Source organism: Corvus kubaryi, unplaced genomic scaffold, assembly GCF_017639235.1.
Source record: "Corvus kubaryi isolate FWS band 111438036 unplaced genomic scaffold, C.kubaryi_AGA036_p1.0 37394, whole genome shotgun sequence".
Classification (NCBI taxonomy): domain Eukaryota; kingdom Metazoa; phylum Chordata; class Aves; order Passeriformes; family Corvidae; genus Corvus; species Corvus kubaryi.
In genome coordinates this window covers 13,076,643-13,137,590 of record NW_024581133.1, presented here as the reverse complement: position 1 = coordinate 13,137,590, position 60,948 = coordinate 13,076,643, and the positions used below count along the sequence as shown (strand labels likewise).

General features: G+C 38.7%; 1 protein-coding gene across 10 annotated transcripts; it reads left to right on the top strand.

Moving 5' to 3' along the window:
• Positions 1 to 237: 237 nt before the first annotated feature.
• NEDD4 (NEDD4 E3 ubiquitin protein ligase) lies at positions 238 to 51,542 on the top strand. Of its 10 annotated transcripts, none has more exons than XM_042039159.1 (29): positions 238 to 313; positions 10,004 to 10,077; positions 11,557 to 11,635; positions 12,762 to 12,800; positions 13,254 to 13,307; positions 31,530 to 31,580; positions 32,388 to 32,449; positions 32,792 to 32,894; positions 33,573 to 33,742; positions 34,299 to 34,416; positions 34,530 to 34,697; positions 36,504 to 36,569; positions 37,160 to 37,279; positions 37,715 to 37,921; positions 39,050 to 39,127; positions 39,375 to 39,429; positions 39,519 to 39,577; positions 40,428 to 40,493; positions 41,761 to 41,990; positions 42,559 to 42,680; positions 42,779 to 42,849; positions 44,384 to 44,479; positions 45,490 to 45,563; positions 45,715 to 45,775; positions 46,354 to 46,413; positions 46,509 to 46,616; positions 47,229 to 47,325; positions 49,573 to 49,645; positions 49,723 to 51,542. In XM_042039159.1, the coding sequence occupies exons 1-29, from the start codon at positions 269 to 271 to the stop codon at positions 49,823 to 49,825; spliced, it is 2,709 nt and encodes a 902-aa protein (XP_041895093.1). In that variant the 5' UTR covers positions 238 to 268; the 3' UTR covers positions 49,826 to 51,542. The 10 variants fall into 10 exon arrangements, 9 of the variants coding, with proteins under 9 accessions (XP_041895093.1, XP_041895098.1, XP_041895091.1 ...); XM_042039157.1 differs by lacking the exon at positions 238 to 313 and adding an exon at positions 584 to 731; XM_042039161.1 differs by lacking the exon at positions 238 to 313 and adding an exon at positions 667 to 757.
• Positions 51,543 to 60,948: the final 9,406 nt, after the last annotated feature.

The following is a 60,948-nucleotide window of genomic DNA, read 5'->3' as shown; positions in this document are numbered from 1 at the left end:
CCGAGAAGGGGAGGGCGGAGGGGCGGTGGGGCTGAGAGCGGCGGCCGCGCGCCCCCTCAGGCTGCCCGCGCGGCGCGTGTCTCCAGGCGGGGCGTGGAGCAACAGCCAATCGAAAGGCGCCGCCGACACCCGGGTGGGCGGGGTCGAAGCCCGCCGCACCAATCAGACGAGGTGGATGGGAGCGGGGCGGAGCCTGGGGCGGGCGCGGGGCGGGGCCCGGGGCGGGGCGGCGGTAAACACGGCAGCGGGGGGCGCGCGCCGCGCGGCCATGGCGGCGTCTCCTGTGGAGGTGCTCGGGCTGCCGGGCGAGGAGGTGAGCGAGGCCCCGCGCCTCCCGCTGCCCTCTTTGCGGAGGCTGGGCGGCGGCTTCTCCGCGAGACTGAACCCCCTTAGGGAGGGTGTTCCCTGCGGACCCGCTGCGGTGTGGCGCGGGGTGGGGGAGCGGGGTGAGGTGATGAGGGGGGTCGTGGCGGGACTGGCGCCCCAGTGCCGGCTCCTCTGTGCCCCGGCCCGCCGTAAGGTGGCGGCTGCCGTGCCGTCTAGCACCGGCGTTCCTGTCTCCTCCCGTTGGAAGCTGTGGAGCCTCCTCTATGGACGGAGGGATCCGCGTGCGTTCCCAACTTCCTCGTGACGGAGTGAAGCGGGATTGCTTCTCTCCCCCCGCTCTCTCCCCGGTACCGAAGAATCGCGTCTTTGTTCCGGGCTTTGTCACTGGCGGTGTGACAGAAGCGGTGCGTGGATTAGAGCGGTACAAAAGGTAGTGCGGTGCCTGAGCGATGGGGCTCATCCCAGCCTTGCCATTAGCGGGAGTGTGAAATCCTGTCTGCGATTCAGTGTTTTTTGTAATAAACCCGTGGATGACTGAAAGTGACTCCTGCTGTGGCCTCTGTCCTGAGGTCGTAGTTCCAGAGCACGTGGATCTTTGGAAGGTGGCTTAGACCTGGTGTACCTATTACTGGGTGTAAGTGGTAGACAGGTGGGGTGTCTTTTGCATTGTAACCGAGGCTTGTGCATGGGGCAGAATATTACGGAGTAGTTAACTTTATCAAGAAGAAGGAAAGTCAGGGTTTTTTTAAATTGCAGATAGAGGAAGACTAAAAGCAGTATCTCTCTGAAAGCTGTTTGGTGACCTGTGTGAAATGTCAGTAATGTTGTCTTTGGGCCAACAGGATATTTTACCAAGATTGTCTTTAACCAGCTCTTTTTTGTGTTCAGGCAGCGATGATCTCTGTGTCAGTGCATACTTGTTGCATCCATAATAGGAATTCAGTTTGTTAAAGCTCTAAAATGCTATTCATTGTCTGTTAGCATGACTCTCTTTCTCAAGTTGTGCTTTACTTTTGGAGAAGTAACTAAAAAGCTCTTAAATGACTTTTTTCCTTCATCTTAGTATTTGAATCACATAGGATTTCTAATAGAAGATTAGCACTGCATACTGCAAGGGTTGCATAACACTTCCTATTGCAAGATCCTGTTTTCAGTTGCTAGTAACTTTCTGAGGCTATGAAGTTGGACTAAAAGATTCCATGCCTTAGGCTCTCTATTTTAACTTTGTTAAGCTTTGTTCAGTTTAGCTGCTTTGTAGCCTCCGTTGCTACAGGGAAAATATTTTGAAATCTGCTTAAAATTGAGCAATTCCAATCTTCCCTCTATACTTTTGAGCATAAATATGTTCCTTTGGAACAGCTGGGGGAAGGAGGAGAAAGCATGTAAAAAATCTATTCAGTCCAACTTTTTCTGTAATTCAAAAGCTTAGCCAAACTTTTTGAAGTGACATATGTGAAAAATGCAGTTTGTTTATGCTTAGAGACTTTAATATTCAGTGAGTACATACTGATTCGCATGTGAAGAACTTGCTCAGCTATCTTAATAGTTTTCATGTGAGACTCTGCGTGCACAAGTGACAAAACAAATGATCTTAGGGTTACAGGAAAACTGCTCTGCTAGCTGCTTTTGCCTAGGATACTAGAATGGAAAACAGAGTTCTCCTTCCTTGGCCTTTTACTGTCTTCACAGAGTTTAAGTCGGGAAGATTGTATATGCAGATGAAAAGCATGGTCAGAAACCCAGGTCGTATTGAAAGTGTCATCGAGGACTTTTCTGTCATCCCCCCACGTTGTTTTGCAGTCTTGTCGTAGTTTGTCTGCACACTGCTGCTTCCCCAGGACTGCTCTGTGGCCTCTTGTGCAAGATGGATCTGCACAATCTCTTGTTGTAGCTTTTGGATATAATCATATGGTAAATATAATAGTTATAAATAAATTGTTAATAAGGAAGGCAGGTGAGGAGAAGTTGGTGTAATTGTTGAGGCAGCTAAATGCAGTATTAGAGTGTGGATTCTAGCACCACGGCTCAGGTTAGGCATTTATGACAGATTTCTTTGTTAATTGTGTATTAATCACTTGGACTCAATAAAGGATTGCTAATATGATGTTACTGACACAAAAAGAAGCTGGGATAAAAAATGTGTAATTGAGGTTATTGTGTATACAGTGGGTTCTTGTATATGCTGTATGTAGGTATCTGAGTTGGAGTGCCTGAATCTAGCAGATGCAGTTGTCCTTAATTTCTCTGGTTTCGTTTTCCTTCTGTAAAAGTATCCTGTCACCCACAGGACTTACGGCTTACTTGAGTATTGAAATAATGAGCACTAGTAAAGTCAATGGAGAAAAAACAATAGTTCTATATTCAGAGCAGGGTCTTAGCGGTAGAAAAGTAGGTCTCAAATGATATGGAAATAAGAAGAACATGTTGTATTTTGTCCTCCTAGTAACTTTTTTTGAAGGGGAAGGGAATGCCATAAAATGTTCTTCCCTCTTCCCAGCCGGTTAGACTCCTCTCAGAACGCTCTTTGCCACAGGCTCTTGGAGCCTTCAGTGGGGAGCATTCCCCACTGCAGACTTTGGCCTGAGCCATGGTGTGGGAGCCCTGCCTTCTCTTGCCGTGGTCAGGATACATCTTCCTTTGGATGTAGGGGCAGGTGTTGGTTCAGACCCATAGGAGCAGACTGACGCAACTACTGTTGCCTTTGTTTGTCGTTCTTTCTTTCAAAGACTGAAGGAAGAATTGTTGATATCTTAGCTAATGCACTGTTATTTCTTTGGTTGCAGAAGGAATAACATTTTTTTCAGTGGTTTGCTGTGTTAAAAATACAATTGCTAGAGACTTGTCTGGTATCTGTTTCTGCTTTCTATTATAATACCTGCTTGCACTGTAGGGCTTTGGAATGGCATTTGATAAAATGACACTGCTTGTCTATATACATGTTTTTCATAGCCACTTTAATTTTAAAATGTCTGTGTGTCAGAGTTCTTACACTCCCAGCCTGAATTAAAGACTTCTTATTTCATTTAGCTGTTTTTATGTTGCCTAAATAACATTCTAAGTTAGATAGATTTTTAGGTCTTTTGTATCTATTATGTTTGGTTGGTTTCAGGGATGAAACTAGAAATAGGAAATTCTCACAGGCAAAAATACACTTCCTACTTGCATGCATGTGCCATTTCACCTTTCTCAGTCACTTGAGAGCTGTCCTGTGTAGAACAAGTGTTCTTGTTTACTGCAGGTCGCCTAAGATTTCTCATAGGCATATGGTATTTCATTCTGAAAACCTTTAGATATATTGTTATATTCCTTTGGGACCTACTGCTGGAGTAGGTTGTTAAATGGTTATTTAGCTTGTAGTTGGTGAAACTGAATGTCTGGGATACGTGGTTTGTCCTCTCTACTTCTGCACACCTTACCCCACAACCCTTCTGATATTGATGTCTTTTGGAGTGATAGTGATAAGAAATGTTTCAGACATGACTTCAGAGACTGGCATGGGCTAATCGTCCTTTGGCTTGCTTCTGACAAAACCAGTAATGTTGTTTGACTCCTTTGTGCCTGAACTTGAGGCAGCCCAGTGCTTCAGTTCCTGTTCAAAGCCAATGGTCTCCCCAGTGCCTCTGTATGAGATGTGTGCTCTGTCTTACTCTGTTCTTATACAGGCACTCAAACAGAAAATATAGATGTTCATGTCTCTGTGCTTCAGAAAGAATCTCAATTTTTTCTAGGCTGTGAAGGACTTTACCATTGCAAGGCATGTCCTAGAATCCCATGTATCTGGATTAGTTGAGACACTTGTAGAAATAGTGATGCTTATGGGCTTGTAGTCTTGAGAGGTTTCCTGATTTTGTTTGGTGTTACTTGGGTTTTTTGAACAGCAGTGTAATTTGTGTAGATCTGGTGGTTTCCAGAAGCTATTTTATGTACCTCTGTTTGTTTTGTGTTGTTTTTTTAAAGCCTTTCTTTTGCACTGAACTAATAAACACTGAGTGGGACTGTTAAGGATACTGGGTTGCACATAGTGAAAAATTGTTTGGTGGTTTGGTGGTTTTGGGTTTTTTTTTAATTCTGTTGACAAATTGGTAACTTCATCAGTGGACTTTTGTTGTCTTGAATCTTTTCCTTAATTTGTAGTCAAATGCAGCTGTTAAATACAATCTGTAGCATTTCTTGATGGATGAGACTTTTGTATTTTGTGTGCACAAAATGCTCACATGGTACAATTAAGCTCTTCTAGTGAGTTAGTAAGACTGATATGTAACTGGCAGGAGGAAGTTAATGACTTTGATTATGTTTAAAAGATCAATTAATGTAGTTCTATAATAGGAATCTTTCTGAATCTAAAACTTTGCTTGCTTTGAAATAATTTCTTCAAAGAAAAATGGTTCAGCTCTGTTGACCACTGTAGAGGGGACAGTGTTCTCTGGGTTGTGAAGCAGTGGTCAAATGGCAAAGTCTCCTTCCCATTTTCCATCTCCTGGTGAAATGAAGTGATGATGCTAAAAAAGACTTGCGATCACCTAACATGTATGGCTGCCTCACTTGCAAGGTCTGATTATTGCAGGAAGTACTTTTCTCCACCTAAGGCTCCCCATTTTGTGGGAAATGCTTTCTTTCAAATGAGAACTTTATGCAGACATGGTATGACTCTTTAAAAAGCCTTAATATATAGTTCCTGATATTGCCAGAATCTTTAAAGTTGATGCTGCTGTACTGTTTTATTGTTGTAACAAGCCTTGGTGCTCTTTTCTTGGCTTTAGTCGTTGTTGATTCTTGACCTATCTAACTGGAACAAAAGAATAACAGGATGTTATTGCCTAGAGGAATTGTTTACTACCAAGTGTTCTCTGTTAGACTATTCAGTCATTTTTATATTGGCTTCCTCAAAAAAAGCTGTCTAGTGGTCCAGTAGATACTACCATTTTATGTTTTACATTAAATTAACCATCCTGGCTTTGGCTATGGTCATCAACATGTCACCATTTCCCAATCTGTGCCTTTTTTCTCACCCTTTCTTCCTGCTTATATTTTTCTTCTGTCTTCTGCTCTCTCTTGGACTTCTATCACTAAGGCAGGACTCATTCTCCCAGTTGTCTTTAGTGTTATTTTCCTACCATGTGAATTTGGAAAGGATAGGGGTGAGAATGAGCAGTTTGTTAATACCTGTCCTTTTTAATTATTGACTGCAAACAACTGTAAGCCAGGCAAGACCATTCCATTCTCAAGGTTGTGAACAAGTTTTGAACTCCTTATAAGGTTGAAATTTCTTTCCAAGTGCTGTTTTCTTGTCCTGAATGAACAGTTCAAGAACATCTCATCTCTATATATGTTTGTTGAACACAGGTAGTTTCATAGTGACTATTGTGGAAATGAAACTGTCTTCTTCTGCAAGTGCCACTTTATTAGTTTGACACTAGCTTTGCTGCTATGAGAACACATTTTAAAACTCTTTTATGGCATACATAAAAAGGATTTCTGTTTTATGATCAGTTCTAAGAATCACAAGCTGGAAAGTATTGCCTTTAAAGCTTTAAGTTATTGATTGTCAACATACTAGCTCAAAAACCTTCTATTTCATTCCTTGTTGCACAGTATCTGTTAGTAAATAGATTAATTGTTAGAGATTGTGAAAATGGCTTGGTTTAGTAGTCCCAGCGATTTTGACTAGCATCTTGAACATGTGTTTTAGAATATACTAATATGATTAACAATAGAATAATGATAAAACCTGGAAGTTGATAATAAGATAACTATCTTGCTGACTCAGCTCTGAAAAGGATGTTTTGTCTGACTTAATCAGACCAAGAAGTTTTGGATAGTTCAGTCTGTAATATGTCGTAGCCTTACTCCCCTACCCTATAGCTTTAAAATACTATATGACCCCTAAAAACAATTGAAGCTTGAATTTGTTGGGAGCAGACTAACTGATATAAACCCTATGTGCAGCCACTCCCTGGCAGATCCAGTAGGTTTAACAATATTTCTTCTTTTTCCATGTGCTGTTTTTACCTGATTCATATTGGGTTGCTTACATTCTCAGAGGAAACAGCTTAACAGTTCAGTTGTAACATTATTGTATTCTTTTTTTGTTTTGTTTTGCCTCCAGCCTCTGGAATGGCTGGCAGTCAGAAGTTGTCAAAAGAAGCTGAATGTCCTTGTTCCAGCTGTACAAACAGTCCCTGTACAAGTCTGTGCCCAGAGCTGCTGCCTTTGATGGGCTGTTGTGTGCATGTCTGTGTTACAGAGCAGCTGGGTCTGAGGGCACTAAACCTGTAAGACTCCCTGTGTGTGCAGAGCAGCAGAGAATGCTCAGTTTCTTCATCTGTACAGACAGAATAAATTCAGATTGACCCGTTCAAGTTAATGTCAGGACAGCAGAAGCATGGGTAGATGTTTATATCCAGGAAGAGACTCTTGAGATAAATTGGGCTGAGGGAGCAGTCTCTTAGATAAACTGCAGTGCTGCTAGGCATAGCTGGTGTGTTCCTGTTTACTGGCTAGGTGCCTGTCCCCTCCTCTGCCAGCGGAACCACTGGAAGCACGGCAGTGATGTAAAAAAGTAGCAAGGCAAGCTCGAGAGTGTCTACAGTCAATATGGAAGAGTAAAAGAGGTACAGGCTGCAGCCTGTGCAATTTTTGGACCACAAAAACACTCCTGTTGCAGCTGCCTGTGGATCTACTGGAGCTACTGATCCACAATTTCTTGTATGTGGCTATGAAGGAGGTGAATAAGGATCTCCTGATCAAGGTGAATGAAGAGGATGAGGTTCAAAATTGCCTTTCAAACCATAACATTTTGATTTTGAATCTATTCCCTGTGGGTGCCAGAATCAAGTATCTGTTGCTTTGTCTCCATGCAGAGCTTGCATGGCCTAATTTTTGACTGCATGAAATGAGCTTCAAGCGGTCTTGGAGCTCTTTGGCTGTCCACCGCTTTCTGTGATCAGTGTGTTTGTGGCAGCTTTTTCAAGCTATGGCAGCAGTTCCTCAGCAATTCTGCCTGTCATCAGTGAGTGGGGAGGAAAGGTCGTATGGTCATGGCACAGCCCGGTATCCTGTGGGCAGGCTCTGCCTCTTCAGGATGTGTGGGGTCACAGCATAATGGGTCCTTCCAGTGTCAGGCGCTTCTGACTGTGTTTGGATCGAGCCGTCTGAATTTCCCCTGATGTTCCTTGCAAACCGGTGTGACCAGAGAATGGGGAACCTCATCTGTTGTGATTGTGTATTGCCCTTGCATGTTAGCATGGGTTTTTTCCTGAAGTTTCTAATCTCTATAGCTTGGAAAAGGAAGGAGTGGACCCTTAAGTGTCACCTATCAATTCAAAAAAACCAAAAAGGGATGTGGTGGCTTTTGGCAGTGAGAGTGGTTTGTCGAAAAAGTGAAAGTGAAAAAGGAGATCTGTGGGGAAGATTGTTTTGAACAAGTCAGGAATTTTTAAAAACTGTTTCTGTTAATCTAGAAAGGTATTTCTAGGGGCAGTTCATCCGTTCATGGCAGTTTGGTTAGTTGTACTGCTGGGCTAACTAAAATGCTGTAGCTGTCCTAGTTTGGCACTGACCCCAAATAAATAATAACCTTTCTTTCAGCAAGGCATGTTTAAATCAACCTTCAGCATGCCAACGCTGGGTTTGTGGCTTCTAGTTTCCTGAGGCTATGTGCAATGCAATTTGTTTTTCTGTGAAATAGCTTTCATATCTCTATTATGATACAAGTAAACAAACCATGTGATTAAGCCAACTTTAAAATCTCAGGAGCTTGGATCCTGTTTTTGGGATCTCCCCTGTGTGGACTACATTGATGCACTATTAAGCCTGATTCTGGGATGCCTGTGCCCAAAAGCATCTAATTAATTGTCTTTGCTTTTCTCATGCTTGAATAATGGAGCAAATCTCATGGTCTAAGCAGCTAAATGCAGATACAAGAAAACCTATTTGTCTTTTAGAGCTCTGTGTCCTACATCAGCATCTGCTCTCGGTCTTTTTCTGAGAAGGAAAAGGTGGGGTTGTTTGACGAGCTGATTTCTGTCAGTTGGGTCCCATGGGCTGTGACTGAGGACCATCCTCCTGTCGGGAGGGGGTTGAGGTGCTCTGGATGCAGTGGTGCTCAGGGAGAGGGGAAATGCACACATGGGGACTCTTCAGTTTGAATCATTGCCGGAACTCGCTGATGTTGAATGTCACTGAAGGCAAGTAATTCACAGAAGATAAATTGGACATTGCTTTAGAATGTAAGACAGGTAGATATGTTAGGATATTTATGATATATAAAAACGTTAACAAATAGCTCTTCTTAATTTGATGCCAGTTTTTTACTTATGTTTTCTTAAATCTGCTCAGTTCTGTTGTTGTCATAAAACACATGATAATGTTATGTACCTTAAAAGTCTGATCATGACTAAGAATTTTGAAAGTTTGGGCCACTTACTAGTGGTCAGTGCTGGGAGGGGTTGTTTGTTGGTCTTCCTCTTCTGAACTCTTAGAGTTTCTAGTAGACAATTTTCTTTGAGGTGAAGGCTGAAGATAGACTTGTAACTTGGCAGGAATTGACTTGGACAATTGATTGTTTTGTCAGTGAGTGGACATTGTAGATGTTCATCTCAGTTCCCAGGTAATCACCTCTAACTGTAGAGGGTGGGAGAAACTTGCTTATGTTTTTATTATTATGTTTTTTATTTAGTGGTCTGTTCTCAGTTTTACATTTTTAGCCGGTAGTTCCTGCCTCAGGATTAGCATGCAGTTCTCTCCATTAGCTTTAAGAGCCATTCCAGTTGGGATTGGATAGGGAGTTTAGCCCTGTAGAGACCACAAAGACCCATAGGAGGTCAATGACAAAGCATTCTTAGTGCTTCCTAAGAGTCTCCTTTAGAAAGTGCTTCCAATAGTATGTGGAATTCAGGAAGGCGACAGGGAGAGCATCTACTGCTTCACCCACTGCTCTCATATCTGTTTAACTCCTTAATCACCACTGATTTAGATCAGTTTCCCTCACAAGTGTCTCTGGCCTACCATCTCCTACAAACAGCCCTTCATCTGGAAAACTTTTTGCTTTCTGGAGAAGCAATGCTCATTTGTCTTCCTCCTCTGATATGCTCACAGCTGTTGGGATTTTTTTTCCCTCTTCAGTTCAGTACCTTATCAGATGAGCCATGTAGGACTCTGCAGCTGTATTAGTTAACAGGAGAAGTGCAATTACTTACGGCACTCCTGTGAAGCTAATTTGTATAATGTGTAATTGAAATATTTTTTGCTTTCTTAGAAAACTCCTACCCTGCTGGCAGGTCACATCAGAAATCCCGGTATTTTGAGTGTGACTTCTCTGTGCTGCTAACTAAAAATAGATGCAAGAATTCTTTATTCTTGCATTTCTTTTCAGAGTTTTTTACTGCTTTATTTATCTATTTTGAAAAATTTGATACCCTTTTCATTCTGCCCAGGAAATAAGTATTGTCAGAGTCTATTTCCCTCCCTCTGATGAATGCCAAGATACCATTAGGTGAAAACTTGTGTGGTCCATGCACATTTGTCTGAGTGTTACTGATAGAGCTATTTCTGTTAGACAGAGCAACTGCATCGTTTAGTCTGTAGTCTTCAGTGTGAATTCAAATTTATGCCCATAATTTCTTTTAGCTTTATTAATTGAAAATAGACCTGAAAAATATGTTACTTTGTTTTTAAGGAGAACACACGAATTGTCAGAGTGAAGGTTATAGCTGGAATTGGCCTGGCCAAGAAGGATATCTTAGGAGCCAGGTAAGAATATGTTGTTAATGTATTAAGGGACAGGTGCTTCTTTATTTTCTTTCTACAGGTTTTAGTTTTTGGTAAATTCTTCTGTGCCTCTTATGAAAAAAAAAAAATCAGAACTCTTTCAACTGGTAACTTTAAAAAATTATTAGAGCCTATATAAACATGAAGACATCTGCTTTCTTGTCCAAGAGTCTCTTGGACAGATCTTATGTATTGGCAAAACAAAGTATAGGAATGTTTTATTCTCGGTATGGTAAAATAGCTCTTGCCGTGGAGGATAGATCCATGTCTGTATTTTACTTCAGGTAGGCTACAGCTAAAATAATTAGAGTTTAGTTATAGTCAAAATTCTCATCTGTGCTTGAAAGACTTGGAATGAACACAGTACTAAACACTGGTAGCTATAAGACTGTTTCAGCTCAAATTATGTGCAGAGGAACAGCGGCTTAACATTTAGCAAAGGAATAGTCAGACTTGTGAGTTGGTAATTGAAATGCTTTTAGGATCTTGTAGAGTTGGCAAGTGTTGTGCTAAAGCCACTTTTGCTTCTAGCCTTTGTACAGAGGGTCTAGAAAAGTATTGATGGGTTTAGTACAAGTTTGCTGTCAGCTGCTTTGGCATATGTGCAGGAATGTTGTTATTTTAACAGTACCAAAATTGCTGTGTGTGACATCAGTTTAGCAACAGAAAAATTTCTGTTGTGAAATTCATATTTTCCCTAAAGCCAGACAATCTCTCTTAAATTTTTTGTTCATGTGCAATTTTTTTTACTCCAAGCAAAAATAGATCAGCTTTTCTCATTATAACTTAAATATGTGAAAACCGTATGCTCTTTTGCTCTATGGCAGACAGTCTTGGTCACCTTTTGTTACTACTCTGAGCAATTGAGTGCTTTGATTGTTCATGAAAAGTAGATATTCATATAATATATTGGGTTTTAATACCATAGAAAGGGAAAAGGCAGTAGGACATTTTAAGCAACAATATTAGGACATCTTCATTAACAGAAAAATTCAGGTTAAACTCAAACTCTGTCAAAATGATAGAACATATAGTAAAACTGTTGTATGTTCAAGGAAGTACCTCAAATTCCAGGTGTTCTAAAGTGTTAAGATACTGAATACTTCAATATTTTTCAGTCGCAACTGATTTTTTTTCATGCATGGCTTGTTGAAATATGAGAGAATTTATTAAATCTGTTCTCCTGAAATAACTGTGAAAGAGGACAGAGGAATCGTACTGATACATAGAATGGCATAGCTAATATGGTCATAATCACTACTAGTGTTTATATTAGCTTTATCTCTAAAACTGTGTAGGAAATGATTGTAATTACAAATGTCTATGTATTCGTAAAGTAATTGTAACCACTAGTTACATAACTGCTATTGATTTAAGCCTTTTAAAATTTGGCTGCTAATAACAGTGACCAAAAAGGGCATAGACCAGCATACTACTTGTTTGCTTGCTTTCCCCTCCCAGTGACCCGTATGTGAAAGTGACATTGTATGATCCAGTGAATGGAGTCCTTACCAGTATTCAGACAAAAACTATTAGAAAGGTCAGTCATCTTATCTGTGTGGGTGTGGTGGGGTTTGTTTGGGGTTTGTGGTATTGTGTTGAGGTTTTTTTAAATCAGACTCCAGAGGAAAAAGTAAAACTGTAGGAAATATGAGAATTCATATGTCTTTTGAGTGAATGGACATGTGGAAAGGAATGTTCCATGGTCTGCTCAGCTTCTCTGTATTTTCTCTTCAAAAATTTTACTGAAAGGTAGAGGAAAAGCTAAGGAATATAAGGTGAGTACTGATTCAAAATGATGTCATTAATGGAAGTACTGGATTGTTGTGAATTTTCTGAGATCTTTAATGATACAAGAATCTTGCTGTACAACTTTTATCTTTTTTTTATGTTAAAAACACAAACACAATTTGTTCTGTTTAAACATCAAATTGCACCATCCACTTGAATCATGACACGACTTGTTTTTCTAGAGTACATGCAGGAAAAAGTCAGTACTGCTGACTTAGTTTAACTAAAAATGAAGAACTTTAGTTTAACTAAAAATGAAGAGAGGGAAAGCACTCTTCCAAATTGTTGTTCTCTGATAGTGGCTGTGATTTATGTTATGAGATCACTCATGCATTTTTCCTTCCAGGTTCATAATTGTTACTGTAAACTCTCTTTGTAGCTAAATTATTTCTAGTATTTTTAAAAATAATCACAGTTCAAAGATGAGTTCAGTTGAGTGAGTTATGCTGTATTTGGTCCATCTGTGCCTGGTCTGTGTAGATTACGTTGCTTAGAGATTTGGCATTTGTTAAGAGTTGTTTGCATGTAAGTAATGCGGGTGTTGAACTGAGACGAAGGCAGTGATTATTACTGAAGGGACATACCCTAAATTCAGTTTTCAAGTGTCTAATGCACTTTCTCTGCATCCATGGCACAGCCGAAATCTGAGAATACCTGCGTAAGTTGCCTCCATTCTGCACTGCATTAAATAGTACAAGACTCCTTTGATTTCTACCAGCAATATCAAGGTTAAAGTTTTTATAGTTTTTTCTTAAGTGGATTGTTACATGGAATAAAACAAGTAATACATCAAAAATGACATACACTAGTACAGAATTGTCAGTATAAGTAATGCTTTCTTCTTTCTTTTTTTTTTTTCCTTCCTCCACACATAGTCCTTAAACCCAAAATGGAATGAAGAACTCTTATTTAGAGTAAGTGATTTTGTTTATAGCCTTATTACCTGTTGGATATTATGCTGACACATTGGGAAAAACTACTCACTACTCTTCCTGCTTCAGAACTCTTCCTAATTCAGAAATAACTCTACAATTAATGTTCTAAAAGGCTGACAAACTGCTTGCCTTAGAAATATGTTCGTTGACCCTGGCACAAAAAAAAAGTTACATTTTCAGTCTTGACGTTGCCTTCTTTTTTCTGTGAATGTTTAAAAGCATGTGCATGGATTTAGAAACAGTTTGGGAGAGTAACAGTTATGGCTTATTGGTTCTAATAGAAATGCATTGCATCATAGAATAGGTATAGATTTGCTGTTTAATAGAGACCTTAGGTATTTCTTTCCTCCTGCATAAACATAGAGATTTTGCTGAAGACAAGTGCTGGAATTCAGTATATATGTTAATTATCACTGTACTTCTTTTTCATAGGTTAATCCTCAGAAACACAGACTCCTTTTTGAAGTATTTGATGAAAACCGTTTGGTAGGTCTTTTAATGTTAATTTTGCAGTGTATTAAAGACTTGAAGGAATGCAAGTCCATCAGGATTCAATGTGGTAAAAAACTCACACCAAACAACCTTAACTTCTATAGTAAAACCTAAAGCTAAAGGCAGACCTGATTGATTTATCTATCTGATACTACCACACTCCTGAAGCTCTGAAGCAGTTACATTATTACTCTAAACTTCTGATGTGCTTTAACTCATGAAAGCATCATTCTTTTATAGTGCTATTCACATGATAGGGCCACATTCTTTGGTGATACTGAAAGCTCTGCATTGGATGTTTATTTTTTCCTACAAACAAAGCAGTATTGATATGTGGTGTGAGAAGCTTCATCAGTGTGTGAGGAGTATCATGAAACAAAGCGTGTATGGATTTTCTTTGGAAAGCTCAAGAAATGAACGGTGGATTGTGATCTTGTAGATAGGTGTCACTCTGAATGGCAGGTCATTGGTGAGACAGGGCTAGCTTGTGCTTTTGTTATCTCAGTGAAATCAAAAGTCTTCCTCTGACCCAAGCTCTCATTTTGTGTGAAGATGTCTAATTACCTGTATTTCTGTTTGTATGTTTCATTGTGAGTAAGCTTGTAGCAGTACAATCATGACACTTGCATCCATTTCACTGACATTCCTTGTCACTGGAATATATACCTTTCCCTTCTGCAGGAGTTTGGAGCTAATAGGAGGGATTGAGCCCTCTTGCACTCCAAACAGAGTTTCATTCCAATTACAGGATCTCTTTGTGCTCTGTGCTTGAGTAGTGTGTTGGCCATGAAAAACATTTTTTCCTTAAGCTTTCTCCATATGTTCAGTAATCCATTGTATCTTTTATTGAGGTGCTTCCCTAAAGTTAGGAAGAGTGAAAATGTGTGTAAGTATAAGTCCAAATGGTGTAGAATAAAGAGATTTAAGAAGGAAGAGGCTTGTTTCTTGGTTATGGGCATTATACAGTCCCCAAACCATTTACTACTTAACTGGTGGTATTACCTGTCCCGAGTATTTCAGATATGGTGTCTCTCTGATTTATTTAAGAGCAATGTTAGAGGGAATCACCAGCACTTGTAGCCTACACAGGAGGCTAAATGTTGTTTTCCAGGATGTTCAAATTTTCACCTGGACATAATATTATGGGCTGAGATCAAAGTATTCTGTCCATTGCATGTCTCTTTAGAGCATTGCTGCCACCACCTGGAAGCCATGAGGCATGATTAGAAAGTAGGATTCTTGATTTTTTGAGGGGAGAAAGCCAGTGTTTTTTTCCTTTGTGTTTTCCACCAAGAGAACTCCTTCACATTCTTTCTGTAATCTAGAGTATATAAGTTTTTTGATCTGTTTGCTTATTGGAGAGGAACCAATTAAACATTTTATTGGTATCAACAAGGAAATGTGCTTTGCTTCCCATGTATGATTATATTAGAGATCAAAGTATCATGACCTCATCAGTCACTCTATAGTTCTACAATAAAATCTGTATATTTTTCATTGTTTCCATCTCACTTGGTGAATGGAAAAGGCCATCTCCCTATTTCTCTTTAGCTTGCTCTCAGAAAGTGTTTTTATCCCACGTATCTTGAGTTGTTTTAAGTAAGACAAATTGTTGCCTTAGCTGTGATTGTTGTTTAGCATTGACAAACTCCCCCACTTCTATTAATTCATCCTCACATGTCAAAAATCATAGGTGCCTTGCTAAGTAGCTATGATCAAAAGGTGTTTCATCTTCTGTTATTTTAGTATTTTATTCTGTTATTTTCAGTGTTCTTTCATCTACCTATTGGATGACTGTTTAAAGTCTAAATGTGAGCAAGCTGATAAAACTGAAATATTCTTATATTTGTGAGACTGTCCTCCCAATGGTTCATTTCCTCTTTATAAAGTTTGATCCCAAATGCTTTTATTCCCTTTAACTTTTAGGGATAAATGGAAGCCAGAAATACCTGCTTGTTTTTAAGAAATGTTGTGTTCTTGAATACCAGCCTCAAAACCTTTCTTTGGGTTCTTGCTGCATTGGTTATATCACCAATAGTCAGAGTTTTGAAATCTTCCCATAATAGCTTTAAAACTTTTCAAAAATCACTTGTTTTGGATTTTGTAAAGGAGTGCTAAATCTAGTTTGTTCTTCTGACTTGCAAACCCTTAGTAGAATAAAGGGCTTGAGCAGTTTGTGGAGTCTATAATTATGGTTGTCTTTAAAAACACACTAGAAAAATATGTCGAGAAGGATATTGAGATCACTTAGGAGATGAATCAGTGAAGGGATCACACCTTTTGCTATCTTTCTATCTTACACAATTTAGCCTACCTTGTCACAATTTAAGTATATTGCAAACGAAGTGCCTAAACCTGTTACTGATACCGAAGAAATCAATAACATTAAGCTTTGAATGGAACTATTGGTATTTTAAAAAAATACTAATTTTTAGTTTATTTTTATGCCAACTCTAATTCAGCAACATCGAATTTAACAATTTGAAAGCCATTTTACGTTGCCTAAGAAAGCTGTAGTTGGCTGGCAATATCTATACAAGTATAGCTAAGCAAGAGAGATGTTGAAAAATTTTGCTGGAGTCTTAAGCCTTGAGTTACCAAATCATGTCAGTTTATTGTTTTCCTAGAATATTTTAGTAAAATTTAAAAAACATTTCAGATCATCTACTGGGGGATGAAAGTAATGCTTTTACTAAAAGAAAGCAGGACCTCCAGTGGTTGCACTTCATGTCACACTAACATGCTACAAACTGTACCACTAATACATTTGTTCTTGGGGAGAGAAGAAGCCTTAAGAAATGCATTTTTTACTTTTCAGTCACGTATCTTACAGTCACTTACTGGTGTTTATTGGTTGGTGTTTGGTTTGTTTGGTTTTATGGGGTTTTTTTTACTGTATTGCTTGAAGTTCAAACGTAACTTTTTGAAACTGACCAAAAGAATCTTTTATGGTATTTTCCTTTCGTCTTCTCTCCCCATCCCAGTTCCCCGCCAACATATAACTTTAGAAGAAGTCCTGTTGGTTAAGCATAATGAAATAAATGAAGTGCTGTATTTGTTGGCTTTTTATGAATAAGCCAGTATTCATTTATTGCTGCATTCTAATAATGGAATTCAGGTAATGGAGGTTAAGTAAGCCCTGGAGTATAATTAGAAAACAAATTTGTTGCTTGCAAACAAGGTACTGTGAATTTGATTCTTGGCTCTTTTTTGGGAAGGAGGTATAAATGTTAATTTTACTGCCTTCTACCTTAAAATACAGTAAAGGTTAAATAAATAGGAAGCAGAAAAAACTCCTAGTAGCATGACCTATAAAAGTATAAATGGCCTAGTGTTCTCTTCTGTTTGTACTCTTTCAGCAGCACTAAGTAATTTCATGTTAGTGCAGTAGTATTCAGTACTGCATCATATATGGCTTATGTATTCAAAAGTACATTCACAGCCAAATGTTGGTGTTTTTCAAAACAAAACCCGCAACAAAAAAAGTCCTACTTAATAGCAAGATTCAAGATTGTCTTTTATCAAAAGTCCCACTAGGTGCCAGCAAAGGACCTCTTCAGATTATATGAGCCAGTGAAACATTTTGTAGGAATTCTCAATCCCATTACTCTTGGAAGAATTGACAGTATATTAACTTCTTGACATGCTGATCATTTTATTTTAAAAAATGAAAATTTAAAAAATACTAATTAGTTATGAATGTATGAAGCAGTTTGTATATAATTATACAGAATAGCTTTCTTCTGTGATGTGTTTGGTAATGCTGTTTATCTCTGTGCATACTTAGTTCAGTGTTCTAAAGTTTTGTGTAGCTGGTCATATACCTGCAAATCACATTGAACTGTAATGAATGTCTCCTTACTCTGGGCTTCCAGCAAACAAAATGAGGTAGTTTAATTTGTAAGAATAATTTTGCTTCTTTCTACCTTTAACAGCTGTAGTTAGAAAAGGTCAAACTAGAAATAAAAATAAATGCCAAATTATTAACCAGAAAAACTTTTTTTGGCTCCTATTCAGTTGCACCTCATGTAAAATTATGAATTAATAAACAGGAGAGGGTTCTACTTTGTGCAAATCTTTAGAGAGTGTGATTACTTAGCAGCGTGTGGATTGCAAGATAATGTCAGATTTCTTTCAAGTTTTATTTAAATAGTGCAGAAAAACATTTTCTTAAGGGAGAGGAGGCTTATTTCACTAGTTTGTGGTTAATTCAGACCTCAGCAGTTTGCTAGCACGGTTACTATTTGGAAATTCAATCCTGGACTTGATACTCAATTATATGGGACTTCATTCCTACCAACTTCCTGTAATTCTAAACCTATGGGTAAAAATATTAGTAGTCATACGCTGCTGGGGAAAGTACGGACACATTGACTCAGCTCGTGCAGCCGCAGCAGGCATTGCTGTTTGAAACTTGGAAGTTCTGGAAGCCTATTATTGTATTCATTTATGCAAATTCCAGAAGGTATAATTGAAACAAGGTCAGTAGTGTTTGTCAGTGTGTCACAGCTGAGGTCCTTGGAACACAAGTGCTTTTTTTAAATGAAGGCTTTCTGACTGCAAGCAATCAACGACGGTCCAGAAACTACAGTTCAAGGAATGGCTGACTTATTTCAAGAGGTACTTTTTTTTTAAATGCTAGTATCTTGTAGAAGTTAGGACAAAGACTGCAACTTTTATGGGCTTTTACTGTTGTGATGTACCAGCTCTGGGTTCTGTGCAGCTGCCTGTAGCCTTTCTGCTGAAGGATCTTTGTGGGTTTCATTTGCTAACATTCATGGAAATGAGAACAAATGGCACGACGGTTAAGATTGCATTTTGCTACCCCAAGAAGCAATACAGATCCATTATCAGAAACCTCTGAAGATGTTTTGGATAGTAATAATTGTATGTACTTCCAAAAATCGCAGAATTCTGCACCTAGTGTTACACAAGTGAAACTAACTCCTAGACAAGCTGCTTATGCACCTGTAGTGCAGCAAGTAATCAATCAAGAGAAAAGCACAACTATTTCTTCACTGCAAATAAAAAAGAGCAGTTCACTGCACATTTCCCTGCAGTCTAGGAAGCAGAGTGGATGTTCTGGGTTTGGTGATGCTGTGGCTGCCGGTGAAGACACTTCATTCATTGGTATTGGTAGCGAAGGCAGTTGTGGTGCTGGAACTGTGGCTGATCATCGATCTAATGATAGCCTTCTGAGCAATGCTGCTCTGGGCAGAGGCAGCCTCAGCAGCATTGCAGCAAGTGACAGTGGCTCGTTCAGCAGTGCTGGCAGTGACTATGGATCATGTGCAAGTACCACAAGTGATGGAGGTTCATATAGTAACAGTGTCATCAGTGACAGTGGCAGTGGCACTCTTTGGACAAATGACAGTACTTTCTGTAGTAGTGTTGCATATGGTGACTCTTCATCTAGAAGCACGGCAAACAAATGTAATCCCTCCAGGAGCAACTCATCTCAGGAAATGCTTTATAGAAGTAATACTACTTTTGACCAAGATGCTTTGTCAGCGAGGAAGAAAACTAAAATTCCATTGCGACGTTGTTCATCACTGGTTATTTTTCCTAGGAGTCCTTCCAGTACTCCTCCAGCTTCTCCAGTAAGCTCAGGTCAACTACCACATAGAGGCACCTATCAAACATCTCATAAATTAATTATTTCTCCTAGTGAGCTGGCACAAAAAGATGATCAAACCATTTCCAAGGGATTCCTTTCAACAGCAGTCAATGGACTTAGACTGTCTAAAACAGTTTGCTCTTCTGGCGAAGTCAGAGACATCCGACCACTTTATTTGAATGCATCATTACAGGACAAAAGTCAAATTTTGAATGGTCCTCAGCAGGCAACTTGTGAAGAAGTACCTGATGGCTTCTCATGTGTTTCAGTTCATCTTACACAAAGATCATTTGCATCAAGCAGTGAAATGGTTAATGGCTCTTGCAGTCCAGAGTTAAATCTGAACTCTGGTGCAAAATACCCTCATTTAAAACTGGAACGTAGCACATCTGCATGTCTGCCCTCAAAAACAGATTCAGAATATCAGATTAATATAAATGAGCTAGGAAGACCGAATGCACAGATGAGCAAAACTCACCATATTTTACAAAGAAGTGTTTCCTTGGAAGGATCACGTCAAAAAGTTTCTTGCTGCTTATCCAGCCTTAAATACAAGTGTCATAGTGCAAGGACGTCTCAGTTGCACATACAGTTCAAAGCCGGGAATGAAGGAAAAACAACTGGTGTTAGGAAAAGAAATGGAACCTCTAAAAGGGAAATGTCTGGCACTTTGTGGAGGCCCCATAAGGTGAGTGTTGTGGTTTATAGAAAAATGCGATGGTATTTTACAGTTGAAATTTAGCTGGAAAATAGTAAAAGTTTGCAACCAAGACTTCAACGCAGTGATTTCAAAGTTTCCTAATGGTGTCAAATTGTCACCATTAGGAAGTTAATTCTTTAATTATCTGTAACATTTGGGTTTTAGATTAGTTTCTTAGAATATGGTACATACAGTAGCATAGGTGAATAGATGTTACAGTGAAATACCTGTACTTAATATATTTTAAACAATAGTTTGCTGTTTACACAAACTCAGAGGGATTTTCTTGTCTAGTTATCTAGACATGGGAGTCATTTAAACTTTAGATTAAATTTTGTAGTTATAAACACTTAACTTTTCAGTAAATTAATAGTTACTGAAGTTGTTTGCATATAAAGTGGGTAGAAATGAGTGGTCTTTTAGTTTTATTTCAGATAGGCTTTATTTTACAGAACACTTTGCTGCATGTAGAATTAAAGATAAGTAGTATTTGAGCAGAGAAGCTGTGAATATCATTTGTTTCTGTATACACCCTGAACCACAGGAATTTTCAGAGTTTCCTCTCACTCTTTTTTTTCCTCCTTCCAACTACTATTTCAGCCGGAGCGGTACAGAGTAACTTAATACCTCTCCCAACAACACTGCTGTTCAAATTATAGTACTTGGGTCTAGAAGGCTTATATTCAATATATATTTTTTTGTAATGAGATTCATGTCCAGCTAAACTAAGTGTCTACCCTTACTAACTCTTAAGGCAGTTAGTAAAGCATAGGTCACATGAAAGGTGGATTTTAAGACTTGTTTAAATAACATTGTGAGGACTTAAATTATCTGAATATTTTTAGTTATGAATGCTGATAAAAGTGCAACAATTGAAGGTTACTAAAATTGTTTTTAAGAGCTCATTCTCATTGATTTGGCACTACTACCATGTAACTAACATGCTTGTTTAAGCAAAGGGCGTTTTGCCAAAGATCTTATAATTATGACAGTCCCTTTTTAAACTAGTAAGACAGTTACCTTGGAGGTGTTAGCCTGGAATTTTCAGTCTTTTGTTGCCCTTAGAGTAGTGCCTGATGATTCTACACTTTCTGACTTCTTTAGAGCTGTTTAGATAGAGTGTGAAGAAAAATGCTCTTTCCTTCTTGGGAAACTGTGATTTATGCTTAAACTTCTTTATAAAACTCAGAGTGGATCACAGGTAATCACTATATATATATACATGTATATGTTGTTGTGATTCTTCTTCCCAAAATCACACTGTAAAGTGAGGGGTAAGATCCACAATAAGCACAAACAGATTAGAGCCAGACTACTTAAAATGTGTCAGTTATTTTGAAAGTATATTGTGAAAAAAATGTTGAGTCATGCACTTCAAGTACATTTCTCATCAACTTACACTGTTGGCCTTTGTGTTTAATGGCAGCTGATATTCTATATTTTAATCCAAATTTGGGATTAGACTGTTAGATAACATTTCCAGAAAACCTCCTAGGACACTGGACTGGCAATAGTTTGTTTCAGTTCCCAGGAGCAGTGTTTACAATGGATTGACACAAACACCAGGTACAGGAACCTTTCAGTCCTCAAATGGCTCATTTCAGTTTTAATGTAGAACCAGTTAATACTCTATAAAACATGTTATCAAAAAATGTAAAAGCTTCCGCCACCAAACCAAGTAAACCCATAGTTGACTTCACAGCAGTTCAGCAATTCACTGGAATAAAATAGATAAATACCATTGTATTTGTTATTAGTCTTTGTGACCAATATCACAGATTCTATGGCAATCATTTAATTACATAGTCCTGTTAATTATTGTGGTATATTGTGACTCATTTAAAAATAAACAACTCCCAAAATATTTCTCTTGACTCCAGTTAGTCTGGCCTAGTATATCGATATGCTGAGTCTGGGTTCAAATTTAACAAGTTGATACTGGAGTAGCATTTAGTAATGTCAGCTATCTGTACAGAGCAGCCATGAAATCAAATCAGTGCTGTGGTCAGAGACTCCAGAGGCTGAAGCAGCAAAAGGTCTAGGCATTCTTTTCTTCTGTGCCTTGCTACCAGCCTTCAGCCGCCTCAGATCACATTTCCTGCTTTCCATAATCAACAGCTTGTTAAAGGCTGGCTTTTAAAAAAAAAAAAAAAAAAATCAACACCATTTCTATGACAACTGGCCTTGGATCATTTTTAATTAAGTTACAAAATGGGGAGTGGTGGTGGCCGGTGTACCACTGCTGGTCTTTACTGGAAACTTATTAGATAAGTTCTGTAGTAGATATTGGTATTTCATTTATGTGAAGCAGGAGGAAGAGATGGTCCATGGTTACAGCATTGAAGTTTGTCCTTGACTATGTATTTCTGCTTTAATGTTTGGGGGTTTTTTGTTGGTTTTTTGTTTGTTTGTGGTTTTTTTAGTGCATCTGTCTCTGCTTAGGGTAGAAATAAATATGCAACTAAAGCATTTTGACATCCCAGGTGTGGATTGGGAGGGTAGGAGTGAGTAAGGGAACAGGTTACTTGTCATCATACATACATAAACTCCAAGAGGTACAGAGGAAGGCAGAAACAGTGAATACAGTTCCAGTTCTTGTAGAACATAAACAGACTTCTAAAAAAAAAGTTCTGTTAATCTCTTCCACGAGTATGATACCATGTTGATATCCCTGTTGACATTAGCTATGCCTTCCCCATCAGTATCACTCTCTACTGGATAATGTGAATATTGTAAATGTACTTGCAAATCTGTTTCAGCAGCTGTATACCTCTAAAATAATTTTTTATACAATTAAGAGAATCAATTGTGTTATAGTCCTTTTGTTTACAAGTAATTTTGCTCGAGTTTTGTCTCTAGTTGTTGAAATGACATGTTTTGAAGCAAAAAAACCCCCAAACTTCAGAGATGGTGTAAAATAACCAAACTGTTTTTCTCCTGTCAGATTCCTGTAAGGGAAACCTTTCAGTTGGAACTCTCAAGCTTTTTTCACCAAACTCCGGAACTTTGCCTTCATAAAAGGAGATACTATTTGAATCTTGCTATACTAAATTTAAATTTAGTAAAACAGTAATTTGAGGGGGCTGCATGTGAGGATTTCTCTCTTGAATAACTTCCCAGCTGATCTGAACATGCTGAGGGGATCAGAACCTGTGTCTGGAAGATTGTGATTCCCTTGATAAGTGCTGCACCACAAGTTAGTGCTGAATAGTCTGAGGTTGTCTTCCCTCTTGCATTTTCCTTAGGCGTAGAGTTTCTGTCACAGCAAAACTCCCTCTCAGAAAGTAGTGATCCAGCCAGGGAGAAGTGCCAAGAGAAGGGAAGGACAGCTGTGGCTTAGCTACAACTTTGCACATGGAGAAAAGGGGCTGCATGTGTATCAGTGTCCCAAATCTGTGCAAGGAAGTGAGGTGGAAAAAGGGCAGCAAAAGCAGAAGATTATGGGGCCAATACAAGGCAAAGCACAAATTGGCATCACTTTATGTTGCCATGCTATGGTAACCTCATAATCTAATAACTTTTTGTATTGTTCAGTATTGTATATCTTGAAGGATCACGTTACAGGACTGTGTCTGGTGTATTGCTGTGTCATGGTCAGTCAGTTCAGTCTGGGAGAGTTGGAGCTGAAAGGAAGGTGGTGTCTTTCTGAGGAATTGTGGGGATGACTACATTAGACTTAAATCACATAAGAGTGTATGTGTTGTGTCTCAGACAAATTTTGGAAGTTGAAATATACATCAATACATTAAAGGGAAGATAGTGGAAACTGTGTTAATCACAATAATGAACAACTTACAATTAATTGTAGGTAATTTCCTGTTTCTCTCCTTTAAGTGGGAATGATCTGTAGTGCTTTAATAGTTGGTACTAATTTCTTCTATTTATCATGCTTAAATGCAGAGTTTAGTTACACCTTCTTCTCTACCTTTCTTCATGCTTTCACTTTTGATTAGCAATCCTTCTTCAGGGGAAGAAAGAGATGGCACACAAAGGATGGCATAAATCTTACAGCCTGGCTATGAATGGTTGCTATGTGGGTGCATTAGCAAAGGAAGCGATCAAATAATATTATTTGGTAATAGCTCGATCCCTGAAGTTTTTCATTGTCAGGTTTAGCAGGTTGCATTTGGCAACTATGAACCATATGTAACTTTCAGAATATCATCATACTGTAAGGAAGCAAATACTTGAATATATCAGTATATTAAAGCTCTAGCACTTTGTAGTCCTCAGCAAACATTACATGTACATATTAAGGAGAAGTTTTATTTGATTGTGCTTTGCAGAGATTATGATTAGCCTAATTCTGTTTACAGTCTGCAGCTGAACTGCAGAACTGAAGTGAGTTTGGGCAGGTTTCTCATGCCAGAAAAAAATGGGGAAACTGAAACTGCAAAACCATGCAGAGCAGGCCTCCTGTAACAGCTTATGTAAATATGTAATTATCCAGCCTTCAGGGTGATTCATGTCCTTTTAATCTGCCATGAGAGAGTGGGAAGCGTTGGTGCTGTGGCTTCTTTAATGTTGCCACAAGCTATAGTTATTCTGTTTTTTAAGATGTGGTATACCTACAAGAATGTGTTAAAGTAAAACTTGTGCACAGGGCAAGCTAGAGACATTGTTCTTTTACTTCTCAATAGCCAAAGAACTTGCAGGCTTTCAGATATGAGCTCATGATCATTGCTTTAATTTCAATTTTTTTTTTCCAAATAGACAATTTGGAAATCGTTGCTGAAAAATGCCAAGTATTGCACACATGAAAGGCAGCTAATGATGCATGCTTGGTGATAGCCTCCTATACTGGTCAGGAAATGGTTTGTGTCATGGGGAAAGACTCGCTGAAAATGTCAGCTCAGATCTTGTTGACAGTTAAAAGGCAAATAAAAGCTTAGGATTTATTAGGGAAGGAATAAACTAACAAAACTAAAACCACCGTTATGGAATTATACAAATCCACATAGGTGCATGGCATGCATATTTCTGGTCATGCTTTTTCAGGAAGTGTGGATAACAGAACTAAAAAAGAAAGGTTGCAAGATTGGGGTAAGTTTTATGTGAGGAGAAACACCAAGTAGAGCAGAGGGTTTTCAGCTTTGGGTAAAAAAAAAAAAAGTAGTATAGAGGGAGTTTTTAAAGCTATGGTTTAGGGGAGGTGAATATTCCCATTCCACTTTTTAAAAAAAATGTTCTTTTATGTGTTACTGAGCAGATTATCTCAAGATCTGCATATCAAAAGTAGAAATGGATTTTAAGAAGTTAGGTAAGTTGAAGAAAGGTCCATCAAAGAGTATTACATTCTCAATATGTATTTTAAGGTCAGGATCAAGAGGTCCATGACTACTTATTCATTAGAAACTGGGGGTTTATATCAAAGGAAGTACCAGTCTTAATTGCCACTATTACTATTCCTTAAGCATCTGCTCTTGGCCATTACATGGAAAGGATACAAGAGTAGGCAGAGTGTTAATCTGACCCCCAGGCTCTCTGGTGCCTGTTCAGCCCTTGCAGCCACAGAGGATCAAGTGGTAGAAATGCTTTCCCCTCACCCTTGGCAGAGGGTGTTCTTCTGTGTTCTAACATGTGTTTTCTCATCTTCCAGAAGTGGATGAATTTCACGGATTGAGCAAGTAAGCAAAACTGAGTGGCCTTTTCAGTCAAGTAATTTGCTTATGACTGACTTTCACCCTTCTCTGAAGGGGACTGCCCTGCATTTCTGTTAAGTGTCTCTGTTTCAAGTGAACTTTTTTCTTACTCCCTGTGACAAACAGAACATGCTGATTTTGGAATGCAGCCAGCAAAATGTTTGTTGCTCATTGCAGTGTTAGTTTATGGATCTATAATAATCTCTGTTTCAGGAGAGTGCATCATTTTTTTTTCTGTCGTGATAGTTTACAATAAACTGAAAAGTCTACAGATAGATGCAGTTATTGAGACCTTGCGCTGCTTTCGGCTGTGTCAACTGTAACATAAGCAAACAGAATTTAGGAAGGACATCAGCAAGTTCCTGGCTGAAATTATGTACAAATTTGAATTGGAATGATTGACGTTAGGGTGTATTAAAATGCAAATGAGACACTCCAGTACAAGGAGTGTGGGAAGAAACAGAATTCTTTCAGACCTCGATGATTTCTCTGGCAATCAGTGACTTTCCTAGCATAAGGGAGATGGCCTGTTCGGTAACGTGAAAGCACAAGGGCTTTTTGAAGGAAAAGGAATTCCAGAATTTATTATAACATTACTTATTTTACAATGGAATTTTTACATTAGCCAGTTATTGTAATAATCATTGTTTCTATTAAGTTTGTTTTGGGACAAATATATAACTTATTAATGAGAAACTTTAAGGGGTTAACATCTGGCAAATGATAGGCTAATAAAGCCATGTCTGAGGTGGGAAGTATAATGTAACTTTAGTAGTGTCATTGAGCTTGTCTGAAATAAATTGTAATACTGTTTTGTTGGAAAAGTAATTGTGGTTGGATTATTTGTGTTGCAGTCACCTTTTGTCGTTAGAGGTTGAGGCATCCAAGTTCATACAGACTGGTTTTACACGGATGGGATTTATAGCTTGAGCATAGCAGAGCTTAAGACAAACCAAACCATTGAGTTCTGCTCTAGCCAGGTCATGCTTCTACATTTACACCTGGCAGCAGGAGGTTCAGGTGTGGGGCTGGGAGAGGTCGATAGGTGGGGCTTGAGACTCCTGTTCACCAGTGGTTGAGGACTAATGCTGGGTGTGTAAGAGCATGGAAAACTGTGGTACGGCTGGCAGTGGCCACTAGCTGTGTGCTGGTGCAAAGGCACAGGGAAGGCCTGAGTTAGTGTTGATGCTGCATTTGGATCAACAGTAGACTTAGGAGTGCTTTTGAAAGCTGATGGACTGACTTTGGAGTGGGGTGAGGCCATGCAGTGTGCATTCAGCCCTGCTCTAGGCTCATTCTCTTAGAAGTGGCCAGGTACCTGTACAGCCCTGACCAACTGATTCAATTTAGGGCTGAAGAGCAGCTTCCAGGTGCAACCTGACTTTGTGCCTCTGTGTCATCCTCTCCTGGATGAAGTGAACTTCACAGGAGTGAGACCATGATGCAGACATGCTCCAATTGTCTGTCTCCCTTTTGGAGTAAAGTAGTTTGTCTCTTTTTAAAAATTCTATTTCTTTGCTCTTGCTCTGAAAAGCAAAAAGCTCACCAGCTGTATCAAGTCCTTCACTGAATGTGTTAATTACCCGGTGTGGTGAACACCTGCAATATCTGGTTTATCTGTCGTTATTTCTGGGAGCAAATTACACATGCAGTTTTAACATTTGATAGAGTTTAATATTTTTGTGTTTTAAGCTTTGTAGTGTTAAATGGTGAAGGTAAAAGTGCACCTGGAATTATTACTACAAGTTTGTGTTTCAAACTTATTTGAAGTCTTAAGATTTGGCAAAAAAGCTTTCACAAATAGATGCAGAAGTTTTATGTTTTTATACTATTATGAAGATAACTGACTTGATGCCAGGAATGACTTGTTGAAATAATACCTAGTTAAACATTTGGTACTGTTTTCTACTTTTTTTGTGATGAGTATTGGCAGATTTAACCCAGGAAGACAAGTCTGGATTGGCTTTTGACTTTTCATAAAATGTAATATCTCTGCTTTTTATATGGTAGCTTGTTTGGCCCATCTGTACATCAAACCAAAGGAACTCAAAGTCCTGATGAATAAAATCAATGCATTAATAACTTCTGACATATTCTCTGTTCATGTTGTGCTGAAGTATGCTTTGGTTATATTAGACAACTTGCCTTCCTGTGGCCTGTGTTAAAAAAAAAAAAAAAAAAAAAGGCTAACCTAAATTGCATTGTTAATGAACTTTTAAGGACAAGTTCTCAAAGTAGCACACATTGAGTGGACTAATATATGAGTGTTGTTGTAGAAGTACTGTAAACTAAGTACGAAATTTTAAGGAAGCTGTAAGATTTTGGTACCGTATAAAATGTGTAAGCTATAAATGGAGAAACAGACAATGCTTTTGCTCTCATCTTTAGATAAGCAGTTGCCTGAAAATATCTTTGGAAGTGAGAGAGAATTAGTGAAAATGACCTCGGTGTCATTTCTAAATGCTGTCTCTTAAGCAGATGGTAAAACTGCTGAGGCATGTTGTGCTGACACCTTGCTGTTGAAACAGCCAGCAGGGCTGAAGGTCCTGCAGAAACACATGCTGTGTAATAACCCTTGATCTAACAGTATGTATTCTCCCTATTTTGAAAATGCTCATAGAGTCTTATATCTCTTTATCATAGATGCCAACTCTGAAGAAATGCCTACGTGTCATTTAAAAAAAAAAATCTCCTCACTATCTACTGGTCCCCCTTAAAAATACAGGAGGCTGGGACTGTAATGAATTCCATGCAACAAAGTATTTATTGCATTGCAAGATAGAGAAAACATTACTTGTGGAATCTGTGAATTTGGTACAATCTTAACGTGATAATTGAATCTTGTTTTTTTGAAACTGTTACTTTCCCATGATGAATAGCATATGCTGGCAGTATTTTATGGAAGAAAGAAGAAAAGCTCACTTTTTTCAATTTAGAGTTTAAGAGAACCAAATAATACGCTCAGCACAGCAGGAAAAGAAAAATACTTGAAGTTGCTAGTGTAGCTCAGGAAAGCTTTTTTCATTCTCATCAAGCTTGTAACTAATGTTGATGTTTGGGTGTTTAAGCAAGAAGAATGTTGGTTTTATAATGCATCTATTGAGCTCTTGTTTTCTTAAGCAGCGATAGTCCAGATCACTGTTTGTTTTTTCAATTTGAATTGATACTTATGTTCCCTCCAATAAAAGCTGTATGCTTTCTTGTTTTGCCATACAGCTGTAGATTTCTGTGCAAAGACCAACCTGTGCACAACTAGCTGCCTGTTCAGTTAGAAGAAGACTGGGAATATGCTTGGATTTTAATTCATGCACTAATACCACCAAATTGGTAGAGAAAATACTTGTTATTGCAACACCCTAGTCTTATACAAGAACTGTTTCAAAAGGCTGTGTAGTGAATCCAGCAATTAAGAAAGGCATTAAATTCAGTGACCCATTTTCAAACCTGATAAATTTTGGGTTATGTTCTCAGTACTGCTCTTAAACGTGTGACTCAGATAAGTGTGTCTGTTTAAGATCTACTTCAGTTTCTGATGGGAATTGCAGAAAAAAGTCCAAAGTCTTCACTGTTAGAACTTATTAAGCATATATTCATAAAATAGATGAAAATTAGTTTTGAACAGAATTACTTTCTTTTGGTGCTTTTCTTTGAGTGCTTTGGCATTGCACTGGAGTTCTTTAAATGGATTGTGTACAGGAGCTGTCTGTCCTCACCTGCTTTTAATAACTTTCTATAGACTAAACCAGTGAATCCGTAAAACACAAGGCCTCTCTGTTAGTGCAGTATATCATTAATTGAGGTTTATGCACTTACGGTTTGGCAAGCAGAAAGTTTGAGTTCTCTGGCTGTTAAGAAATTAGAAGTTGACAAGAACAACTGACCCACTTGTGTGTGTTGCCTGCTCTCATGAAACAGAGATCCAAACAGTTTCAGCTCCACTGGCATTTAGTTGTTCATGTGTGCGACGTCTGTTGCGAAGCTGCTTTGGCACCTCTTCGCAGGCAGTTAGTCAGCTTGTCATAGTGGGGCACACTGCTGAAGATCATTCCTGCTATCTGATTTATGTGTTAGTTGTTTGGAGGTCAACAAAAATCTCCACTCAGGGTTTTGCTGTCTATCTGGAGGAGAAAGTACTGTTGAAGAGTTGGTTATCGAGGCTAACTCTGCTAAAAATAGCAGGAGAAACAGCAGAATAATAAAGTGAATAACAGGAGCCCATACTCAAATTATGCTGGTAACAAACACAATGTTCTGAGGGATTCTAAAATAGAGCAAACTTTTGTCCCACATTCCAATAATTTATTTGGAAGGCATGTTCCACTTGAGGATTGCCAAGAACTTTACAAATACTAAGCCTTTTAACATGTCTAAGGTATGTGCTGTGCCATTTTAAAAAAACCTCATAGGCAAAAATGGCAGCTATTTTTTTCCAGAAACCTGTGGTCTGTAATAGCACAGAAAGTTTTCCTTCAGCAGTTCAGGGAAGCCTCTGACTCCTCAGGTATGCAACCTGTTGTAGCTTTCTACCTCAAATGAGTTTATGGACTAAAAAGATCAGTGGTTTGTATATATTTTCACTTTTGTCCCCTTCAGATCTGAACATGACATCCACGCTGCGAATGGAATTTGAAGTGACATATCTTAAAATTTCTAGCATTTTTTCACCTATGACAATCTAGTTGTGCTTTTTCCAGGTGTAAAAATTAAAGGCACATGTGAGACACTGATTCTCCAAATACATGTGTGACTTAAAGATTAAATGGATGAACTTAGGACAACAGAGCTAAGGAAAAAGGTACCAGAATTACTAAGGCAAAAAGAACTGCTTCAAGAAATACATATACTTTAATGTCAGAGGGACCAAAACATGGATAGAATTGGACAGGAGTTTTAATACTGTAAAACATTTGAATTGAAAATTAAAATAAGTTTTTCAGAAGAAAGTTGAAACACATGGTTTTGCCCTGAGGTGAAGGAAATAGATGTCAACAAGCTGCAGAGCTTTGTGGTGAAAAGTTTTATGGACAAACGTTAAAGTTTTGCAGTGATTAGTTTGAATATATGCTTGTGGTACACCAACAGATTTAGGAAAGAATAAGCACCAAATCTTTTGTTAGCTGGAAAAATCAGGAAGCCTAGAATTTCGGAGGCTGCATGAGCCACACAGTTGAAAACTTTTACAGCTCCTTACTCAGTCTGTGCAAAAAAGTGTAGTCTTGCTACAGTGTAGAGTTTTTTAAAAAAAGCCGTAACCTTATACATACTTCCAAAAAATTCCATGTCGACCTGAGTGTATTACACAGGCACTGATACGTCTTCATGTTAAATGACCCTTATGATACATTTTCCTGCTTCTGTGGAGGTTTGCAAAGGTTTTCAAATCACAAATTAATTTGAAGCAACTTAGCACATGCTCCAGTAATCCATCAGGAAGTCAAGTAAATTACTGCTGGTGGTGATTATTGGTGAATACTGAAATTACCTATGAGGATTACTGCAATTGTAATTTATTTGGCAAGCAAAAATCCATGATCAAAAGTAAAGTGTGCAGTGATACTGTGTATTGTCACTCCGTGCCCTGGTCTGACAGCTGCTGTGTTCATAATCTGGTCCTAGTTGGACAGTCCAGATGTCCAAGTCAGGGCAAAATCTTTCAGATAATAGTTGTTAAAACTAAGTTCTGTGGTGTGTGTAGACAGAAGGTATTTTTTCGTAGTTCTAACGGATTTTCATGCCAAGCTTGGGACCACTGGAATTGCTGGAACTTCCAAAGCACTCACCACAGATTAAACTTACTTTTGCTTCATGTTATCTTTGACAGTAGCTGTATTATTTGGAAAAGAAAAAAATGTTTATACATGCCTGTTTTAAACAGCTCCCTAGGTTTATGGAAATTGTTGGGTGCTCCTAGGAGGAGGGTCCTTTAGGACAGTGTTTCTACTGGAGTGCTGACAATCTCAGTCCTGATGCTGAACAACTCTCCTGCTTGATTAACATTAGTCTATATAATTTAGTAAACAGTCTAAATCTCCACCCCCAGCTCCTTCAAATTTTGTTTTGAGGAAGGCAGAACTGTCCAAGGCTCTGAGTGTTGGGTCAATCAGAACTTGTTTTGTATAGAACAAGTTACTGCCTATAATTTAAAATGCCTTCAGGTTCTAAGAAAGCACTGCTGTGCTATCAGGGCATGGGAACAATGTTTTTAAAACACTTTGCAGCTTTCAACTTTCTGTGGTGTTTGTTTTTGTTTTCTGTAGACTCGAGATGATTTTCTTGGACAAGTGGATATTCCTCTTTATCAGTTACCGGTTTGTATTTTTTAAGACTATGAAAGGGAAAAAATATTTCTATATGCACTCTATTAGTTATCTAAGGAAATTAACAATACTGATAATAAAGTGATTACATTTTCCTGCTCTGTGGTTCTTTGTTTTATTTTGTAGATCTGTTAAGGATTTTTTAGTGCTGATATTTAAAAGACAGTGTAGGTTACCGTGTTTTTCAGTACTGGAGTGCTTTTAGCTTTTTCATAGATTTACAGTCTTAGAGATAAGAAGAGATTGTACTTATTGTCATGTTTTAAAATATTTTCTTTTGAGTCTGTAAATTTATTTTTAATGTTCCTTATCTACATAAACAGATACAAAAGAGAGTAAGTGGGAAATAGAGCTAGTGTTGCTTTGGTCAATTTTTTTCTGTTTCTTATATTCCTTTTGCAAAACACATAATTAATTTTGAAGAAATATCACCAAGAATATTGAAATAAATAAGCTTTTTCATTTTCTTTTGAAGTCTCAAAACATTAGCAGATACTAACAGATGTATTAGAAACTGTCTTAAAGACAGGATAGCAACCCTGGCAAGCCCTTTCCAAGAGCAGGTGTTTCATTCTGTAATATACATAGACACTGAAAGGTAATGCTTTTTTCTTGAACAGGATTATTGGTCTTATTGCTAAGATTAAAGCTGGTAGTGCTGTTACTCTACCTGAACCTGTAATTTAAGTTTTAAAGTGTTATAAGGCCTTTAAAGGAATTAATTGTAAATGTCTGATAGTTTTCTTTAATTTCAAGTGCTTGATAAAGATATTTCTTTAAAAAAAATTCTTATTCCAGACAGAAAATCCAAGTATGGAGAGACCATATACATTTAAGGATTTTGTTCTTCATCCAAGAAGGTTAGTAAATAACACGTGGAAATTCTAACTTTCATATCTAAACAATGCTCTTATGTAATTAGTTGCAAATACATAAACATTGTCTAAGTTTTTCTGTTTCCATCAAAGAAATTAGAGTAGCCATTTGTAAGATATTGATGTTCCACTAAAAAGCCAGTATTACTTTAAATACTTACTGTATTCAGAAGTCTGAAGCCTCAATGCCATTACAGAACTTAATTATTGTAGATTATAAGAAGTCAAGTTTGCATTGAAACCTTAAGAATAATCCCCTAGCTGTACTTTTTCAGCTATTTTGTTTTACAAGTGCATGGTAAGATAATTTTATTTTCTCTTCTGCAGCCATAAATCAAGAGTTAAAGGCCACCTTAGATTAAAAATGACTTACTTACCTAAAACCAGTGGATCCGAAGAAGAAACCACAGAACAGGCTGAAGAATTAGAGGTGGGAAAAAACGTTTTTATTGCTGAAGAATGAATGTTACGAATCACTAAGCTATAAATAGTGTTTTAGAAACAAACCACTTAAACGTGATTGCTCGTATCTTGCAGACAATTTAAAATGTTTTAAGTTTCTGTTGTTTGTACTGTTCAATGTTGTTTGACCCCAGACAGACACTAACATCTCTCTGGTTTTAGAATTTCAACTCCCTCCAATCCATAGGGATTTTTTGATCTTACCTACCATATATATGTAATCTTTGTAAGCACATCCAATGTAGATTAATGGATTTCTTTTCCAGACTTAACTCTATTCAGCATTACCACCTTTGCTGTAATTAAACTTCGTTACAGAAGGGTGTGTTCATCTACCTCACACATTCGCAGCATATGTGTGAAATGACAGTATTTAAACTTTTAATGTATTCTGTGAATGCTGTTTATTTTCCTGCAATTAACAACTTCTGATACTAATATGTTTAAGGAACTTGAGGTAAAAATAAGATTTCTGCATGCGTAATATGCCCTGTCATTTTTTAGAAATAAACACACTAAAACCAGAGTCAAATTTACTGGCTTAAGATGTAATGGAACTGCACCTTAAAAGGGGGAGTAGCTTGATAAATTGAGATGTGTTTTTTCAACTTCTGTAATATTAAGGTAATTATATTATGTCTCTCAGCCTGGGTGGATTATATTGGACCAACCAGAGGCTGCTAGCCAGCCACAACAGCAGCAGCAGGAATCTCCTCCACTGCCTGCAGGCTGGGAAGAAAGACAAGACATCCTTGGCAGGACCTACTATGTCAATCATGAATTCAGAAGAACACAGTGGAAAAGACCAACTGCACAGTATGTCTTTTAGACTGAAAATTCAAGTCTTATATTAGCTAGTGTAGTTCACCCTAGTTACACTGAAAGCAAGGAGAAATAAAAAGTGAACAGCTTGAAAATTAGTAGAGAGCTTTCCTTAGCTTAACTTTGAAGCCCACATGCAGTGGTCACTGGCTGGTGGTCATTTTGACTGTACTGTGCTCTGGAAGTATGTGTTCAAATAGAAACTGGTTGCAGTTGGAGAGATAACAACTATAGTAATGGAAAGTAAATAATTTTTCAGTTTTCAACCTGGTTTTTCCTTCCCATCAGGGACTTTGTTGAATTGTTTGCCTTATTTTATTCAGTTGGGGTTTTTTTGTCCTGGAATGCTACCTGATTCTTCAGCTTACACTTCACATTGAGATGGATGCTTATTCATTTTAAACAGTTTACATTAATTTATATAGTCCAGACTGTTTCTTTTATTTCTGCCAAAATGACTATGATGTATGTTTTTGCTGTTAGCCTGGCTTACAGTTGAAAGATAAACTATGGCTGCTGTTTGCTGACTTGTCTCACCCTGCCCCACCAGGGACAGTGTGGCGGTCGCAGATCTTGGCAGTGTGCAGCTGGAGGCCCAGCACGTGTTCGCTCACCGGCGACAGATATCAGAGGATACAGAAAACGCAGACAACAGGGATTCCCCCGAGGTAAAAAAATAAATCTCAAAATGTTTCTGAAATGCAAGTGATTTTTTAATCTGGCCTGCTCAAAAAGCTTAACTACTTTTTAAAAATGTTTTCCCTTTATTTTCCTTTTAAAGAGCTGGGAAATTATAACTGAAGACGAGGCAACAATGTACAGCAGTCAGAACATTCAAATACCTCTCTCGCAAAGTAGTTGTGATATACAGACTCATCTTGCAGAAGAATTGAGTAACAGACTTACTACCTCTGGAAGTTCAGCTATTGGCCAGTCAACAGCCTACACTGTAAATTATTTTTCTCATTGTTCTAATGTAGAAATATCTACAATATTTTGCACAAAAGTCTTACTACTGATAGAATTAGATCCATAAATACTTTATTTAGGAATTGTATTTTTAATTTCATCTCAACTGCACAGATTTTAAGAATAGTCTTTTTGCTGTAGAATCCCATCTAAGCAAACATTTTATTCCTCTCTGCTTTGCTTATATGGATTTCTGCCTGAGGTTAAAACAGATTTGTGTGAGCTATTTTTCAGTCTGTAAATCTACCTCTTAATCTAGTGTCGTAGAGTGTTGAAAACTACGAATGAAAAAAGCTGTATCCTGAAAGCTTATTTCTAAGGGAGTTGTACTATGTGAGTTACTTTTCCCACTAGAACATGTTTTAAGATAGACCATTTTTCATTGTGAATATTGGAGTAAGGTTTTGTGATTGGGTTGAGTAAACCTGCTGCTTCCATAGCAGCAAAAAATGGAGCTTGCTCACCCAGTTCCACAGCCCTTGTGCCAGTTGTGAAACTTGCCTGACCTCTGGGTGAGTCTGTTCAGCTTGCTAACCCAGCACAAAACTACTCTCTTTTCCCCAACTGTGCTTTTTTGCAGTTTGAGCAACTGAAACAGCATGCTAGGTTGTCTGACAAATGATACAGTGGCAAAGGGAAAACAGCAGGAGTATGTAGCCAGGGTGAAACTTGTCTTTTTGGTGCTAGCAAGCAATTAAATGAGCTCAGCTGTCCTGTGAAACCCGAGCTCCACAAACAGCCTTGTAACCTGAGATGTGACATGAGAAATCCACTGTCCATTGAGGAAAGCCTATAGAGGTGACCCAGGCCATCTAGTCTGTTAGATTTTGGTATTGAAATAATAATTAGTTTTTGTGATGTTAAGAATACCCTTCCAAATGTAAATTTGGAATTGAAACAATTAGATAAACAATGTTTATCTAAGTTTGTACAAATGTATCACTAGTCTTGCTGGAAATAGACAAGTGAGAGTAACAAGACTAAACTTGAGCTCTGCTATTCAGCATCCTGTGGATAGCAAGAAAACTGTTATTTCAGCTTGCTTGGGTGGCCTGAAAGAGGCAGATGTTCAAATTATTTACAAGAGTCAACTAGAATGGCAGTCTTGCCTTCCTTCACCTGCATTGTACCTCCCAGCCCCCCCCCAAAAAAATTTAAAAGTTAATCATGCTTTCTCTTTGAGGTACTCCAAAAGTATGTGGATAGGGAAAAATCCTTCAAATAGTCATGGAAATTCTGGAGCAAAATGAAGTACAGTTGCCTAATTGTAGGAAATGAGATCTAAATGTGGCTTTAGGCAGGAAGGTGGATACTTATGCAAAGTCCAGGGATTGAATTGCTCTTCTCAAACTGGATGTCTCAGACTCTCATATCTTTTCATTGTTGACTTAATCTACTCTCTGGAAAGTTGTGTTAGCTCTGTGTTAGTTAGTCTATCGCAGACTTTACTGACCACACAAAAAGTTCTGTACTGTAAACTCAATTGTACTGTAACTATTTGTAATTAATGTTTTACATGCCAAAACATCTATTGCTAGAGTTTTCTGAACTTTCAAAAGCCTCTGTCGTCCTAAGATTATAATAGACTCTGTGAACTTGATGTTTCTAGCTGTTAAAACAGGGGTTTGAAAAATACGATATTAAATCATGTTTCAGAACAAGTACAGCACTTTGTTCAGGATGGAAACTCTAACAGCTTGAAGTATGATAACCATTGTTGACTGTTTGCTGCCATCCTTAAAGCTGCAGTAATAGCTAATGTGTCATTCCTCTCTACTTCTTCAAGAGCCATTCCAGCAGAAGAGGTAGTCTGCAAACATACAGACTTGAAGAGCAGCCTGCACATCCAGTGGTAAGTAATTTTTCAAAATACACAGGCTTTTAGCTGTGCTAGGTGCTGACATTTCAGATGAGATTTGGCCTTCCTTGCCCAGCAGCTGTCCTGACAAAATGGCAATTATGGGTCTAGTTCAGCTGTAAAGCTTTCATGTTTCAGCTTTGTTTAGCATTAGCTTGATGCATAGCCTGTAGAAGGAAGTAGTCTTACCCTGATGATATGAGTTTTGTTTTTCAAATGGTTTGCCTTATAAGTGTTTACTTCTAATTAAAAACTATACCACATTCCGTTATGGTTTCATGGTGACACTGCAAGCTGTGATCTCATAGCCAGAAGTACTAGGCTGCATCAGCCATGCCTAAACTAGATATATAAGTAAATCCTTTAACATGAGGAGTTTGAATTTTGTATAAACAAACAAAAATCTGTTACTTCATACTATTCAGTAAGTACTTACATACATCTTACCTATTTTATCCAGTTCATAAAAGTCATGAACCTTCTGGGATATAGTTTTGTTGTTTTAATTTGACAGAGGAAAGCCTTTTCACAGTAAGTTTCACAGTTTCCTTAATTGTTTTTCATCTGTTATCACTAATATTTAGTTACTGCCTACTTCATCTGGATTACCCCCAGGCTGGGAAGAACGACAAGATGAAAAAGGAAGGTCATATTATATAGATCACAATTCTAGAACCACTACCTGGATAAAACCAGTTGTACAGGTACTATCTGTCTTCAATTTACTGATGTTTGTATTCATTGAACCTTTTAAATATCTCGTGTAATAGAAGTGGAGAGATGGCTTTGAAACAGAACACACAAAAGGCGTAAACTGGTAAAGTACCGCATAAAATAACTGAGAGACTGCACAGAGAGTTAGGAACAGTAACATTTATGGCCAGTCACTCTACTGTGAATGTACCAAGAAAACCTTCTGGAGAGTAGTAACTGACTGGGAAGGCTGGAAGGCTTCTGTAAACCTTTAGCATAATCAGTGATTGTTAGTCAATGTTGTTTTGATATTATGAAATCTGTGTACTGTCAGGCGCTTGCTTTATGAAACTGCTTTCGTGAGTCAAAAATATAGGTTAATAGAAAAAACACATTGCTTTACAGGGCTTTGATTTGATAGGATGTTTTTTGGTCGTTTACCATAGACTGCTGTGGAAACAAGTCAGGTGTCAGCTGCACAAAGTATTTCTATGGGAAGACAGCCACAAGCAACATCAAGTGATTCATCACAACAGTCTTCTCATCAGCAGCCTGAAATGGAGCAAGGATTTCTCCCTAAGGGCTGGGAAGTCCGACATGCACCCAATGGGAGACCATTCTTTATTGACCACAATACCAAAACCACAACATGGGTAATGGAAAACTGCTCTCATGAACTGAAATTCTAGTTCCTCTTGAGTCAAAACTTTGCTGCTTTCAGCAAGCTTCTTTATGTTTCTTTAGTGCCAAGATAGCTGTGTCTGTCTGTTCAGGAGCATGGTCAGAGCATGGTGCTAATAAAGCCAAGGTGTGGGGCGTTCAATCCCTATACAGGCCATGCACTTAAGAGTTGGACTCCATGATCCTTGTGGGTCCCTTCCAACCCAAAATATTCTCTGTGAGTCTGAGTGATATGTAGTAAAAATGCCTGTCATAATACCTGTCATGAGTAGAAGATCATCAATTATACTTATTGTATTGGTACTTGAAAGTTTAGCTTGGAAGAAGGAAAACGGGAATCTGCTTTGCAGATGTGAAGCACCTCCTAAATGACATTGCGGCATTGTGATAGCTTATAGGAGCTGTTAATAGAAATGAGTTTTGTAAACATACCTTCAACAGGAAGTCCATTGCCTTGAAGTTATCGCAGGGCACAACACAAATTTCTGTAAATGCTTAGAAAAGCAGACCAGGTGCAAGTACCATATGGATGAGGGAGCTGTAGAGCTGCAGTTCCACAGAGGGGCACTGCACACCACTTGGCAGTGCTATTAGATGGGTTTAAGCATCTCAAGAGTAAGTCAGTGTTACTGTCAGATGAAAGGGAAGGAGAAATGCATTAAGTTGATTCAAAAGGGGTATTCTTTTTTCCAGGTATATGAAAAGAACTCATTTAACACAAACACCTTCATCCTATCTCCCACAAAAAACCCCAAACTATCAACCAAGCAACAAAAAACCCCACCAAACCCAAAAAGCATAAGGTGTGTCAGAAACTGTGTGGAAAGAGTAATTTGACTCAAATACACACAAAGTGAGTTGAATGAGGGATTTATATTTATATATATGTAAATAAAATAAAGTGAGATGTCACAAGATGATGATTGTAAATTACTGGAGGACTGAGAATCCACAAGGATTCCTCTGGCTGCAGAATATGCAACCATTACTAAGTTGGTACTAGGTATATTCTTTACAAAATCATTAATAACAAAAAAAAAATTAAAAGCAAAACAAAACAGCAAAAGCATTTTAACGTGCTGCTTGTTTCCTTTTCAAAGGAAGATCCAAGACTGAAAGTTTCTGCTCATCCGAAGAGAAAGACTTCCCTAGACCCAGTAGACCTGGGCCCATTACCAGTAAGTAAACCATTCTGTACTTGTTTTGCAGGTGAAACAATTTAACTATTTAAATTGGCATTATTGAAATTTGCACATGAGAAAATGCAGCCTGCTTTTTTCCTACAAAAAATACTCTGTTTTGAATTTCAGTGCTGACAGTAGATGGGGGGGAATGCCCATAACTGCAGATCATGTTGAGTTCTGTTCACACTGTATGATCAGAAATTTATAATAAAAATTTAATTTAAATGTTGCCTTTTTACAGCCAGGGTGGGAAGAGAGAACTCATACAGACGGAAGAATATTCTTCATAAACCACAGTATGTACAATGTAGTATTTTCCCCTACTCATCATTTTATTTGTGAACATTATTTACATGAATGGAACTAATTAAGAAATGTCTTGCAGATACAAAGAGAACACAGTGGGAGGATCCTCGACTGCAGAATGTGGCAATAACTGGACCAGTAAGCTCTCCTGATGTAGTTTTTTGTGTTTTTCAGAAATGTTATATGTTAATAGAATCCAAACAAAATCTTGTTATTTATCAGTTAGTTGGTCTAGAAAGTGAAACTTCCCAGGTATTTAAACAAAGCAGTTTTATTTCTTTTTAAAGACCGTTTCTGGGGAAATGGTCTTTAAATGCCAGAAAGAAAAACCAGTTCCCATGGTAGTAAGAAAGTTTCCTTATAGACTGGGGAGAGGGCTTTGAAGTGGGTAAGAGAGTCTATTTCTTTTTTGTCCACACTAGCTCAATTCATGAAGTAAACTTGAGGAAAAAGAAAAAAAAAAAAAAAGAAAAAGGGTTAAAAAGGAATTAAATTAATTTTCAACTGAAAAATAATTATCCTGCCTTGGTACTTAATCTGAAGTGCAAAATTACCAGAACTAATTGCAAAGATGGTTTGCATTATAATTATAGATGGGTTTTAGTGTTCAGCTGATATTTGTGTTTATTAATAGCCTGCATATGTAAACAACCTTCCCTGTCCATGGAAAATAGAGGTGTTTGTAGCCCGGTCTCGCATGATACAGCAGGGAAAGGCTACGCATTATGGACGTCACCAAAGGCATTTTGGTCACTTTGATCTGGGCCACTCGGGGATCTCAGGCAGTTACATCAGCTAGTGGTGAAGTACAGGATGAATTCTGTGGATCTGATCTGAACAGAGAAGTGCTTTTTGTTCCAGGGGTTTATAAACTGGAAGTCTGCCCTGGCACTCAGTAAAACATTTATTCCTGTTATCTCAGAATTTAAATGGGTTATCTGTGTTTCACAAGACACACCAAGCTTTTTTCCTTTTTTCCTTCCCAAAGGCTGTGCCTTACTCCAGGGACTATAAGCGGAAGTATGAATTCTTCAGAAAGAAATTGAAGAAACAGGTTAGTAATCAGTAGGAATCCAGCAGGAGGTTATGAAATTTAGGCCCCTAAACAAGGGAAAGCTTAGGTTACAGGGAAGGTAGACTTACTGTCTGATCACAAATATATTTGTGAAGCAGCAACTTGGTAACAATTAGCAATAACAGTTCAATCTAACAGCAGGGTTTGTGACTTTATGCACTGATGAGACTGCAGGCAATCTAATTGAAAAAGTAGAAATGCTCAAAGATTAAACAGTTGTGAACCTGAAAGTAAGACTGGCAACAGAAAAGTTTGGAAATCACTGATCAAGCATAAAATAGTTTTTGAAACTCAGAATATGGAAAGTTCTCAGAACAGATTTTAGTCTATGTAGAAATCTCTACTGTTACCATGGTCAGGCTGGATGACTACAATGAATTGTTACAGCCTTAAAATCTGAAGTTTATGACTCTTGTTTCCATACTCTAGTTTGAAGTGGCAGTGCCAGGTATATTTATAACATGTAGCATAAAAGACTGTAAATAGCATCTGGACAGCCAGATAACAATGAGTCTCTGCACTGCTTCAATCAAATTGTACATCCTTGGGAGGTATTTTACATATATAATAATAACCTTTGCGTTTAGATCCATGCTTCACCTTTTACCTGCTAAGTCTGCCTATGTATTTTGAGCTGGCATGTAAATTCACACAGTTATATGCACCTCATTTTTTGTGTTCCTAATCAAACAAGATTGGCATTCATTCAAATGTCAGTATCTTAATATGAGAAGTGATAGAGACCTCAGCCACACAATACAGTTGTGGTAGTTTAAGAATTAAATACAACTGTAGATTTTGTCTTAAGTAAGAGAATGGGACACCTAGGCTCATAGAATATTGAACTAGAAGGTGAAATAAGTCAGGTAAAATGGTTCTAGATAATTTTATGTGTCAACTAATCAAGTGTGTAATATGATAAATGTTCAGTGTGAGAAGAGACTCCATGCCTTGCTGCATGCAGAACAGCTGCCCATATGCTGTTACTAGTAAGAACTTACTTTAGCTGTATTTTTGTAGCATGAAACAGAAGTTAGTATCTGAAATTCTCTCTATTTTGGTATATTTTGTTAGTTGAATTGTAGGTAAATAGAGAGCCTCTTTTTAATCATATTGTGTTATGTTTTTATGTGAGGAAAGGGTTTCTATGCCCTCTTTGTCTATTTTCAGAATTTGCATATTCTGCAAAACTTTAAGATGCTGGGTTTTGTTTTATTATTCTGTGTTTTCATATTCTCTCTTTTAGAGCGATATTCCAAATAGGTTTGAAATGAAAATTCATCGCACAACTATCCTTGAAGATTCTTATAGAAGAATTATAGCTGTAAAGAGAGCAGATTTCCTTAAAGCAAGACTTTGGATTGAATTTGATGGTGAAAAAGGTTTAGACTATGGAGGAGTGGCCAGGGAATGGTTCTTCCTTCTCTCCAAAGAAATGTTTAATCCTTATTATGGATTGTTTGAATATTCAGCTACGTAAGTAATACTAGTCTGGAAGATGTGAAAACTTAGGAAAAGCAGATCAGTTGTATTTCTCATACCTTCTCTAAAAATGGGATTCCTGCCCCCCCTGCAGTCTATGGGAGGGTTTAGTTGATAATAACTGCAATAATCTGCACCTAGTTGTTTGACAGAAGAGTAATGTGGAGACAGTACTTGTGGGGTTTTTTTACAGCAGTCTAACGTAAGCCATGTCATTTTTGCATGGACAAACCTGCTTGTAACCATCTCTTGCGTACAGAAGAGGCAGTATTTAACCAATAATGCAGAGAATGTTATTCTGACTACTTCAAAATTAATGGGAGTTAATCCCTTTTCTTTGGTATGTCTCTAATTTACTAAAGTAGTTCATGGTAGTTGTTTCTGATATACTAGTAGTCTTCTATTGAATATTGTAGCATATTCAATAGAAGATAGCTATCATCATGAAAAGCAGTAACTGATTTAACTAGTGATGTCTTTCAGATCTTCAAATCTGAGACTGTTCCAATAGTACAACATTTTGTTTTTCTTTCTCTTCCCTGCTCCCTTCCTTCAACTTCAGAGATAACTATACTCTGCAGATCAATCCAAACTCTGGACTTTGCAATGAGGATCATCTCTCTTATTTCAAGTTTATAGGTCGTGTGGCTGGAATGGCTGTTTACCATGGCAAACTTTTGGATGGTTAGTATTTTTCTTATGTAATGTGATATTCAGATTAATATTGTGCCTGTTTTGAATCCTAAGTTCCATCTGTTCAATTTGTTTCTTCTTCTTTAAAGCCTTTTTTATTCGTCCTTTTTACAAGATGATGCTCCAAAAACCAATAACACTACATGATATGGAGTCTGTGGTATGTAATTTGCTTTATCATGTTGATAAATTTCATGTTAAATTATAATTTTTATGTATAAGAACTATAATATTAACTATTTCATATATATAATGATATATAATATTATTAATATTATATATTGTGTATATATCTTCAATGGCATTTTGAAGGTTGAAAATGCATGATTCAAAGATATTTTATGCCACATCTGTAAGCTGTGTAGGGATTAAAACTTCCAATGAAAATTGAAGACCTAGACTCAGATTTAAGTCAGTTAAGCTGTATTGGAAACTTGAATCTAAACTTTCTGTGATTTTTCTTTAAATGTTTTAGACACTGAGGTTAAAATTGAATATAAATACATTTAGGATCCTATCTTAACCTGCTTTTTTAATTAGTTTGTCTTTGATTATTAAAATTAATAATTTCAGGAGTGAAAATATTTGAGTGATACAATGTAACATTTTTTAGAGGAAAACATGTCCCTTAGACTTTTCTTGTTTGGTTGGTTCCCTGATAATGACTCTTATCTAGAATACTCATGGACAAAGTGATTTTTATTCTATCTCTTTAATCTGTTACTGGTTTTGCTGCTCATCAAGATTACAGAATATAGGTCCTATCTGTTTCTGAGTAATAGATTTTTAGATGTGTCCTGATTTTTTTTTTTTTGGTTTGGTTTGGTTTTTGTTCAGTACTCTAGAATGATGGAATGGTTTGGGTCGCAAGGCAGGGATACCTTTCACTATCCCAGGTTGCTCCAAGCCCTGTCCAACCTGGCCTTGAACACTTCCAGGGATGGGGCAGCCTCAGCTTCTCTGGGCAACTTGTGCCAGTGTCTCACCATACTCATAGTGAAGAATTTCTTAATATCCAAGCTAAATCTACCCTCCTTCAGTTTAAAATCATTATCCCTCATCCTGTCACTACACTTCCTGATAAAAGGTCCCTCACCATCTGTTCTGTAGGCCCTGTATTGGTGCTGGAAGGTGCTGTAAGGTCTCCCTGGAGCCTTCTCCAGGCTGAACACGCTCAGCTCTCCCAGCCTGTCTCCAGAGCAGAGGTGCTCCAGCCCTTGTAGCACCTTGGTGGCCTCCTCTGGAGATGCTGTAGCAGCTCCGTGTTCTTATGCTGGGTGCCCCAGAGCTGGGCACAGCTGACTAGGGAGACAAAATCACTTCCCTCAACCTTCCGGTCACACTGCTTTGGATGGAGCCCAGGATGTGGTTGGCTTTATCTTAATTTTCATTTCCTAAGGTTTTTTGTAGTAATGTCTGACAATAAAAGGAAAATAAATACAGGATGAGAGACAAGAGAAGAGTCCAAAAGATGTTACTTATATCTTACCACCATTTTGGTATGTGAGACATTTACATAGATTGCTGAGCCTTTGGGTTTCAAAGGTCTTCAGAGCTTTGTAGAACTGCAGTGTCTCTGTATCCAGTACAGGATTACCCTAGGTAGCAGTGTTCACTGGGCTGTCATGGAACCTCTTGCAGTTTGTAAGGTGGCTACTCTATTTTGTGTTTACTGTTTTGTAATTCTTTCTTAGGATAGTGAATATTACAATTCTCTGAGATGGATTCTTGAAAATGATCCAACAGAATTGGACCTCAGATTCATTGTTGATGAAGAACTTTTTGGTCAGGTTAGTAGGTTCATGTCAAGTAGTATAGACAAAACATGAACAAAAATGTTTGACCTGTGAAATTAGGGGATTTTATTTGTATGGTGTTAAGAAAACCCCTTCGCTCTCTCAACTGCTTTTCAGTCATGCAGTGCTTTCAGCCTGGCTGTGATAAAGGACTTGGAAATAAGCAGAGCTTTAAAAAATTGCTTGTGCTTTTTTGTTAAATACTACTTGCATTGAAATGTAGCTGTTGCTGTGAAGGCAACCAAGACTAAGACATCCATAGTCCCATTACTTGATCTGGAGTAGAGGCTGGGTTTATATGATTGGCTGGAAAGGATGAGCTCTTTCAAAAATTGCTGGAATCTCTGGGAGATTTCTCTTAAGATGTACTAGAAACCTATAGAATAAACAAGTTTGTTATTGCTTACAAAGCTATTTAAGGTAAGTCATGTTAGAAATACCACAGGTCTTGAATAAAACTTCAAAATTACAGGTGCCAGCTAGATGTAAGGATTATAGTCTTTGTGGTCTTGTGTAACACCAGTGATCCTAAGAAGCAGCAATGAAACTGTATATCCATGATAACTGAAAATGAGATATTTGTCTCCTGAGGTTCTAGTAATATAAGTCACTTTGTAAGAGAGATGCACATTGATTCACTTACTGGGATCATTGCTGAAATAGTTTCTGTAATTGTTTTTCCTTGATATTTGGAAGGGAGGCTGGGTCATATGCAGTTAGTGAAGTCTGCCTGACTCTGAACTTGTGTGCAGTCTTGGGTGGTGTGTTGTAGCAGGTCAGAAAAAATTGAGGTTTCCCATTGCAGTCTAGCACCCTTCAACATTACATCTTTTTAAAAAAAATGTACCACATTCTATTTGTTAGGTGACCTGTGGGACTTGATCTGTTTCTCGTAGTTCTCAGATTCTGCAGTCTTCAAGAGTTGCGTGAATTACCTAATATTAACATATGAATTCTGTTACATACTCACCTTGTTTAAGACCTATTCTGTGCATTGCATTTAGACCCATCAACATGAACTGAAAAGTGGTGGATCAGAAATAGTTGTCACCAACAAGAACAAGAGAGACTACATTCAGTGAGTAGTGGCTGCTGTGTGCAATGTATCTCACTGGACTGGCCTCTAGTGCAGGCACTCTATTAGCTTTATTTACAAAAAGTAGTTGTTGCTTTATATATAAATCACTTTTATTTTAAATGTGGTTTTGTTTGGTTTTTCTTTTTTACAGTCTTGTAATTCAGTGGAGATTTGTGAGCAGAGTACAGAAACAAATGACAGCCTTTAAAGAGGTATAATTTTAATTACATAATAAGTTCTTCTAAGAGTTTTTTGCATCTGATACTAATTTTCTTTTGACATCCTGAAGATGCACAGATAATTTTGTTAAAGATATAAAAAAAGGCAGTGATACTGTTTGTAGTGTCAGCTTTGAATTATTTCACAGTTAAAAATATTTTGGTATATTTTTACTGAGGTGTTCAATTCATATTGAAAAATTTGCTTATTTCTCAATTCTGACTGGCAGCTTTAGCTGTGGAGCAAACTATTTAATGACCTCTGGAGAAATTAAACTTAATTAAATTATATTAGTTTGATTTAAGCTAGGTCATTTACCCTTACTTGTATAAATTGTATTACGTATATGATATTCAGACTTCCATATTCATCACTCAGTGTTGCACAATAAAGATGTGAGTAGTCAGTTAAAAGTAGTATAAGGAAACTGGGGACTACTGGTGTCCAAACATCTGTATTTGATATATGGCTTTGGCTCTCTTTACCAAAGCCTCTAAATATTCTTCTCCATGACTAAAAATGCTTAAATAGTGTTGACTTGATTTTTACAAACTTTCCTCATCTTTTATAGGGCTTTTTTGAACTAATACCACAGGATCTGATTAAAATTTTTGATGAAAATGAGCTAGAGGTAAGTGTATCATGGAAAAGAAAACAAATTGTGTTGAAACTTAAGTTTACTGACTTAAACTTTGCTGTTGTTTGTTTGTTTGTTTATCTGTGTAGTTATTAATGTGTGGATTGGGAGATGTGGACGTGGCTGATTGGAAACTACACACAAAATACAAAAACGGCTACAACATAAACCACCAAGTAATACAATGGTTCTGGAAGGTATCATGAAGTTCTAATATTTTCTTATTGAAAACGTTTTTCAAAAGCTGCTGCCTTTCTGCTATACTAGTTTATAGTTTGATTCATTAAAAGGTTAGGTAAATATTATTTGACCATTAAAATTCCTGAGAAAGTAAGAAAGCTAAAGGTGAGTTGCATGGTAAGAATGTATATTCAATACTGAGGCTTGCTTTTTCAAAAACGTCCATGTCTGACTGGGGTTAAAAATATTTGTGTAGGTTTTCCTGGCATGGTTGCACTAAAGAGGTGTTAAACTCTTCTGTTTAATAAATTACAGGAATTTGGCTTCTAGTTCATAACATCAAGAAACTTCAAAGAAAGTGGGGGGCCAGGTCTTCAAGGGAGGCACTTTAACAGCCTGCTAGGCTGTAACCATACTCCTGTTACAGTGCCATTAAAAATTGTTGACTTCATAGCTTTAAGCAATAGGCAGAGAAGTAGACTGTGTGTCACTAAAAAAATGCATATGTATATCAAAGATAATGATTTAGAGGTAGATACTGTGTTGCTTACTATGTGGCTATGTTGTCTACTAGCTTAAAACCTTAATTTTAAAATAAATCTTTAATTGTAATCATTATCATACCATAGGCAGTCTTAATGATGGACTCTGAAAAGAGAATAAGATTACTTCAGTTTGTTACTGGCACATCACGTGTTCCCATGAATGGGTTTGCTGAGCTGTATGGTGAGTACTTAAGATTATCTTCACAATTAAGTAACAAAGAACCCAATACCAACATTGTCCTGATGTTTGACTTCAGACATTGGCAAATTATTTTTCAAATTTTGTTTTAAAATTTAATATGTACTGGCAGTTATAAGAAACAAAGTTAGAGAAGAGTCACTTATATCACGTTTCCCATGGTCTGTAAATGCTTTGTTTTAATTCTGGTTTTGGAAGTTTTCAAATGGATAGGACTTCTCAAATGAATGTGGATTTTTAAAGTTCTCAAGAGCTGCAAAAATCCCTGTTTAACACATGATTGAGCTTGAAGAAAATTCGCAGTTATCCAAGATCTGATTACAAAGACATGCTGGCATCAGCAGTTAACTTCAGTTCCCCGACTGCTTTTATCTGCTCACAAGCCACAGTTGTACAGATGCAGTTGTTTGTAAGGATATACTCCAAAGGGGACCACTGAAATGACACGAGTTAAATATAAAGCCAGAAGAAAAGTAGTGAACCTACAATGCTGAGGCTGAAACAAGCAGATGACAGCAGGGAGCGTATTTCAATAGCAAAGCCAGAAAAGCCACTGTGGGCAGACTGCGGGCAAGCAGATAGAGCAGCCCACAAAGGGTGGGGTTGCTTGGCTTAGGGGAAGTCTGTTCTCAACTGCCATCAGCTATTAAGTTTTCTGCGAGATTACTTTATTAAGGCTAAAAGTGCTTGGGATGCTGTGCAAATGACTGAATAGCCTAACTTGCCTCTTTGATTAAACATTTCCTTTCTTATAAACAAGACATTAATTTGTTTATAAAACAAAAGGATTGTGAACAAAACCACCCATCATGTGTTCCCATTTACCCATGTCTTCATTTTTATCTTAAATACTTGGTTTTTTTTTTTCTGTTCCATCAGTAAATGAGTTGTGAGTTCCAGTGGGAAGGACAGTGTCTTCAGCAGGCTTGAGCCATGTGTCTGCTGCTGCGCCTGAACCTTGGCATTGTTTTTGTTGCAGCACATGCTCATCGCAGGGGAACCCAGTCAGAGTTCTGCTTATTTGTCTAAGAACACTACTAGAGACAGAACTAAGAAGTGATACAGGGAAGAAACTGCTGAAGTTCTTGGCTTCCTTCTGCCCAGGGATTAGAATACTTGGGCAGTCTTCTGTAGTTGTATTCACTCACTCGTTAATGAAAAATTCAACTAGCAGTTGTCTTGCACAGTGCAAGTTTTTTTCTCTTACAGTTATTTCTGCTTTACTATGGCCAGCATGGCATCCTTACAGAACCCCAGTAACTATAGGGTTATAGTATATAGTATATATTACTATAAAGTAATTATATTTCCTGTACCTTGTCTTGAAAGAGCTGTAGGTGGTTTTTCAGTGTTTTGTGCTGGTCCGTGGCGCTTTGCTGCTGCCGGGCTGTTTCCTTCCCACGCCCGGTCTGCGGCCCTGGAGCCGCTTCCTAGCGGAGATCTCCCTCTCGTGGCACAGACAGGCATTTCTGCTCTTCAAACGCGAGTGCTCCGAGGCCGGGAGCAAACCCACCCGCGCTGGAGAACTAGGACACTGAACAGTCTCTGAAAAATAGTGACTTTTTTGTCTTTCTTTTTTTTAACTGTACAGTCTTCTCCCAGTTTAAGGAAATGGTTACAAAATGCCCTTTGCATCTACTTGCTGAGAATTGAGAAGTCCAAGAAACTTTGAGATATGACATGCTGTAAGGCAGTTGTTGAAGGACAGAGGGAGCTGGGGCTGCCCTTGCTAGCCAAAAAGTGTTCTCTCGGGTGCATAAGAACATGCTGGAGTACACATATGATTGCCGTGTTTCCAGAAGTTCTCAGTTACTCTACTTTGTCGTTGTGTAGGTAAAGCTGGACATTGAAGACTTTCTACCTGGTTATATAACTTGGCATGTGGTGATAAACATGTATCCGTTTTTACATGCAAAATTTATAACAGTATAAAATGGTCTTGTCCAGAAAATTTTCAATGCCAGTTGCTACACATATGCATTTAGGTCTTAGGCTTCTGAGTTTAAGGTGTAAAAGTCTCTTGAAATTGAGGTATAGCAAGAAATAATTAAAATACAAGTGAATTGGGATTATTGGCCATTACTGACAATAGTCTGTATTTTATTCATATAGATAGCTCCTTCTAATGTCAGAACTGGATTGCAAAACCCCCAAATATGTCGTAATTTTAATTTCTGATTCTAAAAGGATCTTATAATAGGTTGAAAATGGGTGTGTTCTTTTCTGCAGGTTCAAATGGACCACAGTTGTTCACAGTTGAGCAGTGGGGTACCCCTGAAAAACTGCCAAGAGCTCATACCTGGTGAGTATTTAATTCAGATAAATTATGACTTCTAGTAAGAGTGATAAAATGCTTAAGAGTTTTCATCTGTTTTTCAGCTTTAATCGCTTGGATTTGCCTCCATATGACTCGTTTGAAGATTTATGGGATAAACTTCTTCTAGCGATTGAAAACACTCAGGGTTTTGATGGGGTTGATTAAGACACAGACATAAATTATATTGGTCCAGTGCTGCAATTTCATTTTAAAGGTTTACAAACAAATCTGAATTTTCCAGGGACTACCATTGTATTTAGTCACATGGCAATTGAATCTTCATAGTATCACATGTAAAATAACTAAGTATTAAAAATCACTAACTTTTGAAAATGTATTTTGTCATTTCCCTAGTTTTGTGTACTTTGCTAATACATGCAATATACACATTGGATCAGCCAGTGCCAAGTAAGTCAAAACCTAAAATATTTTATCAGTTGCCTCCTGTACAATATTTGAGACTGTCCTGCAGTAAACTACTGAAGTAAAGCTGTGAAGAAATCTTTGCAGAGGATTTAAATTTGATTTGCTGCTTTAAGAACAACAACTGAAATTGTTAAACTGTTTTAGAAAAATCCCCAGCCAAACAAAAAAAAAGCAACAAACCTAACAAACTTCATGTATTACAATATCATAATCTGTGCTGCTTCAGGCTCTTTGCAACAGATCTGCCCAAAGCACCTTATAACTCAGCACATTAGATAAAACATTGGAAAACATTTGTTTGCAGAACACTGACTTGCTGACATGGTTGTTAGACTTCTGTTTCTTCTGACTTGCTTTTGCTAAAACAATGTAACAAACCCAAGATTTTTATACAAAACAGATAAGAAGCATAATTCTGAGTTTTAATGAGAAATTATATCCATTTTTTGTCTGAATTTGTATACCGATGTTGGTTTATTGAGTGTTCATCACTTTTTTTGATAAATTTGTAGCTGAACGATAATATTTTCAATTCAGCCTTTTGCAACAAATCAATCTTAAAGTGAAATTTGTATGGATATCACTCAGTATTTAGTTACTGATAGTTAGAGGCCTTTATTATCCATTCTTGCAGTATTGCACTACATAACAATAAAGAACATGTTTACAGGGTTTTCTGGGCCAAATTCAGCAGTCTGTTATGTGCAAGCTCCTCTAAACTGCATGGAGGTTTTGCACATGTGATCAGGTGCAGAATTTGGTTCTGTGATATGTTTACAGGTTGCTAGTTTCTACAGCTGCATTTTTATATTTTTTTTTCTCCAGTGTTAGTCTAGAAACCAAATTTGTTAATACAATATAACCAAAGTCATAACCAACAACATGCAATTTATCATAGATAAACTTGTCATATATAAATATTAGTTTGATTTCTTTTGTAAATGTGGGTATTTTTTGTATTAATGTTAAGACTGTTTTTGAGCAAGTGCTGGTTAAAATGATTAGCAAAGTTGGTTCTGAAAGAAAAAAATTGGTTTGTATTATACCTGGCTTGCTCAAATTTTAACATTTTATTACCAATATGATCAGAGGAAATGACAGTACCCAGCTTTGGCCAGCAAATTTCTGTTTAGTCACAGTCTTTATAAATATGCAAGAAGGAAGTGTAGCACATCTCTCTCTGAAGATATGTAAATTATGTAACAAATGTTAATGGGTCTTAAGGGATATTTAAAATCCCACTTTGTTTTATCCTTTGACTAGGTCATTAGGACTGAGAGTATTACATGTAAATAAAGGTAACTTATACAAATTTCCCAAATCTATAAGCAGTTTTGTACAACGTGAATGATATATCAGTAAATCTGTATAGATTTGAATGTAGCAGGTTTTGTTGCATACTTCAAAGTATAGAATAAGGATCCTGAGAGCAGTAAATAAAAGTTTATTCTAATAAGTTGTGATTCAGTTCTTTGAAGTGCAAATGAGTAATCTTGAAATAGCAAGAATTTAGTAGTTTTTATACTCCTAGGTAGGCCACGGCAGTAATTCCACCACAACATGCTGCTACTTTTGCAGAGCTGTGAAGATGCAGCAGTGCTGTTTCCTGGTGTTCTGCTCCTGAGACGTGCAGCCTCGGAAAAATGCACACTGTGTTTTTATAGAAGCTCTAGGTCTCTGTCAGCCTTCAGTGCATGGCCGGCCTAGAGACGCTGAGGGGAGGCCCCTCAGCAACACTGCTGACCAGGTGAGGCAGGGCCAGGCTCCTCCTTGCTCTAGGAACCTTCCCAGCAGATGCACAGCCAGCACAGCTGGATGGGGAGTGGAAGAGGGGCCCTGAAACCCTGCACCTGCAGCAGGGAGTGCCCAGCAACACATCCTTTCTCTGGGCTTTAAACTAGGTTTGTGGGGGAGTGGTGGGTGATAGCAGCTTGTGCTTAAGTAAAGGAGAGGTTGGTGGTGCTGAGTACCATAGAATGGCCTGGGCGGGAAGGGGACCTTGAAGATCATCCAGTTCCAACCCCCCTCCCATTGGTAGGGACATCTTCCACTAGACCAGGTTGCCGAAAGCCCCATCCAACCTGGCCTTGAACACCTCCAGGGATAGGGCAGTCACAGCTGCTTTGGGCAACGTGTTCCAGTGCCTCACCATCCTCACAGTAAAGCTTTTCCTAATATCTAGTCTCAACCTACTCTCTTTCAACTTGAACCCATTCCCCCTTGTTCCGTCACTACATGCCTTGCCCCATCTATCCTGTAAGTTCCCTTTTGGTATTGGAAGGCCACAGTTAGGTCACCCTGAAGCCTTGTCTTTTCCAGAACAATCCCAATTCTCTCAGCCTTTCCTTAGAGTAGAGGTGCTCCAACCCTCTGGTCAGCTGGGGCAGGGTGATAAGAATGAGGCAGCCTTTGTGGAGGATGCCACAGGCTGAAGGGGGCCTGCCTTGTGTGCCTGAACACAGAGGCAGACAGGGAAAAGCCAGGAGGAGTAAAAGACATGGCTTGTATGGCTGGATGCAGGGAGGACTGTGGAGGGGGCAACGGGCTGGTGCAGGCCCTTGTGGGAACATCCTGGTCAGGACTTGCCCTAGGCTGCTGTTTGTCATGAGGAGGGGGGCAGGGTGTTTTTTGTAGCTTCTCAGGAAATTCTAGAATTTTAAACCCTGGCTCTTAGGGGAGACAAAATTCCCTCACATCTGTGGGCAGGGCCGTGCAAAGGGGAGCAACCTGGGAGGCTTCTGTAGGGGCCATGAACAGCCAAACAATGGTGCAGTCTTGGGCAACCAGGGAGGTGCTCTTTGGGATCTGCTGCATGTCCCTTTGTACTTGTATTTTCTGCACGTCAACCTCTGTGTTCCCTGAAGCACATACACAGAGAGAGGGGAAAACTCCAGAGACGCTCCTATGAACACCAATTTTTTTCACCAGAAACACAGTTCTGCATGTCAACTGCAGGCCTCTTACTGTGGCATTGCAGAGGAGAGGTTAACAGCTGCTTCCTTGTGAGCCGGCAACCAGCTCTGTCACACTGATTTCATTGCTCTTAACACTGAGCAGTGCCAGGTGAGGGGTAAGGAAGAAAAGCTTCTCACGCAGGTAAGAGCTAATATGCTGGGAAGAAAAGAGGATATAGGATTGTTTGGTAAGAGATTTTGTGCAGATCTGGTTAAGAAGCATTGATCTGTGAAGAGACTCTCTGAGAGCTCATGAGAAAGATCTTGAGAAAGATGTACATTCTAAGGCAGAGGCTGGATCACAGTGGGAGGGAAAGCATGACTGCAACAGGAATAGTTTTGCTTTCCTCAGCTTTGAAAACACCGCACTGAAAATTCAGGGGAGTTTGTGCTTGCAGTTTTCTGGGCTGCTCCAAGCTGGAGAGAGCTGCAAGCAAAACAGTTCCCTGCATTGGTTGTGGCTTCTGCAGCTCAGTACTGATTCCAGGCATCTTGTATAGAACATGGAGACTCCAGTGGAGGCTCTGCCCAGGATTTGGACTCTTGGCTGGGCTGGGAGTAGCTGCGGGGCCTCCCTGGGCACTGGAGATGGCTGGGCCAGGCCTCCCCGGGGGTTCACCCTGGCCCGCTGGGGTCACTGGGTGACAGGGCAGCACAGGGACATGAGCTGCTGGCACAGCAGGATGTGAGCTGCTGGCATGGGGGTTAGATGTGTTGGGATGGTGTGAAACCTCCGGGAAACTTCTCAGGAGCTGAACTTTCCTGGGAACTTAAACCATTCCTGTTGCATGTTTAATGAGGATGATGGTGTTTATTTGTGTGTTAATTATTACAGTTATATAGTAAAGGGTGTTTCTAAATAGATATTTATGATGCTTTTGAAGAAGTGAATTTATTTAGCCTAAAAAAGGTAAGTATATAGATTAACTAAGTATATAAATGCACCTCAACAAAGACTTGCAGTGTAAACTGTTCCTAATTCAAAGGTCTGCTTAGGCTGCTGTGGGTGAGGCTTTCTTAGATTTTTCAGTCCATGTCACTAACTTGGTTTGTGTTGACTTAGAGGGTTTTGGTAAGAAATCATCTTTCTCTAAAATTTCTCCTTTACTCTGAAGGTAATTATGTCTGTGTAATTGCTGTGCAGTCTGGTGGTAGGGAAATGAGACTTTAGGCATGAACAAGACACATTCAACACTCACTTGGAGGTTAGGGGTGGTGGGGTCTGTGGGTTTTTCCCTTCAAAATTAATTTCTCTCAACAGGTTTTTAGGCTGAGTGGTACTTGTATCAAGTCTCTCACTTCTCAAGGTGGTGCAGGTGATTCTTCAGCATTCTGGCTGCATCATGAGGTAGAGCTCCAGGTTAAGAGGAAGTTAACAATTTCTATAGAAAGTGCCGCTGAGTCTTCACTTACGCAGTTTGAAGGACACATGACTTAAATTCTTTTTAATTACTATTAAAAATCACATCTGTGGCATATCAAACAAGTTTTTTTTTTTAATTAGAGACTAGGTTGAGTACTAATGCATCAAACCTAGGCAAAATACATGAGTGTAAACTACTGATTTTCCTTCTTTATCCTAACTTTCTCTCTCTAACCTCACTGTTTCATACATACACTTACTTTGTAAGCTATCCTAGTGCCTTGACATTTCATTTGTTTTGTAAATTCATAGCACAGTTTGGTGCTATTTCACTAATTGATGACATCTTTACAAAAATCTGCACGTGTCCTTTAAATCCACGGCTGCCTCTGGCATACTGTCAATGTGGGGCACGTCCTGGATCAGCAGAGACTTCCTTTTTTCTTTTTTTTTTGTGTACTCTTTTCAGTGCAATTTCAGCATTACTTACCAAATACATGATACTCATCAATTCCCTAGGGTGGGAATTGCATCGTGGCAATGATAACATGCTAAAACATATGAAATACTCAAAAAATACTCAAAACCGAGTATGTGTACTTCTAAATATTGTCTTCATTTTACTCATTTCTTGTGTGGTCAAAAATGATGTCAGTTGTTAGGAGACCAACTCTTCTGTCATTTTTCATGCTGTCTGTGTTTTCCTTTCTGTTTCTCATTAATTAGTTTGTTGTAGTACTTGAGTTCTTCAGATAGGGTCTTACAATATTATTTTTGTATGAGATTCTGCATTTTATCAGGCAGTGTGTTTATTTTAATATCTCCTGGTTTTACTCAACTATTAAAAGACTCACTGTGCAATTCTTATGATGTGAACTGAGAGGAACCCATTTATCTGCAGTCTATCACCAAGGATCCATACCTCTGGTGTCATAGAAGCATGTTTTTGAAATGTCTATACATTTAAAAGGCAACCAACACCTACCATCTTCCATGGTTATAAATGGGAATTAAGTATTTAACAGCTGCCATTTTGCTCTGCAGCATCACAGAATCAGTAGGAGATGCAAGCACAAGCTTTGGTGCTCTTAATACTAAATCATTTTTCTTTGGAGACAATTGCTTTTTCTCTGAGGAACATATATCATTAGCACGCTAATCAGAATACAAACAATTCACAAAGGGGATAATGAGGGAGAACTTCCATGTAATGCTTGCTTTATGTTCATGTGATTCTGTAGAAAAATGTTTTGTTTTGCTGAGCTGTCCTTAATTTGAGGTTTCTTGCTTAATGAGACTTCAAACAAATTTTGCATTGTAGGTTTCAGGTTCTCATCCCAGAGAGAGGCTTGGGATTTTGGGGAGGGGGAGGAGGCCAAGCGGCTTGGAAAACCTAAACAGACATTAAGTAAGTGAGCCTGCCTCTTGAGCAAAGACAGATAAGGGCAGCCTTCCCAAATGTGACAGAATGTAAAACTTCCCATTGAAATACACCACAGTCTAAAAACATATATTACAATTTGTTTTTCTTAACCCATTTTGAGTTTAATTTAATGGCACGTTTCCATAATTTTCCGTTAGCTTTTCTGATGCTTTCTACAAGCTGAAATATTTCTGATTGGGGTTTTGTTTTGAGGGCTGGGAAGTATGACCTTTTAGAGGCTGTTAATACACCTCCTTCTATGCGCTGCTGCTTGGGAGTATGCAAAATGCTAAAGATTTAAATCAAACTGCCCCGAGGACTGCTTACTGACCTTTTCAATGCAGAGCTGTCAAAACCTTCAACTAGACATTAGCTAGAGAAGAACACTTTAGGCAGATTAATGCAAATAGAAAACAATGTGGTTTTGACTTTTGGTAATTCCTAGTTAGTGAAAAACAGTTCCTGTGCTGCAAGAGCTGCTGGAAGCAAACCCACACTGTCAGGGATTTGCTGTGAGTAACGTGTAATAGTTATTTTTCAGGGAAAATCTTTTGTAATCTACTTAAGAAATTAGAAGTTTTCATTAATTGCTAAGTCCTGATATAGTTATCTGAGCAGGATGCTTCATTGACTTCAAAGGGATTTTTGTCTACTTAAGGAATGCAGGGTCAGGCCCTTAACTAGTGATAACTTTCTTCAGTGGGTTGTCAGATATGACAAACTATGCCACTTCAGTAGAAGTTACCCTGGCCAGGCCATGCCATCCCTTTGTCTGAAAAATCTGCTTTCTTCCTTTGCCCAAGTAAGGGAATTTCTCTATAGAATATATTAGAAATTATTCTCTAGTTGAAGCTGTGATTTATGTGAATATATTTTATTTTCTTTTAACAGCTACAACACATTATTTTTTAGTTATGATAATTATGTAATAAATTCCGTTTCAGAAAGTGTTTGATGGAGTTATGAGCCTTCCCATTCTATGTACTGCTGCCCAGCAATTAGTTGTCCGTCCTTAACAGATTTATTCCTAATTAGTTGCTCATGCACTATTGCTTGCTGTAATGTAGAATTTTAAATAAATGCCTGCCTTTTTATGTAGACCCACAGAAATTACCCAAAACCAGGGGACTGAGAAGCTATTCATTCCTATTTTGGGTCTCAGTCCAGTAGTTATAGGCATCCTGTGCTGAAGACTCACAGAATAATTATTTCACAGGTTAGTAAAAAGTCGTTCTGTGTGCTTTATCAGAATGTTAGAAGTGCTTTTCTTAGTATAATTAAAGGTTAGCTATCAGAATGTGAGGTGCTGCTTTATCCAATGTAATACGATTGAGCTCTATTAACAGGTAGCTAAAAAATATTATTTTGCAAATTAATTCATTTTGCTATTTTCTATGCTGAGAATTCGGAGTCTAACTGTAAGCCTTTCTAAGATCACATTTTCATTTGTATAAATGTCTACAATTTTGTAAAGATAAGAGGTGAAGTGGTGAAGTTGAAATTTTGCATGCTTAGATAGACCTGCGTTGGAAAAATGAACAACATTTTGGTCACGAAAATACTTTTCTGTACTGGAAAAGGTCCAGCTATTTGACTCTTAAGGTGCAAACAAACTGGATCAGTTGATCTCTCACTGGAGAAAGAAATGAATCCTGATCACGCTGTATCTAATTGAAGCAGCTCAATCAGTTGGTGTGGGGCTGCAGCTGCTTCAGGGCTGGGCTGTGGTGGGGAGTGGCCTGCAGGATATGACTGGTGGTGTCCTGCACTGGAGGTGTTAACAGGGCAGGCTCCCCCTGAAGCCAACAGGAGTTTGAACACCCGGCAGGATTTGGAGGGCTGCTGTCTATATGTTGAAGGTTTGCTCTAGTTAGGCATCATGCTTTGGGTGCAGCAGCTTGCTGAGGCTGGGTGGGATGGCCCCAGCCTCTCCAGACGGGATTTCCACACAGTGACTTGCAGTGGCCTGCTCCTCAACTGAGCACATTAGGCCAATTTAACTCCCTAACTTGTCATAACTGCCCCCCACATGGCACGCTTACTTTTTCCCCCTAGTTACTTAGCATGAACATTTTGGTATGTGTTCCATATGTTTATTATTTTAAACAATACAAGTTCTGTCATGTGCCAGCATCTGGCCACTGTGATCTTACAGAGGTATCTGAACATAAATGATAGCAAAATGTTATTTAGCACTTAACAAACGTAATCCTGGGCTAACGATTAGCAGCAGATAGCTGGATAGCAGCACAGTTATACTATGAGCAGCTTTAACTTCCGGTTGCTCTCCCTATGTATTCTGCAGGCATACCTGGGTATGCCACACACTAAACTGAACCAGGGAATTAATTCCAGCAAAACAAAAAAAAAGTTGTGACTTGTCCCCCAAGTTATTTCCATCAGGATTAGTTCTCTTGATTCTTTGCTTGGCCACACAACCTCTTTGCAACTGGCAGTGCTTATGCTGGTTGGCAAGTGCTAAATGGCATTAAACTGAGGGCACCTGGGGATGTGCTTCCAGCAGAGCTTCTGATCTCCTCCTGCTCTGCTGTGCCTGGGCAGGAACCAGGTGGAGACCTAAGCCAGGTTAGCAGCAATGCAGGGGAAGGAGGAATCGGGGTGGGCTGCTTTGTTTCCCCACCGTCCCTTGGGACATGCAGGGCACTGTGATCCAGCTGCCTTCATATCCTGTCCAGCCCTGGGCAGACAGTTCTTCCAGAGCCTTTAAGTAGGGGAGAACCCCACAGGCCCCCAAGTGACTCCTGCAGCCCAGCTGAGATAAAATCCCAGCAACTGCAGCTGATGGAGGCAGCAATTTGGGCATCAAAAGAAATCACCCCTGCAATGCCCGGCTTTTGGCTCCCCTCGGTTTCCCCCCCCCCCCCCCTTAGCTCACTCCTTGCACCGGGGTGTTGCCTTTAGCGGGTCAGCCCGAATTCTTGCTAAAGCCGTTTGGGTGCAAGTCACAGCTTCGTGTGGACCTTCAAACATCTCGGTCTCCATCCCCAAAGCTGTGTTGTGCACAGGGGCATTTGCAGGTCGAGCCTCTGTGTGCATGTGAGGGGGAGGAGGTGCTGGGAACATGCCTTGAAGGCTTCAAATCTGTTTATCTTCACACTCCTGAGAGGCGATCGCTCTCCCGTGACAGGGCAGTGCACTGGAGGGAGCAGCCCTGGCAGCACCGAGATAAACCGATGGGGCACAGCCTGCTTTGGCCAAGTGGCCTCTCCCTGACCAGCAATTCCTTATGTCTCTGTGAGATGAAATGGGACAAGAGCAGCAGGAAGCCTCCTCCAATCCTTCTTTTTAATAGTTCCTTGGAATAAATTGTAGATAAGAGAGACCACTTTGTTAACATGCTGAGAATGCAAAGACAAAGGAAGGGCAATCTTTCACAGCAAAAATAAATAGGTCTCTGTAGCAGGGTATATTCAGCAGTATGTCCAAATTCTAGCTAGCCTCTGACTTGCCTTGTTTTTAATTTATTTTATTTCCAATATTTGTTTTGTCATTGCAAACATATAAAGGAAAAGAGGAAGAAATTATTTGCCTGTTTCCTGTTGTAACCGCAAAGTGAAGGTAACATATAGGGATGAAAGGAGACCATATTTCATGCCTGTTGCTAAACAAATAACTGCAGAACAGTGAGTTATCATGATAAGCATGACAGACTAACAAAAAACTGCCTCTGGGAGATTCCTTTGTAGATTCAAGCACAGAAAAGGGTAACCTAGGAGATACTTTCTTTATGCTTAGTTATTCTTGGTCTGATACTTATTGTATCGACCCAGTGCCTAAACACTTTGATTTATGGAAGATAACATCAGAGTACAGTACTGCAGCATTTCCAGGATTTTGTTTGTTTCCATATTGGGGAAAGGGTTGAGAGAGAGGACTGTACTGAGAAAATTAAAAAATATATACATTGCAAATGCATTTTATGGGACTGCTCTTCTCCTCTTGCTGGCCATTCCTGTGCCTTGCAATTTCTACATATGCATAAACCCTTTATGAAAATATTCTGTGTGTTTCAGTGTGCAGATTCCAGCTGCTGCTGCCAGTCTGCTGGCACTTTGGTCCCACGCCAGCTACGTGCTGAGGACTTTCCTCCCAGGAGTGCTGAGCACTCCTGAGCTCAGAGGAAGTAAATGGTGCTCAGCTCCTTGTTTGAGAGCCCAAGGTGGCATGGCAGAAGTGTGCAGGCTGCCTGGCGTGGGAGATGTTCATGGTGGTTTCGCTGATCCAAGCTGCTGTCCCATGCTATTGCCACACCTTCTGCTCCATGTTGCAACCCTTGGTGTTTCTACACCTAAGAACCAGGCTAGGGAGATAAACCAGGAGAAAAACTCTACTGAAAAACAGAAAGGATTTTCTGGCAGGTTATGTGTTCAGAGAAGTTCACTGAAGCAGAGGAGCATCAGCTGTGGCATGAAGGCCAGAAGAGAGAGCTTGGAGCTGCAGTAAATCCAAACTCCACACCATGAAGTCTTTACACTGTATGTGAGGACAGGAGCACATCTGGGATCAGATATGCCCCTTTCTCTGTAGCTGTGTGGTTTGTTTGAAGTACCAAGATCTGGTGGGTTGCATCTAGGAAACAGCAGGCTGACAGACCAAAAATACTTAGGTATTTTTCACGCCTTCCAGTAGCAGCAAATGGGCATGGCAGAGCAAGGGATTGCACTTTTCCAGATCCCTGTGAGGTTGCTCTTCCAAACTGCATGTGGTTACCTCTGGCAGCAGGGAGGAGGATGTTGGGGTGTCATCCATCTCCTGCTGAAATTCATGGCAGGGTTCCTCTTCATTCTGGTGTGATGAGCCTTAGACAGTGGGGGTAAACATCTGGAGGCTGCCTCTGGGGCACTGTGAAACAACCTGGCAAAGGTGCACCACTGATTTGGGCCAGTGAAGCACCAGAAGGTGGCTGGAAGGGGAAACAAATGCTAATATAGCAAATAATTGTATTGCTTTCACTTTGGAGTTGTTGTTTTATGATGAGGTGAGATCTGTGTTCAAATCCCTTTGTCAGGGTGTGCTTTTCCTGTACAGGAAGGCTCCCTGGAGAGAAAGTTCATTAGCATTCCAAGGGCTCAGCCCAAAGTGTGCTTGCCCTTCTGCTCAT

Excerpts from the sequence above, each read along its gene's own strand:
- NEDD4 (XM_042039155.1), top strand. The coding sequence starts at position 18,107 with ATGGCACGACGGTTAAGATTGCATTTTGCTACCCCAAGAAGCAATACA. Across the intron at positions 34,698-36,503 it reads GCCAGTCAACAGCCTACACT|AGCCATTCCAGCAGAAGAGG; the intron begins GTAAATTATTTT and ends TACTTCTTCAAG. Across the intron at positions 37,280-37,714 it reads GGATAAAACCAGTTGTACAG|ACTGCTGTGGAAACAAGTCA; the intron begins GTACTATCTGTC and ends CGTTTACCATAG.